Genomic DNA, 71,145 nt, shown 5'->3' with positions numbered 1-71,145 from the left:
CCCAGGCCTCCTGCAGGGAAGTCCTGCCCCCTGGCGCTGACCCTACAACCTGCTCCCCTCCCTGCTCCCCACGCCAAGAAGAATGATAGGGCCAAGAGGAAAGTAAGATCTTGTAAGATCCGTCAGATCCCAGATTTACAAGCCAGGCATCAGGGAGCTGGATGCTGGGTGCCGCAGGCTCCCCATCAGCCTGGGTCCCGGAGCCTCCCTGGCTGTCGTTTTACTCCACTGTGCTCTAGGAAACTGCTGACCTTTCTGTCCTTGTATGAGACTCTTTGTGTTGCGTTCTCAGGTTTGGACATTTAAGAATGTCACTGAACACCTACCCGCCCCCGCTGGAGCAGGGGACTCTGGAGTCCGGGCCCAGGGCGGGCGCGGGCGCCAAGTGCGAGCGCTGGGCGGCGCCCGGCTTCTCCGCAGAGCAGCAGCGCCCTCTGGCGTCCCGGGGCTAAAATGTGAATTCTGGGTTCTGAGTAGAAGGAAAGCTTGGGGTCTGGGCCTTTTTCTTTTGCCCTCTGGCTCTAGGGAAGGGATGGCAAGACTCTGCGACAATAATCTCATTTTAAGGGACTTCACATTAATTCAGGAAGCTGAACTATTTCCATTCTCAAAACGACACAGAAACAGATCCTTTCCTTGTTCTACATTTTAAAAGTTATAAAACTTGCCAGAGTCATAGGAGACAAGAAAAGGGAGGGCAGAAACAGTGCTAGCCAAAGGAACATAAAGTGAATTTACCTGGTAGCGAGACCCCTGCCAAAACGACGCTGGTTTAGGAGGGAGGAAATGACCACTCAGGACCAATGACGGCTGACCTGCGTGGACTCCACCTCCCCCCGCCCCCCGCCCCCGCCATCTCCCACTGTTTCCCAGAAATAGTGTCTCCCAGCGGTCCCTGGCCTTCTGGGTAAAATGCCACAGGCTCCTCCTTTATCCCTCATAACTACCTGATCAAATTTATTTTGCAGTTAACTGCCTTCCTGTCTTGACCGATCTACTAATTCAGTATTTTCCTGGTACTGCTAACATCAGCTTCCTGTGCAATGTTTGTGCCAGCATGCTCACCTGTTTAAAACTCTGCTTCCTCTCCTGTCTAGATGTGTGCTTCCTTTCCAAAAGTATGTAACTGATGGCATCCTCCTTTATAACTCTGGCTACCAGAAGACTCAGGCAAAATTGAAATTTAACTCTGTCAATCGTGCGGTCTTTGTCAGCCATGTATTTTTAAAGTGTTTTTAAATTGAGATACAATTTGCATACCATACTATTCACTCTTTTAAAATGTGTAGTTTAGTGGTCATTAGTATATTTGCAAAGTTGTACAACCATCAACTCTTTCTAACTCCAGAACATTTTCATCACCTCCCCAAGAACCCTGTACCCGTTAACAGTGCCTCTCTGTTCTCCTTTTTTCCTAACCCCTGGCAACCACTAATCTGCTTTCTGTCTGTATGGTTTTATCTACTCTGGACATTTCTGATAAGTGGAAGCACACAACCTGTGGCTTTTGCGACTGACTTCCCTCACTTGCTGTTTTCAAGGTTGGTCCATACTATAGCGTGAATCCCTATTCCATCGAATGGATTTACTACATCTTCTTCATCCATACATCAGTTGATGGACATCTGGGTTGTTCCCACTTTTTGGCTATCAAAAATAATGCTACTATCAACATTTGAGGACAGGTTTTTTGTGGATATGTGTTTTCACATCTCTTAGCTATGTACGTAAGTGGAGTCGCCTGGTCATATGGTAATATGGTCATATGGTAATTTTATATTTAATTTATATTTAATTTAATTTAATTAATATTTAATCATTTAAGGAACTGCCATACTGTTTTTCAAGGGGATGAGTTGCATATTTTTTGTTCTTTCCTCCAAGGTAGAACTTTTGCCTTTCTACGTATTTTACTTTAATGTTACCATTACCTTAATGTGTTCAAATTAAAAGGTACCTCAGAGACTTCAAGGGATGAAATGGGATATAAATACATTAAGAGGACGTAGAGATTTGCTGGCACCCCTTGCTTGCACTGTACTGTGTGAAGAAAGACATTTTGGAATACATGCAGAGATAGCAAGGGTTACTTTTAACTAGAATGATCTCTTTAGGTTCATGAGAGGAGAGAGGAAGGCCTGAGTAGGGGAATATCTGTTAATTTGGAGAGAGTTCTCAGTATTTTCAGGGAGCAAAGAGAGGTTCTGTTGTCTTCCATTGGGTCTTTTGGTCAAAGGCACTGTACTTTCTTCATTCTTCTGACATTCAGCACATTTCAACTGTTTGACCAGGATAAGAGAACTAGCTATTCCTAAGCATCTACCACATGCCAGATGCTCTACTAGGCTCTTTACACATGGTGTCTCAGTCCTCGTAATAAAGACCACCACGAAGCAGGACTTAGCAAAGTCACTCTAGTAACAGATGAGTGTCAAGGAGCCCAGGATCTCTGCAGATGCCTCTCTGCACATGGCCTCTCTACTCACAACCCAGGGCCCCTGGGTCCTACCCCATAGACTGGCAACGGTAACATCTTCTTCTTTCTTGAGCGGTGGTCTGGTGGGGTCTGCTGCAGGCTTCTGTTGGTCATTCATGGAGGAGCAGGTCCTGCCTTCATGTGGAATGGATCCGGTGGTTCCTGGGATGACGACCAGAGAAGGGCCTTGATCAATGTGGACGCAAGCCTAGCCCTCTCCGAGTCACTCCCTCTTGGAGAGAGTGTTTGGATTGGGGTGGTAGTGACAGGCAATGGACAAACACTCTTGATCAGGACATGCCCGTCTGACTTAGATGACAGAATTCACTCCCAAGAGTCACTCCAAGGCCCAACCAGACCAAGACCAACCAGGAGCAAAACCGTGGGGGGTAAACAAGTCCGGGACAGGCATTCCCAGCCAGCAGAGCCAGAAGTCACTGCCGTCATCTCCTGGGCAGACCATGGAAGGTTTGCAGGAGTCGGGGCTCCTCTTCTAGTGCTCCTCAGAGAGGGCTGGTTGGCTGTCAGTTGGTTCAAAGACCAGCCCAGGAAGGGAACGCGCAAATCCTCACTTCTTGAAAGGAGGGCATGGCCTGACCCATCTCCCGTCAATGTCTCCCTTAGGAATCTCAGTTGAAAGACTGCTTGATAAGGCCCAGGTTTTGCCTCCAGGTGATTTTTTTTCTAGAAGGTATCCATAGTTCAAACAGATAGGGCTTAAATCCTTGCTGCCCCACTTACTACCTATGTGTGAATTGAGGCAATTTCATTCAACTCTTTAAGTCTCCGCTGATCATGTGTAAAACAGAAGTAATATTAGTTCTTTTTTTTTAAGATTTATTTATTTAGAGAGAGAGAGAGCAAGGGGGAGGGGCAGAGGGAGAGAGAGAAACTCAAGCAGACTCCCCAGTGAGCATGGAACCCAATGTGGGGCTCCCTCTCATGGCCCTGAGATCATGACCGGAGCCGAAAACCAAGAGTAAAACACTTAACCGACTGCGCCACCCAAGTGCCCCAGAAGTAATATTAGTTCTCGCGTAATTACTATGAAGCTTCAAAGAGACGATGTATGTAGACACTTAGTCTAGGACCTGGCTCAAAGGGCCCGCTCAAAAACAAATGTTAGCTAGGAAGATGATGATGGCGATGACGACGATGATGATGGGTCAGGAGGGTGGTTGTCTAAAAGTCAGAGGACAGGAAGTTGTGCTAACAAGGAACTCTCCGGGGTCGTGCCATCCATGTGGCTTCCCAGAAAGGCAGAGGGGTAGATTTAAAAGGCTCTGTCCCCGTCGGGTACTGTGCAAAGTCAGAACAACTCTGTTCTGGCCTAAGACCCGAGCTTAGAGATGGAGGTTATCTAGGAATCCAGTGGTGTCTCTTCTCTCTCTTCTCTTATCAGGGTCATGGAAGCATGGGGGAGCTCCCTTGGCCTCATGATTCTACCAGATTCTCACTTGGTCCTGTACACTCGCTCTTTCCTCAACCAAATCCTCTGCTGCTTCCCTTCTGAAACTCTGCTTAGGAACAGAGCGCCCCCCATTCATTTCCACATCACGATAATGACAGCCAAAGTGTTTACAAACACGGCATGGTGAGTCTGCCTCTGGAATGGTGGAGGGTCATGACTGAGGTAAGAAAAGATCTGGAAATAACACTCATGATCCTCAAAAAAGGCAGGCCCTGTCTTTGGAAATTAGTGGAGAGGCTGAAAAGTGCCCTAAGTGGTTAGGCCTAGGACTGCCCGCAGTCTGGAATGGGAGAAGCACACATTATTGGCCATTTCTGTCAGGCTGGTTTTTAGAAATTGTTGTTCAGGAGAGAACCACGGAGGCACACCTCTCAGTTATGATGAGTGAGGAAGAAATGGGCAGGGGATAAGGAACAAGTCGGCGGTGAGAATGGGAAACTAGCCAAAATGATAGACCCATGAACAATGGGGGGAGCATTGACCACCCTCCACCCACACAGTCGTTAAGTCTATATATAACTTTTTGGCTCCCCCAGAACTTAACTACTAATATAGCGTATTGTTGATCAGAAGCCTTACTGATAATGATGTGGGAAACAAAGGCGGAAGAAAAATTATTAAATTTCCTTACTACTTACAGCCCATTGACAAGTCCCTGAAACAGGCAGAGTGACGTTCCTCTAGGGACTCAGCTGCCCCGATGTTGACACTTTGCTAAGGGCAGAAGGCAATCCTAGCCCAAACCACCCCCTGCCCCAGGATCCTATAAGTCTAATTTAACATATAAAAATTTCTTTGGAAACTTCCTTTATCTCTAAACCCCCCAAGATACGTGTTGGCAATCACCCCCGCAAGCATATGGCCCATCGATATACATCTGAAGGGTCTCATGACTAAGGTTTTATTAGATGGTAATAAATGACCTCTTCTCAACAATAGCTAGCCCCCTCAAGGTTCTGGAAACCTTGCTTCCAAATTCCTTAGAGACTTACACTATCCCAAACCCCCTCGAAACTTTAAAGTATATAATGGGCCACTCCTCGTGACCCCAGGGCATCTCTTTCTGCCCACAGGTCCGGTCCGTGTGCTTTAATAAAATCACCTTTTTGCACCAGAGACATCTCAAGAATTCGTTCTTGGCCGTCAGCTTCGAACCCTAACATTCTTTCCTACATCAGTAACATACACAGTCGATGAACACATATTTGTATGTTATATGTATTCTATACTGTATTCTCCAAAGAAAATAAGCGAGAGAAAAGAAAATGTTATCATGAAGAAAACACATTTACGGCACTGTACTGTATTTATTGAAACAAAAAATCCTTGCATAAGTGGACCCACGCACTGCAGTAATCATACCGCTCCTCTGGAATTAGCTCTTAATTCCTCAGCCTGTGCTCAGGGCATGGAAACACAACTGAGAAAATATCTCCTGAAAGACAAGCCTGGATGGTCCTTGGAATGGTCTGTTTTGTGTTTCCTGGGCTGCTTTTTTGTAGCAGTGGGAAGATCTCAAACTGAAAGCAGAGCTGTTGCCATTGGCCAGATCTCTGACTCAGGGGCCAAGGACCAAGAGTGGACTCTGGAAAGGGCCCGGAGCTCTGTGACAACAGAGGGGCTTGTTCTTGGACTCTCCCATTGCAACCGGGAGCTCCAAGAGGCAGGCAAGCTCTCTGGAAGACCTGTGGTGCTGAGCAGAGCAAGAGCCAATGGCCAGCTGTGTGTCTTGTCCCAAAACAGGGCCCAATACCAGGCAATTTTGGGCCTTGGTGGTGTTCTGGGAAAGCTCTGTTAAGCTCCCTGGGTGTGTGGCCGACTCTAGAGCTGCCACCTGCTGGGCCAGCAAAATAGCTCCTCCTTTCTTTCCTTGGTCTGAGTAGACTATGTGTGTGCCTGGGGCTGATCTCTGGGTGCAATGTGGCTACAGGGAATTCAGCCCTGGGTGTCTGCGGAGGGGTGGGGGTGGGGGTGGCTGCTCCTCGTACCTCAGAGTCAGCTGGATCCTATTTATCATTTCTCAGGGCTCAAGGGTGGCTAATGGTGTCCTAACACGACACTGTTAACGATAAACTGTCTACTGTTTCCCGAGACCCCGTGTCTGTTTGTTTACAGTGGGGAACCGTGGGAAAGGCTACATGCATCATGACCCCACAGAGCCCTTCAGAAGAGCCCCCACTGTCTCCCAGAACACCCTGGGTGCTTAATTTGGAAGCAGGCATTAGAAGAGACGACCTCTCAGGGCTGGGCATGAGACAGCCTTAAAAAGATAAATCTGTGGCTCCTTGAAAATCTCATGCAAACTCATCCCTCTCTAAGGTGACAAGTCTTGGGTCGCTTCCCACTTTCCTTCACCCTGATCACGCCTCCTCTGGGCCCTAAGGCAAAGGCCTTTTCCCTTTTCTGAGTAACTGCAGCTCAAAATCTAACTGCCAGGTAATGATGTAAAACGGCAAATATTACAGTGAGTTAAAATGCTAATACTCCTCCCTTGTTTTGAACAGGAACTGAAATTCTTGGCAAGTCAGTTCGTATTATATTCTCTACGTTAGGAGTGTGCACATTTTTTGCAGTTGGCTACATGCTGCTGCCACTGTTTGCTTACTTCATCCGAGACTGGCGGATGCTGCTGCTGGCGCTGACGGTGCCCGGGGTACTGTGCATCCCGCTGTGGTGGTGAGTGTGGCTCGGTCCCAGACAGCCCCTGCCGCGGGCCAGCACGCCCGGAGCCGGTGTCTGCTGCTGGCCCCCGTGCCGGCTCGCCCGTTCTCGGACTCGCGGTGCAGCTGGCTGAGGCCGGGGCTTCCGAGCCCAGAGCTTGGGTGCCTCGTTGCGGGGGGCTCGCTGCGGGTGGGCTGTGTGCTGCGGTCTGCGGTCTGCTTCTCCACGGTCCCACGGGGCACCGTTCTCAGGCAACCCGTGCCCACAGAGGCCCACCCCGCTCCTGTCCGCTGTTGGTGGTTGATGTTGTTGGTGGAGATGGTCCTGGTGGGTTTTGTTGTTTCTAACTCTGCCCCTCCTCTGCTCTTCTGACACTTTTCTCTCTCTAGAAATCCCTTTCACCTTATGGATTCAATTAATGTAATGTCCTCAAGCTTTCCTATCATGGGGAGATGAGCATCTAGGATGTGCCTGTTTTTCTGCTTTGTCTTTTTTTTTTTTTTAAGATTTTATTTATTTTTTTGTCAGAGACAGAGAGAGCACAAGCAGGGGGAGCGGCAGGCAGAGGGAGAAGCAGGCTCCCCGCTGAGTAAGGAGCCCAATGCGGCCCTGGATCCCAGGACCCTGGGATCGTGACCTGAGCCCAAGACATTTAACCGACTGAGCCGCCCAGGCATCCCTCTGCTTAGTCTTGATGGGCGAGAGAATTATTTTCGTATAATCAATTGTTAGAGAAATGTTCTCTCCTTCCTCAGTCCTGCCACCCAATTTTGACACATCAGTGTGGGATTAACCAAGTTTGGAGAGACTGGCCCCAGTTTCACCCAAATTGATTATGCGGGAAACTTCAGGTGAGAGAAGAGATTAGAATAATGGAATAACGTCCCAGTTGCACCTTCTTTTTGGGGATCTTCCCATTTCTTTGTTTTTTGTTTTTGTTTTGGGGTTTTCTTCCTCCCATATTCAAGCAAGAGGAAAAGGGATTGCTTCTATTGGTGGTTCTCTCTCTCTCACTAATTCTTCTTCGTTTGGTTTGGTTTCATATCAATATCAAATCTCCCAGCAGTGACAGGTTTTACCGAACTGCTTGATCTCCCTCTGCTTACACACAATGAAAGTTTCTTTGATCATTTTTTAAAAACTCGTGATTTAGACTAGCCCTCGTGGTTCCCTGTCCTTTGTACACAGCCTAGGAATTTGCCTTGCCTAAAGGTCCTTTATCTTGCTACAACTGTTAGACAGTCTTAGAGGCTGGCAGGCAGCACATTTTGGCCTTGTTGGACCAGTTAGCTCAGGTTGGACCACTCCCAGTTACTGTCTTGTTATCATGTCTAAGACCGCTATCGTTTTTCTTGGCATGGATGTGCCTGAGAGGAGAAAGCACTTTTTCCTTAGTTCCCTGGAATTTGAAAGACAATGTGTTAAGGGTTAGATACTATTCGGATTTGGAGGTTTCCTCTGCAACCCAGTCTGAGGGTCAGGAAAAATTATGGTAAATAAGGACAGGCCATTAACTACACAGCTCTGTCTCCAAGGAAGCACCCCAGATTTACAAGAACAGGGCTGTTTTGTGGAATGAGAGCCATCATCATCATCATCATCATCATCATCACCAACATCAGCTTTGTCACATCTTCTGACCCTCTTTCCACAAATCCCTTGCTGACTGGATTTACTGTAAAAGGTGTTGGTGACCAGAGGTTCTCTCAAAACACAAGACAAGATTATTGAAAGGTTATTTTCTGCCTTCTCAGATGAATGATGTTATTAATCTATGATCCCTGGGTCTAGTTGCCATTTTGGCCGAAGAGACCAGTACTTCTAAAATATGTTATAACCAACCTTATTACTGTATGATTCTATCAGAGAGAGAGAGAGAGAGAGAAGGCGAATAAAAATAAAAGGGCCCTGACTGACTATAAGAGATGAATAGGGATCTTAATTTCTAGGGCTTGGACCTTTGCTTCAGATCCCAATATTGCAGCAAGGAACAACTCTGATAGGTCAGCCCCTTTGCTTTCCAGTAAAGACAGTCCATCCCATGAGGAGCTGCCTTATTCTTGCCCTAAGGAGTGTTCTTCCTTCTGTTGCCCCCGGGCTCACTCGGGAGCGCTCCGGGCTGTGGGCACACTGTACCAGGGACAGGACTGCCCCAGAACGGAGGGCAGCCCAGGGCCAGCACTACGAAGCCGTGTGCTCGTCCTAAAAGTTTAACAACAGTCTTATCATTTTCCTATAAAAATGAAATAGCAAAATAGCTTTCTTCGAACACCTCGTTCTTGAGGGTGGGGCTTCCTGAAGCCATGCTAGTCAGTCTAGGTGGGCTGGGGTCATGGGGGGTTGGCTTCGGGCTGCTGTGTTCCCTGCTGCCTTCTCAATGTGTAATAGAGACTCTCCAGGAATGCCCTTCCCCTGTTCTATGTGAACTCAATCTACAGAGAGGCTACAGTGTACAACCTCGTTTGGCGGTCCACTAACGATCAGCTAGACTTGATTCTCTGTACAGCACAAAAGCCATGGCCAAAGTAGAGATCGCAGCACCCCGAGCACTGTGGGCTGGAAATGGGAGTAAACCTATGCAGAGCCCTGCAGTTAGTTTGGGGATTTTTGGTATCTCAAGTTCCCTTTAAAAAGGTTCAGCAAGAACGGACCACAAGTATGAATGGAGTAGGTGTGTAGCGGGTGGGGAGGGAGCCCATAGATGTAACATGGGGGAAGCTTTGCAATATCTAGCCAACTAAACATTAGGAACTTGAGGTCCATGAGGGCCCTGAGAGCCTGTGGGAAGAAAGGTAGGGTATTTCTAAGAACAACCTTGTGGGGGAAAGACATTGCTCAGAATCAGAAGTGAAGTTTACATGTCTATGTGCATGAAGTATACAGTGGCCGGGAAATAAGAGCTCTAATTCTGCACCAAAGCGCTAGCCACATGCACATACTTGAATTAAAAGTAAATAAAATAAAAAATTCGTTTGCTCATTCACACTATTTACACCCGCTCAATAGCCACACGCCATTATTGGCTACTATATTAGGCAATACGGCTACAGAACACTGAAGAAAGTTTTCCTGGACAGCACAGCTCTCATTACTGAAGGTCAGTGACCTAACATCATCAGAGTTACTACAGGGACCAACTAAAGGCGTATTCCAAAATGACATAAACTGGGTTCATTTTTCAACCCATGTGCCAGTAGGCTGGGGGAGGGAGCTAAGGCTTGGCCATTTGGTAAGTTGTGTTTTGCTCTGCGGTTAATTGCTGTTGCGGCTTTGGAGGGGTCCATGTAATGACAGGAGGCCTTTGTACCTGCTACATGTAATTTATCTTCTCGGATAACTGAGTACTGACCGATAGGTGAGAGAACCAAGAGCTGGCAGAAGAATGGCTAGGAGATACTGAGAAATAAAAAGTAGGACAGAATAGAAAAATATAAATAAATTTAAGTATGATAAAAAGAAATAGGAATAGAAAAATAGAAAAGTTAGGAAAGAATAGAAGTGAACTGTGTGTAATAAAAAAAATTTAAGTTTCTAGGCATTAAAAAAAAAAGACAACATTGTCTCCCAAAACCTTGTTTGGTTACTCACTGCCCTGGGAATCTGAGAGCCACAGGGACAGCCCGCCGGGGGGTGTCCATGTATACACCTTCTCCTCTGACTGCAAGAAAAGCCCAAACAGCATAGATGCCTTGGCCACCTTTACCTGGTAGACTTCTGACCATCGTCAGCTGGGGCACCAGGAGTTCTCCAAGGGATGGACGCACTGAAGACACTAGATTGTGTTTCTTTAAAGAGCCACACAGGCTATTAAGTTTGAAATGATTTTTTCCTGCTGCCCTGGCTTACAGCGCCCACAGTTAGTGTTATCCCTTGTAGTCTGGTCTTGCCTTCAAGCATGATGGGTGATCAGCCTTGTGATTTGATCAGAGGTGATCTTGGAGGTGATTTTATTTATTCCTATTATCAATGGAAATCTCACGAGGCCTCCTTCCTGATTTTTTTTTTTAAATAGACAAACTACAATCTCACAAAATAAAAATTATTTGGGGGCAACTTATGGTGAATAGTATTAAACCTCACTATTGTGAAAAATTATAAACCGTTACAAATTTATTCCAGGTTTATTCCTGAATCTCCCCGGTGGTTGATATCCCAGAGAAGATTTAGAGAGGCTGAAGATATCATCCAAAAAGCTGCAAAAATGAACAACATACCTGCCCCGAGGGTGATTTTTGATCCTATGGAGGTAAGCATTTGCAGATGTGTCCTCTTAAAGTCAGCTAGGCATTCTTGATTTAATTTAATCCGACGTGGGCCCACTACGTACCAGGCTCTTTGTGAGTCCTTAGAGACACCGTGATGATTAAGTACTGAGGTGAAACCCAGCTCAGATGCGTAGGAATTAGGTGCAATCATATATGTAAACTGCTTAGCCTATAGCAAGTATTGATTAAATACGAGTCCCCTTCCCTTCGGCAAGTTGTATCTCCAACTTTTTATTGGTATTGCTCCATACCACTGGTGCAGTTACATACCAGTGATTTTTGAATGTCCAGATGTGGAAAAAATGTGGTTGAGGGGTATTCCATCCATGGATTTCCCCACCGTACTCTGAATCATGCCACAGCTGCTGAGGAAGCTGTATATGCCTTTAGTCTTGCTGTGTCGTGAAGGCACAGCCTCGAGGGGTCACCCCTGAAGGCAGGAGGCCACTCTGGTAGCATCCGTATTTCCTGACAAGTCAGTGAGGACTCGCAGTGTCCCCCTCCGTGCTCTGTGCTAGGTTCTAGAGAAAATAAGAAAAGTTAGATACAGTTCCTATGCTTAAGGAGCATAGCACGTAGCTAAGAGGGTCAAGAGGACGGGATATAACATAAATGATGCCAGGAGGGAAGAAGTGCTACGTATCCAAGGTGGGGATGCTGTGTACCAGCAGGGAAAGGGAACAGACGGACTCGGGGCTGCAGAGGCAGGTCCAAACTAGGGGGTGGGGGCTTAGATGAATGGAGAGGATGGGGGCAGGGCATTCCTGGCTAGGAGAAGGGTAGGGGACTGCTCAGGATACCCTAAGAAGACGGGGCAACTGCAGCGACAATATGCCTGCCCCACACTCAAGTCTGCACAGACTCAAGTCTGGCTACCCCAGAAAGCAGGAACCTGCAGAAGGAGGTGAGCATTGCCCGGCTCCACCCCAAGAACTTCCTCCAACCCCAGCCTTTGGGACCTCAGACAGAAGCAGATAACCTGGCAATAGCTGAAGGATTAACTACAGAGCCATGAACCCAAGCTCTCAGAGGACTATTAGGGCAAATATCTCTCAATCCTTTGCTCTTCAGGTCAAGAATTCCATTCCCAGACTTAGACAATTTATTGTGTCTAAGTGTCCAATGGACTCTTCCACATCTCAGGGCGGTGCTGGTTGTTTATTGATATTTATTGTGTCTATGATCTGATTCCTGTCTTTGAGGAACTTACAGTTTAGTAGTGGAGATCAGAGCTACACGGTTGAAGGCAGTCATAAAACATGGAAGAGATAGTTATGGGCAAATAAGAATAAAGTCCAGTGTCAAAACACAAGCTTCTGAAAGCACCTTGTTTCTTCCTGTCCTGAGGCACGGGGAGCCTGGACTGGATGAGCCCGCTGAAGGAAAGGGAGCTTGTGCTCATCTCCACTGCTCACCTCCTGGCAAAGGGGGGGCTGGTTCTCTTTAGGACGATCCACAGAGCCTTGTGCCAGCACATACAGCCTGCTCAGAGTGACAACGGAGAGTCTCCCAGATGTCAGCACAGTGTTCAGCTTTTCTGATGTTCATGCAAGCCATCAGTAGTGGGGACTACTCTAGGCCCTTTCTTTTTAGGAGAGGAAATTGAGGTACAGAGAAGTTAAGGAATTTGCCCAGAATCACATTGCTAGAAGTCTCACTAGGTGTCTCTGGTGCCCAAGTATATGCGCTTATAGCATGTGATTTCTTATCTCATGTTAGAGGCAGTAGACAGAAAAAAATAGAGGGTAGTGTCATCTTGGAAAGCTACCTTGGGCTTTTCTGGCTTTCCTTCTGAAGCACCTTCAGCCTCTTCATGGCGTCTGGTCCAAAGGTATTTTGGTGACTCCATACAGGGATAGCACTGGATATAAGACCTTTCTTGTCCTGAGGTTTCTAAAACTGGCAGTCATCAAATCACCCAAGGGGAGGGGGGGAATCACCAAGTAGCTTTCAAAATACAGAGTCATAGGCTTCAGGGCCCCAGCAAAGATTCAGATTCAGCAGGCCCTGGGCGGGACCTGGCAATCTGCATTTTCATAAGGGCCCCATGGAAGCACCAAGTGTTAGCATGGGCCTGATGCGCAAGTCCCATCCGTGCATGGCATCCCCTCCAGAACCCTCCACGAAGACTTCTAGTTCCCGCTAGTTTATGCAGGCGCTTTACTTTGGTTGTGATCACAGGGTTATGCTGCCAGGGGCATGTTCTAGAGCTGTACGCTCCAAATCATGTAGAAGAAGAAAGGTAATGTCTGTGAGCAACAGGAGGGAGTGTCTCGTTATTCTTAGAAAGAAGGATGCTCCTATCTGGGGAGCACCTGCTGCAAAGGCAGGTCTGACTGTTTCACTCCTTCACAGTAGACACTCCTTGTTAAGCCACTTACTGCACACACACCGTATCCCAAAGAGATTCCACACCTCAGAGCCTTGTAACTTTTTTACAAGTTCCAATAAGCATGGTTATCTAGATTCCTACCACACGGCAAGTTAACTTTAGTAAATTAAAACTAAAGGAGGGAAGCCCATTGACAGCAGTAAGAAACTGCCATTACCCAGAGAGCTAGCAGTCTCAATGGTACAGTCATAGTAATAATTATAGTTAAAACGGATTGGGCATCTACCATGGTTCAAGTACTATGCTAAGCTTTATGTATATATGATCTCATTTAATCTTCTCAACGCCCAATTATTATACCTTTTTAACAGAGAAGTAAATTGAGGGGATACATAGTCACCTGCCCAAGGTCCCTCAGTGAACCCAAATCTGTTCTGACACTGAGACAACAACAAGAAAAATACAAAAGGCAGGCATGAACCTCAAGGCATTTGGAACTGTTTGGCCCTATCCACTCGACACGTCTTAAGGATCATAGCTCAGTGTGATTTCAAGTCCCCACAGTGATGACCACGAGTCAAGAAAAGGCTGTTAGCAGTCAGGCTTTATATAAAGAGACAGTGAAGCCAATGTTACATATTTCAAAGGCTCAGTCTAAAATGGGCCACAAGTATTTTAAAGTGTTAGAATAAGCATAGAATAAGCAAATTCCAGACTTCTGAGCATATTCAAGGTGAAAGAGACTTATATGCATAATAGGTCTTTCCCACATTGCCATGGTTGAAGATACCCCCTCCTCATTACCTCTTAATCCCATGGTTATTTGTGTTATTTTAGCTACAGGAACTGAAACTTCCAGGTCAGCAGAAAGTTTTCATTCTGGACCTGTTCAGGACTCGGAATATTGCCACAATAACCATCATGTCCTTGCTGCTGTGGTAAGTAATAAGTGATCTATGAATGTGCCACGTAACACCTAAGTATACAACTGATTTTCTCTAATTCACAGCAACGTCAGGGCAAGGACTGAGTCTTCCTGGGACAAAATAAAAATTATAGAATTCTAAGTTATTTGGAAATGCCTCCATTCAATTCATGGAACTGAAAGAAAGTCACAGGAACAATATTTAAGCCCGCAGTACTGTAGTCCACAGGGAAAGGGTCCCTGCCCTCCTAAAGTAATTGGGATTAATACTATAACGTTGTTGGTGCCTGGAACTGAGAGGCTAATTCAGCTCCTGCTTTCTAACATACTGTACTGCCAACAGAACAGTGCATTAGAACAACCTGAATCCCCACTGCCTACATGAGAGTTTGGACAAGCTTTTCACACTTGCCAGTAGCAAACTACCAAGTGATTTTCAGGCATAGAAATAATGAGTGGACTTTGTAGACTAGATTTAATAATGTATGTGCCAAGAAATGAGGAAGAAGAAAAAAAGGACATGCCTACCCCCCAGTGGCAACACAAAAAATCGTAGGTTCAGCGAGTCTAATTTTAGGGCCACTCTGTTTTGCAGTTAGAAGAAATCAATGACAGAGTTATGCCTCTGGATTCAGCAAGCATATCCTAAGCAGACAGCTTTCCTCACTTTAGACCTCCTTACTTCTTCTAGGTCAGCGTATGTCATTGGTGCAAACATATCCTGAGCACGACTGAGCCAGGAATAAACTAGTCACTAGTTTTGCCTACAATGTGCTTATTATCAAATGCGAACATTGCTGAGATCCCTAGAGCAATCAAGTTTAATTTTTGTTTTGGATGAGCCCTGGGCTACCCAACCCGGTAGAGTATGTATAAAAAGATCCAACAATGGTCCTGAAAACGTTTTTCAGACAGCCTCTGCTTTTCAGTCATGTTAATAATAAGCGAATATCTGCACAGAGGAGTCCGCAACGTACAGTTATTTTTGCAGAGATAAGCTTACGGTTCTGTGGAAGTTGACTGTAATGACAGGATAGGCAGTGTGTGTCTGTGATACTTTGAACCATTATGGGACTTTCCTTCTTTTCCCTAAAGTGAGTTTTAATAAATCGATTGGAATTCACCAGAAGTGAACCCCACAGGATTACCTATGTGTCTTTGTTTTTCTTTTTGGAAAGAATAAAATCTGGATTTTGTGTTCACTGACGTGACGGACAGTCTTTTCTTCAAATAACAGTTGTAAGGGAATGAGGATGGACAAAGTGTTCAGGAAATAATGAAATCTGAAATTATCTAGACCAGGGTAGGGGTTGTTGAATGTTGGTGCTGTCCAACAGAACTTGCCACAAGGAAAATGTTTTATGTCTGAGTTGTCCATTGTAGTAGCCACTAGCCACATGCGGCTATTAAGCAGGTGAAGTGTGGCTAGTGTGACTTAAAGAACTGAATTTTTAATTTAATTTAAAGTTTAATTTAATTTAATTTTAATCGATTTACTTTTAAGGAGCCATGTATGGCCAGCAGCTACTTGTAGGACAGAAAGATCAAGACAGTTTCTTGACCATCATGGAATCTTTGAGTGGTTCAGGCCATCCTCTTGTCATTTTTGCCTTTTGCCTTGCAGGATGCTGACCTCAGTGGGTTACTTTGCCCTGTCTCTCAACGCTCCTAATTTGCACGGAGATGCCTACCTGAACTGCTTCCTCTCTGCCCTGATCGAAGTCCCCGCCTACATCACCGCGTGGCTGCTCCTGCGCACCCTGCCTCGGCGTTACATCATAGCCGGAGTGCTGTTCCTGGGAGGGGGCGTGCTTCTCTTAATTCAGTGTGTACCTGCAGGTAAGAACTTAACCAACATTAACAGCTTACCAGAAAAAGCCCACACCTTGACTAGACTAATTATTAGTCACTGCACCCTGTTTGTGTCGCCTTTACCTCATAAGCTCTTTGTAAGTCCACCGGACAAGCGAGCGCTAACTACGTAATTTCCTGTGTTCATAACAACTGCCCTGAAATACAGAGGATCAGAAATCACTGCCCCAGAGGAAGACTAAGGCCGTCAGTCATCCCTTTGGTTCTTTTCTTTTCTTTTCTTTTTTTATTTGACAGAGAGAGAGAGACAACCAGCGAGAGAGGGAACACAGGCATGGGGAGTGGGGGAGGAAGAAACAGGCTCCCAGCAGACAAGGGAGCCCAATGCGGGGCTCGATTCCACAACGCTGGTCTCATGCCCTGGGCGGAAGGCAGACACTTAACGACTGAGCCACCCAGGTGCACACACCCCACCCCCCCCACCCCCCCCCGCAACCTTGGTGCTTTCAAAACCTCTTCTCTGAGGAGCATTTTCCAGTGTTGCAGTACGTAGGACGTGCCAGTTTCAATAGAAGTCAGTGATTTTTAGGGTCTGTAACCCTGAAGTTGTTAAAGAGCACACGAAGACATCTGCTTCTTTTTTCTCCTTATGCCTAACTTTCTCATATTATTAAAATGTTGTCAATAGATCATTGATCTATTTATGTACTTATGCATAGAAACATATATTTCTTTAATAATAAACAGGATAGAAAGGATTGGTCCTTCTCTTTGAAGATTAAACTTAACTATATTAACATGCTAACAACTCACCACCAAACCATTGTAACAAGTGGACAAAGTTCACTGAATGCATAAATAATCTAGAATAACAGTAGAGTAAAACAGAAAGCAACCTGTCTCTCTCCCTCTTTGTTCGTGTCCAATTATTAAGATATTTGAAGAGAAACTATTACTTGGGGAATATCTTTTTTTTTTTTTTTTTTTTTTTTTGGAGAGCGAGAGGGGAGGGGGAGTGGCAGAGGGAAAGGGAGGGAGAGACTCTTAAGCAGGCTCTGCACTGAGTGTGTAGACCCTGGCGCAGGGGTTGATCTCACGATCCTGAGATCATGACCTGAGCTGAGGTCAAGAGTCAGAAGCTTAATTGACTGAGTCACCCAGGTGCTCTAGGAGTACCTTTATATTATAAAAACACTGCTGTACAAGTAAAAAGGACAATGAAAGCCACTGAGTTAACAGTCTTACTTCTAAAAGCACCTCTATTTACCCTGGGTCTCTTTTCCAGATTACAACTTCTTGTCCATTGGTCTGGTGATGTTAGGAAAGTTCGGGATCACCTCTGCTTTCTCCATGCTGTATGTCTTCACTGCAGAGCTTTACCCCACCCTGGTCAGGAACATGGCTGTGGGGGTCACATCCATGGCCTCCAGAGTGGGCAGCATCATTGCTCCCTACTTTGTTTACCTCGGTGAGATGCATCTTGTCAATTTGTTCTTTTTTTAAAAATATAAAGGAATAGATTTCTCATTGTGAAAAATACAAACAGCCCAGAAAGTACTGGAAAAAGTACAAGTTCACCTCTTCTCTCTCGGCTCCCCAGACTGCAGCCCTAGAAGTAGCTAATATTAACACTTTGGTGAGTAGCCCTTCAGACATTTTGTTTTGCAAAATATAGATATACACAATAAGATTAAACACGTAAACAAAATTATAGATATCGTTGCACAACTTTTTTAACTCAATATTTTATCAGAATATCTTTCCTTATTAGTATACATAGATTTACCTTCTTTTTAATTAGTATATATTCTTCCAATGTGTGTATAATACATAATTTATTTAACTAGGGTCAATGGATGGACATTTAGGCCACTTCCAGGTTTTTATTATTACACATAACACTGCAATGAACATTCCTCTATCCCCCTAAGCCCCTTTGTTCATTTAATTACATACACTTGAATTCATGGATTGTTGGAAAATTTTAAAATTTTCATAGATATTGCCAAACTGGCCTCTAAATATTGTAGTAATTTACAATCCAGCTGTCACTATATGAGAGTGCCTCTTTCTCCATATCCTCACTAACTGGGGATGATCCAATTTTTTAATCATTGGTAATCTGTTATCTGGAAAATGGATATCATTATTGCTTGCATTTCTAATTCTTTAATTATAAATAAGGTTGAGCATTTTTTAAAGATTTATTTATTTATTTGAGAGACAGAGAGAGCGCAGGAGCGCATACTCACGTGAGTTGGGGGGAAGGGCAGAGGGAGAGAATCTTCAAGTGGAAGCCCCACTGAGGGCAGAGTCTGATGCGGGGCTCAATCTCAAAACCCATGAGATCACGACCTGAACCAAAATCAAGAGTCAGACACTTAACTGACCAAGCCACCCAGGTGCCCCTGATTTGTGAGAGCTCTTTGTAATTAAAAGAAACTAGCCCTTTGCATATATGTTGTAAATATTCTTCCTAGTTCGTCATTTACTTTTAATTTTATGATATTTTAAGACATTTTGGTTTCTATATAGTCAGATTTCTCAATCCGGAATAACACAAGGGGGCTTCAGTGGGTTGCTCAATGGATGTAGGATCTCACATTCCAGGCTTAAAACCCCATTAAGGACTCTGACGGTGAGAGATGCTGAGACATCTCCTCATTCTTCCTAGTCATCCATTGGTTACCTACTGGTTCAAACACACACACACACAAATACTATATCGGAATCCTCAGGAAAGGATTAAAGGACTTAACACTCTAATCTTTGCACAGAAAGTGAAATATTTTCTTTTTTAAAATTAATTAATTATTTAAATTAACATGCAATGTATTGTTTCAGGGGTACAGGTCTGTGATTCATCAGTCTTACACAATACACAGCACTCACCACAATGCATACCCTGCCCAATGTCCATCATCAGCCACCCCACCCCTCCCCCCCACCCCCAGCAACCCTCAGTTTGTTTCCTGACATTAAGAGTCTCTTATGGTTTGTCTCCCTCTCTGGTTTCTTCTTGTTTCATTTTTAACTCTCTTCCCCTATGATCCTCTGCCTTGTTTCTCAAATTCCACGCATCAGTGAGATCATGTGATGATTGTCGAGAAAGTGAAATATTTTCTTATCTTAAACATACTCTGCATGGCTGACCTGAACAAGCCCTAAGAAAGCACATTATAATATAGAATGGTGTCATTTTCCCTTTGTTCCTTCCTATATTTTCAAGCCACACTCACTTGGTCAAAGGGAGGACCATTGGTACGGAAGAAAGGTAGAAGTCTGAGGCAGAGCTTTCTATTCCCCAACAGCTACTCCTGTTAGTGACACAGATGCCTCAGAGAAGCTTCCAGATTAATGTTTTCTGTCAAATAAAATTCTTGGATGTGTTGTCCCTCTGTAATCTCTGTTTGCAGCAAGGAAGCAAGATGAGGATCTATTATTCTCCTGTCCAAGTAACGCCAGATAGGGAAGAGGTGGAATGGTTCTTACAAAACCAAGACACATAAATATTACAAAAAGAAACGAAATCCAGGCATAGTGCATTCACTATGCCTGACATTTAGTGATTAAATTGGATTGAACATATTACTTAGGTTGTGTGTTTTGTTTTTTTTTTTTTAAGAGTCTCATGGCTCTTTGGACCTAGCTGTCCACTGCAGCCTACTTACTAGTTTAGGCAAAAGAAAAGGTCACACCAGTTATCATGGCCAGTACCTGTCTCTGCGATATCCTTTTTCTCCTTGATGTCCTCTCATCCCCCATCTCCAATGACTTCCACCTTGAGAGGGAAAACTTGGTAGGCAAAGACTTCCATCAAAGGAACATCTGTCACACATGGTAAATAATGACTTAGAGAATGCCGACCAGGATGAAAGAGCTTATGATAATGCAAAATCATGTANNNNGGGAAATGACTATGGAAATCACAGAGGCAATGGCTTCTGCCAAAAAGAAACTGATCTTTTGCATACCTTTTTCTTTCTGACAATGTTCAGGTTTTAAACTGCTCTCAAATAGTGTTTGCCACCATTACAAAATAATTCCCAGGAGTATCTGGGGAATCCCTGTATCTAATTGATGTTCTTGTGCCTTCCAGGTGCTTACAACAGAGTTCTGCCCTACATCGTCATGGGCAGCCTGACTGTTTTCATTGGAATAATCACCCTTTTCTTCCCTGAAAGTTTTGGAATGACTCTACCAGAGACCTTAGAGCAGATGCAGAAAGTGAAAGGGTAAGTGGAACTTTAAAAACTGGTAGCAAAATTCCTCAGAAAGAGTAAACGTGCAAGAATAGCCAGGAAATTTCTGGAAGAGCAGAATAGTAAGTAGAGAGTAGCTCTATCAGATAATAAAGTGTATTACTAAGCAAAGGTAATTAAAACCATATGATTGATAATGGTGTAGGAATAGAAATCACTGGAGTAGAATAGAGTTCAGAATTAAATCCAAGGAACTATGAGAACTCAGTCTATGCTGAAAAGTAGCAATTCAAAATCAGTGAGGAAAAGTAGATTATTCAGCAAGGGTGTTAGAGAATTCAGCTAGCCACATTGGATAAATGAAAAACTTGCATCCTACTTCAGAATAAATACAGCAAGATAAATCGCAGAGTGATTAAAAATGGAGGCCTAAAAATGTAAAATCATAAATGTACCAGAAGAAAACATACATGCTTTTATAACCTCAGAGAAGGCTTTTCCGAGCATGGTATGAAAAGCGAAGAGACGTAAAGGAAGATTGCTACGTCTGATCGTGCAACTTTAGAAATTGTTGGCACAGCAAGAAAGGAAACCATAAGTAAAAACAAAGGTCACAAGCCAGGGGGGAAATTTTCAGGGGGGAAACATTGCAACACACAATATACCTATAGAGCTAATACAGCTAATATACACGAAACTCTCGGCAGTCAGTGGGAAAAAGACAGACAACTCAGTAGGAAAATTGGCAAAGGTCATCAACAAGCGGTTGACATAGAATGACATTTCAGTGGCAGGTATGTACACAAGAAACAATACTTGTCCACATTAATAAAGAAAAACGAAATAAAACAATTTAATATCTTTTTTTTTTTTTTTTTTTTTTTTTTTTTTGCCTATGAGATTGTATGAGAGTTTTTCTTCCTGATACCCACTGCTTCTGACACCAGCCAGGTGTCCCACAATTTCATTCAATTCCAGCACTAACCATCAGAGTTTGCATCAGAATCCATAGGTTTAAGCTTAGTCCCACAAGACTGCCCTTCCTTCAGATGCCCGTGGTAAGTATCAGGTCCCCAGGTTATCCACACTTCTATCCAACTTGATTTCAAGGTCTGGTGTTTCCACAACCTCCCCTCCCCCCACTCAAGTTCTGCAATTTGGCGGAATGACTCACAGAACTCGGATAACAGTTTCCTTACCATTTCAGATTTATTATAAAGGATGCCTATGAACAGCCAGATGAAGAGATACAAAGGGTGAGGTCCAGAAGGGTCCAGAGTGCAGGAGTTTCTGTCCCCGGTGCAGTTGGGGAATCCCACCATCCTCACACACGGATGTGATCACCAATTCAGAAGCTCTCTGAACCTCAGTGTTCAGGGGGTTTTATGGAGGTGTTATCACGTAGGCATGATCAATAACTAATCCAACCTCTAGCCCCTCACCCCTCCTTGGAGGTTGGAAGATGGGGCTGAAAGTTCCAGGCTTCTAATCAAGTCCTGGTCTTTCTGGCGACCAGCCTCCATGCCAGAGTTATCAAGGGGCCCCCCAAGAGTTGCCTCATTAGAACAAAAGACAAGATGCTCCTATGACCCCTATCGCTGAGGAAATAACAAAGGATTTAGGAGCTCTGAGTCAGGAACGGGGACAAAAATCAAATATCTTTCTACGGTATCACAGAGTGGCAATGAAAGATGAGTGGATTTGTAGGAGAAGTTGAGATTCTCAAGTGAAACAGCCTGGCTTCAAATCCCAGATCTAGTGTATGAATTTGGGAAAATTGCTTAAACTAAAGGATTCACTAAACCTCAGGATTCACATTTGTTATATGGGAATAGTTCATATGGCTTTCATGAGGTTCTGTAAGAGAACGCATCTTTAGTGCCTGGCCACGAAGAACACAAGCCTATATATGAGTGGATCATTCTGATCCCTTACAAACATGTGCAGCGAAGTCTGCACCAAAAGTTGTTTTCTTCTAATGACGTGACTATTTCAGTATCAACTGTAGCTTGCTGAGGACTTCATGTTTACCACGCCATGCTTTCCTCAGGGAAACTGTAGATTTAGAGAATACAAGCTCTGGACCCCTGAGCTATTACTAGAGTTCTGTTCATTGACTGGATAAATGTTTTTCTGTATCGGTCTGGCATTTTGAGGAAGAGAGTCTTGAATATTTAATTTTCTTTAGCATCTATTTTATTTTCAGATTCAGGTTTAGAAAAAAACCAAGCGATTCAGTGGAGAAGGAAGAAAATCCCAAAGTCCTAATAACTTCATTTTGATAAAATGTCCACCCCATTTCGTGACCTGAAGACCAGATGCATCAGACTCTATGAGAAAACCAAAGCCTTTCCTGAGGAACTGGACCAAGCCTGAAAATGAACACTTAGATGACTCTGCTATTGGGAAATGCTTGTCATTGAGCACATCCTGGGCCACTCTTCCAGATAATCTCCTGATTTTAAAACAAACCATTTCTAGAGTGTCCGCCTTGCGAATGAATTCGATGAAATGGGTTCATAAGATTTTTTGAAAATGTGTTGGTCAAGGACTGGTAAATCCATACAAAGATTAACACTCATTCCCAAACATACAAATACTATTTAAATAAAAAGACCGTCATCGTATTAACACAACTATCAGGTGACAACAGTATGTGTGTGTGTGTATGTGTATCAGTGAACCAGCACAATCAAAATTATAGCCGTGTATGAGGTGAACTCATATACTGCTGTAGCTAAATGATTAGATGCAGTATTCTATCCAGAAAATTTTATACCATCCTTTGAGGGAAATTGATGGCAAATATTAATAGTTTACAAGTGAAATGCTGCAGGAGATCAAGTAGCCGGGGTCATATGACCTGTTGGCCTTTAAGAAGGGAACCCAGACAGTTCCCTGCTACAGTTTCAGTGGTTCTAACTCACGGCCTTCTGATGGGTCCACATTCGTTGTGATCTTTTTGAGCACGTGTTTAAACTTTCTGTTTCTTTAGAGCGGCTGAAGAGGTATTTTGCTGGTAAACAGAGAATCAGGAGAACCACAGACCAGTTAGGGCAGTAAAGACGGTGTGTATGCCCCACAGTCAAGAACTACCGACCCCCAGGAAGAAGGCCATGTAAGCCAACAATCTGGAGAGACTTTTCAAACAGTTCTTTCCATTAATAGATTCCTTCCTAAGCGTGGTCTGCAGCTGCAAGTCTCTTCAACCAGGGGTGCACCTGGTTCCAGTTCCACGAGTGAGCTGGGGGAAAAAAATCAAGGCCACTACTGGGGTCACATATTATCAGCTCAGGAGAGAAAGACCAGGTCTCTGTCTCAGCATGTTTTGGGTGTGCTGAGATGACAACAGAGCTGGAGGTTACTCCTGGAGACCTGGGCAGCAGGCTTTCATTGAAAGTGGCCTCTCTGACCGCAGCACAGTGGTAAGCTCTGGACCCTTTCCTATGCCCAGCGCCATGCTGTGTGCGTAAAAACAGGTAGCCACTGGTTTTCAATATGATGCTTGATGGCATCAGCCCCAAAAAACAATTATCCCCAAATGTAAATTTTCACTATTTTTTAGAGGAAACTTGGATGTAACATTTTTTATAAATAGTTCTTTTTATTTCAAGTTCCTTATCTTGCACTTTTCTGATTAACCGCCAGTTTCTTCTTTTTTTTTTTATTTTAAAGATTTTTTTTTAATTTATTTATTCGACAGAGATAGAGACAGCCAGCAAGAGAGGGAACACAAGCAGGGGGAGTGGGAGAGGAAGAAGCAGGCTCATAGCGGAAGAGCCTGATGTGGGGCTCGATCCCAGATCGCCGGGATCACGCCCTGAGCCGAAGGCAGACGCTTAACCGCTGTGCCACCCAGGCGCCCCAACTGCCAGTTTTTTCTATTGCCATATTTCTAACACGTATTTTATATCCTCCTGACACACTGATCCTACCTTTTGATTGTTACTTTAAAATTCATCAGGGTATCCTAGAATAATTTATCTTTTGTCATAGGAGATGCAGGTGCATAGCTTCACCCATCCAGCGCTTTTCTCCCCTGTGGAGGCCGCCCGTCTGGATCACTTTCCCACCCACCTTGCTGAGCACTGGGCAGCCTGTCCCACAGACAGCAGGTCATGTTGCTCCCAAGAAGCTCTCCTTGAACTTCCTTCCCACCGGCAGTGGCTGTTCCCTCCTCTGTGCTCTTCAGGTACTTGTTAACCCTCACTGAGTTGGTCTCTTGTTGCCCCCCACACCCCAGCCGCTGGGAGGCTAGGGACCTTACCTTGTTTCTCTCTTTATCCTTTATAGATCCGTTTAGCATATGCTTTCTTGCATTTGACAAGCATTGATACATATTTTATCTATCAAATAATGTTTGTTTGATACATAGACATTAAAAATTTTAAATGCCTATATAGAAAATGCTCTTAAACCTTTTTCTAAATATAAAAAGTAAGGATGTGACAATTGCCTTTTACTCCTGTTTGTACAGGTGCTTTATATTTTAAAATAGTAAGAGATGGCTTTTTAAAATCTATTTCTATAAGGGCAACAAGGACACAGATGATTATCTCTTTGGTAGTTGGAAGACCAAGTAGATCAACACATGCCAAAACAGCATTTGGTTAAATTCGCGATACATTCCTGATTTTTATTTTTATTTTTTTATTTTTTTTTAAGATTTTATTTATTTATTCGACAGAGATAGAGACAGCCAGCGAGAGAGGGAACACAAGCAGGGGGAGTGGGAGAGGAAGAAGCAGGCTCCCAGCAGAGGAGCCCGATGTGGGGCTCGATCCCATAACGCCGGGATCACGCCCTGAGCCGAAGGCAGGCGCTTAACCGCTGTGCCACCCAGGCGCCCCACATTCCTGATTTTTAAAAACTGCTTTTAAAGTTAGGGCTCCAAGGCAACATCCTGCACTCGCTAATGAATAGCAGTCTCAGACTGGCAGCCAATCTCCCGCTGCATGTTCTAGAAACTAATGTCTTGCCTGGATTCTGTTAGCTTCTGAACCAGTCCCTCCTTAATTCTGCTCCTGCCCTCCTGGAGTCTATCCTCAGCACAGCAGCCCGAATTACCTAAATGAGACCATGTCACTTTAACAGTCAAAACCTTCCAATAACTTCCCATCTCAGGTGCGCTTCCCCTCCACTTTTATGGTCTCACAACACATGCTTTTATTTATATGAGTTACATCCCACTTCAGTCAGGTTTTTGAAAAGTTAAAGTCTTCACAATAGTCTATACATCGGATGATCACATGTCCTAGTTTTCCCAGGACAGTCACAGTTTCAATCTGTGGGCCTAGGGTGATTATTAATAACCCCACACACAACCTTTCACTCTAAAAATGTCCCAATTTGGATGACAAGTTATATATGCTCACCAATTATAGGGTCCTGCTCTGTGTGTCCCCAAATGTCCTTGCTCAAATGTCACCTGCTTGATAAATACTTACCTGACCACCCAATTTTAAATTGTATCTTGTTCTCTCTATCCTACTCACCTGTCCCTGGTTCATTTTTCTCCATGGTTTTTCTTACCCTCTAACATCCTAATTTACCTCTTCATTTTTTTTTTAAATGTCCTTCTTCCTCATGGAGCTTACGTTCCATCCTCAGCAGTTAGAAGTGTGCTTGGCACATAGTCGATGCTTGATAAATATTTGTTTAAAAATGAGTAAATATATTATTATAATCATTATTATAGTTAAATTGGCAAAGTAATTATTAATTTTCAAACAAGAAAACATTGGCCAATAAACATACCAAAAAAGTGTTCTGGGTCACCTGGGTGGCTCAAATGGTTAAGTGTCCAACTCTTCTTTTTTTAAAAAGTTTTAGAGAGAGAGAGTGCACGCAAGTGGGGGGAGGGACAGAAGGAGCAGGGAGCCTGATGTGGGCTCCATCTTAGGACCCATGAGACCATGACTTGAGCTGAAAACAAGACTCTAAAGCTTAACTGATTCGGCCACCCTGGTGCCCCGAGTGTCCGATTCTTGGTCTCAGCTCAGGTCTTGATCTCAGGGTCATAAGTTCAAGCCCCATGTTGGGCTCCAAGCAAGGCATGGAGCCTACTTTAAAAAGAAAAATGTTCTGCTTCACAAGCAATTGAAAAGAATACTAATTGGTATGACAATGTGATGCCATTTTCGAATTAGCAAAGATTACAGAATGACGGTATTCAGTAATAATGAGAGTATGATGAGATACGTTTTCATATTCTTCTGATGGGAGTGTAAATTGGATTATTTTTTCTGGAAAAGAAATTGGCAAAGTATTTCCAGAGCCCTAAAATGCTTCGATTTTTTTCCCCCTTTTCTTTCTTTCTTTCTTTCTTTTTTTTTAGAGAGAGACAGCATGCACGTACAAGCAGGGGTGGGGGTGGGGTAGGGAGGAGGGGTAGAGAGAGAAGGAGAGAGAGAGTCTTAAGCAGGCTCCATGCCCAGCACAGAGCCTGATGCAGGGCTCAGTCTCACAACTCTGAGAACATGACCTGAGCTGAAATCAAGAGGCAGACGCTTAACCGAGTCAGCCAGGCACTCCAGAAATAGTCGGATTTAAAAATGGGCAAAAAATTTGAATAAAAAGTTCTCCAAAGAAGATACACAATGGCCAGCAAGTGTATGAAATGATGCTTGACATCACTAATCATTAGAGAACGTCAAACCAAAACCATGAGACACCACCTCACACCCATTAGGATGGCTGCTATAAAAAGAGCAGAAAACAAGCATGGACAAGGATGTGGAGAAACTGGAATACTTATGCACTGTTGGTGGGTGTGTGAAATGGTGCAGTCACTACGGAAAACAATATGGAGGTTCCTCAAAAAAATTAAAAATAGAATTACAATATGATTCAGCAGTCCTGGGTATATATCCAAAATAGTTCAAAGCAGTATCTCAAAGAGCTATTTGCACACTGATGTTCATCACAGGATTATTCACAATAGCTAAGAGCTGGAAGCAACCCAAAGTTCATCAACAGGTGAACGGATAAACAACATGTGGTGTACATCTACAATGCAACATTATGTAGTCTTAAAAAAAAAAAAGGAAATCCTGTTGCATGCTCTAACATGAATGAGCCTCGAGGACACTATGCTAAGTGAAATAAGCCAGTCACGAAAGGACAAGTACTGTATGATTCCACTCACATGAAGCACTTAAAATTAGTGTGGTTAGTGGGTCTCAGTTTTGCAAGATGAAGAAGTTCTAGAGATCTGTGCATAACAATGTGAATACTACTGAATACTACGTCATACTACTGAACTGTGCACTTACAAGAGGTTAAGATGGCAAAAGTTAATGTTATGTGTGTTTTTTTATCCCAACAAAAAAAGGCTGTGTGGGAGTAGTTAAATAAATAAATAATGGTGTGCTCTTCTGAAAGAATATTATTCAGCCTTTAAAAACGGTATTTAAGAATTTTTGTTAAAGTTTTATTTTTTTAAGTAATCTCTACACCCAATATGGGGCTCGAACTCATGACCCCGAGATCAAGAGTCACATGCTATCCCAACTGAGCCAGCCAGGTGCTCCTAAGAATTATTTTTTAATAATATGATAAAATACTTAGGATATAATGCAAGCATTAAAAAACCATATGTAATAGTATTAACTAAATAATGAATGCATGCATGAATAAACTATGTCTAAAACACATGAAAAAACAACTGGAAGGAAAGATCTCAAGGTATTAACAGTAGGTATGTTTGGATGGGGGACTTCTGTTTTGGGTTCTTTTTTGTAGTTTTCCGTACTTCACAAATGTTTCACAAAATATATTACTTCTATAATCATAAAGAAGTTAAAAAATAAAAACTTTTATTAAGTGTCAACTAAGTGTGAGGTCTCGGGAGGCAAAGATGAAGAACATGAAGAATGCTTGCAGCGGGCTCAGCGTAGCCAGATGATAAATTCCTGTCTGTGGCCTCGGCAGCTAGCCCAGTGCCCCGACCTGGGGCTGAGCTCCGTGGAGCTGAAACCCCGGTCAAAGTCATTTTCTCCCATCCAGACCTGCACATGTTTAGATCTCTCTCTGAGCAGCAGTCACGTCTCCCCTGATGTGTTTTACCAAGCCACACTCACTCTTGTGAAGAGAATTACCTTATCGCTGAAGTTATATTTAACAGATTATAAAAAACGGATTATAAAATGGATTATAAATAATTGTGAGGATTTGAGCTATCGATGCCTCTATGTTGGCACAGAAAAGTCTTAAACCTGAGTTTGAGAACCTTAAGAACTCCTTTATCAGACACTGCAAATTTGACCCTCCTTGTCACTCTGATTCTAACTTGCCTCTGTGCTCTCTGTCCCTGCAAAGCCCACCACCTCACCCTCCCACTGCTGCCTTCCCCACTGCTGTGTTCCACTGTGGACAAACACCTGTGGTCCTTCAAGTAAATCCCTGGGTGCTTTTTCCACATCCCTCCTGACAGAGACCTGGCTGCCCCCTGAGCACCCCGCTTCCCCCCTGGTGCTGTCTCAGCCGGAGGCTATTTACTTCCCCCTTCCTGTGAACTTCAGAGCCAGGTAAGTTCTTAGCATTTTCCCAGTTGCCCACTGCCAGTTCCAAACCACAACTCCTTCACCTTCACATATATGAAATACTTCCTTCAAGGATTATGCTGTACCCTTCCGGGTGCTGTTTCCAACAATCTTCCCAGTTGCTTATCCACATTCTACGAGCTTTCTGGAACCCAGCCTCAGGTATTGATGACTTTTGTGCTCAGGAGCATGAGTAATCACACACCTCAGTCTCAGTGTACTTAACCTTTACCTGTACTTCAGTTCCTTCCTGCCCACGACACACCCTGGACCCTGTCTACCTCATTCCAGTACCTTTTGGGTTCCTCACAACACTTTAGCTCTGACCTTGACACGGTTGGTTCCTTTTCCTTCTACTTTGTACTTCGTGATCCCCTCAATTCACACCCACTACCCTGGTCCTTTTGTTTATTCATCTTGCAAAATCTAAACCCCAAATAAGTCAAACTATTTTCCTCTTCACTCCCAATCCAAGCTGCTGAATTAAGATATAGGAGAGGAGAGGTCTTTTATAGGCTGGAGGAACATGTGGGTTGAGAAAGGGACAAGCAGGTTGAGGGTCTAGCTGTGATTGGAAATGTCAGTGTGTAGAGATCCCAGTTCACATGATTGTGTGATTTTCTCCAGTGTCCCGGGTAGGAGTAAGATGCACGCATGGTTGGATTTGGGGGTGGCAGTACAGGGGGACAGAATGTCAGGACAGTGGAGGAACTGAGATTGACTAAAGCAAAGGACCATCGTATTTAGGTTGAAGAGGAAACAACAACTTCTGTTGTCCTAGTACGCTGTGCCTATCTGCCTTTTTTTTTTCCTTTATTTGGGTTGTATGAGAACCTGGCACAGTGTTAAGACCCAGAGTGTTCAAAGGAAGAGACTGTCGATCACCCCAACGTGGCAGAATCCGCGACATCTCTCCTGGACTATTCACCAAAGACGTGACTTTGTTGATACGAGACCTGAGGAGACTGAAGGCAGTCACTCGGGAGGGGTCAAGGGCTAGATTTTATTTTTTAGCATCATGAGATGTAGCATTAATAATTAAGAGTGTAGGCTCAGAGGCAGACAGACCAGAGTTCTACTTTGGACCTGCCACATACTAACTATAGCAACTGGGAAAAGTAACTTCTCTTCAGTTTCTTTGTCTGTAAAATGAGGACAATAAGAATAGCTATCTCATAGAGATGTTGTGAGGACTAAATGATGCCATGGGCTATTGTCAGTATTATTGTTGTAATGATACAATAGCAGAGAGGATGGATGCTTGACCAGGACTAATTTCTACCCTAACCTGGCATCTAGTTCAGAAGATTAAGATCATCAGTAACTTAGATTATCCAAATCCAATCCAGCCAAAGCCTCCCGATATCTTCCTTTGGAATCTTACTCTAATATGACACATATCCCATCGTATCTCATAAGGAGACCTATATGTTCCTGTTTATCTTTTCTCTTAGGGATCTCGTCCAGACCTGTGGTTTTAAATACCACCCAGACCTGTGGCTTTAAATACCATCCATATGCAAATAACTCTCTAATTTATATCTCGTTCTGACCGCTCTTATGAACTTCCTACTTACATATCCAACTATCTCCGAACTCATGCTGAAATGTAAGTTTACAATATTAATATACTTAAATGTAAGTTCATTTTCATAGTTAAAATAAAACTCTTGCACAGGCAACAAAAGAAAAAATAGATAAATTGGACTACACCAAAACTTAAAACTCTTGTGCATAAAAGGACATAATCAACAGAGTGAAAAGGCAACCACGGAATGGGAGAAAATATTTGGAAGTCATATATCTGATGAGCAGTAAATATCCAGAATATAGAAAGAACTCCTACAACTCAACAACAACAGAAACAAACAGCACAATATAAAAATGGGCAAAGGACTTCATAGACATTTCTCCAAAGAGAAGACGCAAATGGTAATAAGTACACAACATAATGCCCAATGGCACTAATCTTCAAGTAAATACAAATCATAACCACAATAAGATATCATACCCATTAGGATGGCTAGGATTTTAGAAAAAAATAAGTGTTGGTGAGGATGTGTAAAAACTGGAAATCTTGTGTGCCGTTGGTGGGAATGTAAAATGCTGCAGTCCCTATCGAAAACAGCATGGGCGGTTCCTCAAACAATTAAAATCACATTGCCATAGGGTCCATGCAATCCTGCTTCTTGGTATATACGTAATGGAACTGAAAGCAGGGACTCAAAGAGATATTTATGTACTTATGTTCAGGTAGCAACATAATTCATGGTAGCCGAAAGATGGATGCGACCCATGTGTCTATTGACAGATGAATGAAAGAACAAACTGCGGTATATACCTCCAGTGGAATATTCTTCATCCTTTCAAAGAAAGAAAATTCTGACGCATGCTCCGGCACAGATGAACCTTGAGGACTCTATGCTTAATGAAACAAGCTGGTCACAAAAGGACAAACACTGTATGATTCCAGTTACACGAGGTATCTAGAGTGGTCCAATAAAGTAGAAGGATGGTTGCTAGGGGCTGGGGGGAGAGGTGGAGGGAGTTACTGTTTAATGGGGACAGAGATTCAGTTTTGCAACATCAAAGGAGTTCTGGAGATGGATGGTGGTGATGGTTGTACAATGATATAATGTACTTAATGACACTCACCTGTACTCTTAAAAATGGTTAGGATGATAAATTTTAGGTCGTGTGTATTTTACCACAATAAAAAAGTTTAAATTAAAAGGAAGTAGAATTCTTAATTTTCTATGCCCCCACCCCACCCAATTTCCTCGTTCTAAAAACTGGCACCAAATTGCTTAGGCCAAAAACCCAGGATTCATTCTTCATTTCCTCCCCTCCTGCCTATATCCAATAATAAGTCATATCAGCTTTTGCTTCCGAAATATATTCTGAATTCATCCACTCATCTCTTCTGCGGATACTGCTGTGCTTCAAGCTGTCATATGCTCTGGTCCGTGATGCTGTAATAGCTTCTTAACCAGTTGACTTGTTTTCATTCCCTTCCTCTCCACTCAATTCTCTTAGCAGCCAGAGCACCCTGTTTAGGGTAGAAATCACACCTTAACATTTCTGTACTTAAAAATACTCTGATAGTTTCTCACCAACCCTGGAATAAAATTCAAACTCCTCGCCACTGTTTAAAGGGCGCTCGAAGATCTGGTGTCCATACACACTGGCCTCCTGCCAACATCTCTGACCTTATGTCCCGTTACTATTCACTTTGATCACTGTGTTCCAGTCACGCTGGTCTTCCCTGTTGTTCCAACACCCCAAGCACATGCCCTTTCCTTGCAGACTTTGCATTTGCTGCTCCTCTGCTTGGGACACTCTCTTCTCACATCTTCACATGATAGGTTCCTTCTGATCCCTTGCGTCTCTGCTTAGCTATTGCCTTCTCAGAAAAGTACTCATTTACCATCCGATGGAAGGTAGCCACCCACTGATTGTCACGCTTTATACCATCATCCTCTTTTATCTCTCTTTGGCACTTACTATTATAGAAATGCGTATTTTTTTGTCACAAGTTTATCATTAGCTTCACCATCCTCCAACTAAAGTGTGAGCTCCGTGAGAACGGATATATTGTTTGTTTCTTCACTTCCCAGAATGCTGTTGGGCACATAACTTCCTAGTCAAATATTTGCTGACTAAAGGAAGAAGTAAATAACATTAATGACCCAATTTTCCTTCTATGTCACACACACACACGCCTTTTGGGAAGGGATATCTGGGTAACTCATTCAGTTAAGCTTCCTCTTGATTTCGGCTCAGGTCATCATTTCAGGGTTGTGAGATCAAGCCCTAGGTTGGCTCTGTGCTGGGTGTGGAGGCTGCTTAAGATTCTCTGACTCCCTCTGCTGCTCCCCCCAGTTGTGGGCTCACGTGAGCTCTCTCTCTCTCTCTCAAAAAAAAAAAAAAAAAAAACAACACCTTTTGTATAAACTGCTATTTCTAACATTTAGACATCCCCAGTGTCTTTTCTATCTATTCTAGAACGCGGTAACCAGTCTTTAAAATGTAAGCAGCATATCTGACACTCCATTTTATGTAGGTATACCCTGAAGGAACAAGTTTATGTTCCTACTCTGGCCCAAAGTTTATGTTCCTACTCTACACTTTATAACAAAGTGTAGTTATCTATATGGAATTTTAAAATTGTCCTGTAATTCTTAAAACCCAACAGTAGGCTTTCATATTGGAAATTACACTCATTCAAAGTAAAAGTCTGGACGTTGAAGTCTTCAAAAAATTGTTCAGGGTATTTCACCACATACTTTCTCTAAAGAATGTTTCAAGGTCCATTTTTTTCATGGTTAGTTATCTATCTGTCTAAGCCAAAGTAGACTGGGCTTAAAAGGCAGGACCATATAGCAGCACAAATGTGATTTCTCTGGCCCTTCTACCCATGCAACCCCAATCTCCTTCAAAGTCAAACTTCTAACCACAGCTGGGCTCATGAATATAGACCATTCTGTCATTCCCACTGTGCGGCATTCCCACTGACAGCTGAAGTCCTGCTATGCCAAGTTCAACTGCAGCTGCTCTTGTGGCCCAACATGCTGACATGCATGGGTAATGACATGCCACTTGGGATGTTGTCTGATGAGGTGGATAGACTGCTGTTCTTCCACTCTTGGGTCACACTCTGATGTTCTGAGACCAAGGCAAATGGAGTATCACAGAGATCTTGGCAAAAATAGCTTTTTCAGATTTTACTCAAAGTGCTCTTTCCCTAAAATCTGTACATAATCTGTAGAATCCACAGCAAGACCTGGGCAGACCCTCTGAATCATCCTTTACTCTGATGCTGAAGCCAGGACCTCCTCCTCTCTTTTCCCAAAGGAGGAGTTCTTTCTTTGGAGGCTTCCTCTTCTCCAGGCAAGAAAGTGCTGACTGCTTCAGCCCACGTAACGATAAACATGTCCAAATCTATGGCGAACACATAGTTCCTAAGGTGCTTCTTTAGAGTTAATAATCAAAGTAAAAATAATAACTATAGCTAATATTTCTTTCACACTTAACACGTGATAGGCACAGAGCTAACCACTACCTTCTGGGAAACTGAGGTTTGGAAAGTTTAAGAACTTGCCCAAGCTTACAAGCCAGGACTTGAAGGAGTCGGCAATTGAATGTTGACAGCTATGCTCAGACGCTATGCTCTTAATCAATACACTGTATTGTCTCTTACCCTAGAAATAATTATAAGGTTTATAAAATTCTACCCTGTTGAATAGAAGGCAAAACAAATCAAGGAGCTATAAATGTTTATTCTTCCTTATTTTAATTCAACATATTGTTTCATAATCTATTAGTTATTTATTGCTGTATAACAAATCACTTCAAAATGTAGCCACTTGAAACAACAAATATTTACTACCTCTCTCAGAGGGTCAGGAATCTGAGAGCCCCTTAGCTGAGTGGTTCTGGTTCAGGGGCTCTCATGAGGTTGCGGTCAAGCTGTTGGCTATAGGGATGCAGTCATCTGAAGACTCATCTGGTGCCTGGCTAGCTTTCTGGTAGAACATGCGACTCTTGATCTCAGGGTTGTGAGTTTGCGACCCACGGTGGATGTAGAGATTACTTAAAAATAAAATATTAAAAAAGAGAGAGAGAGAGAGACTCAACAGATGCAGAAGTTGTCGCTAACTAGCTCACTCACGTGGGGGACAGAGGGCCGCAGTTCCCCATTGGTTGCTGACAGTAGCCTTCATCCCTCCTCACCACTTGGGCCTGTTAAAGAGCTACTTACTACATTACAACTAGATTGTCCAAAAGAAAGAGAGAGGGGGGAGGGGAGAGTGAAGAAACAAAGAAACACTGAAGATAGAAATCTTGTAAAACATAGTCACTAAAGTGATGAAACATCACTTCTACTCTCTGCTACTGGTCACAGAGACCAATCCTGGTAAAAAGCGGGTGGGGACTACGTAGGATATGACTATCAGCAGGCAGGGATCACTGGGTGTCATCTTGGAGACCAGCTGCCATGTCTGCTAGCATTGTAATCCATTTAAACTAGGATTCTACATCGGAAACCGGGGATGTACTGTATGGTGACTAACATAATATAATAAAAAATCATTAAAAAAAAAGAAACAGAAACAGAAAATTATATAAACATAAAAACAAACTAGGATTCTAACCCTGAATCTGCTATCTGTGGTGTAAATTAGTTTTACTTTCTGTTATTTATAAAATAGGAACATCCTACACTCAGAATCTTGAATGTTGGAGGGCCTCAAGTAACTAATTCTCTCAGAGTATAAATTCAATCTTTTAAAAGAAGCAATTTCAATAATAATAACATTCAGATAGTAATCACTGACCCACCTAGAACTGGAAGATGGGGCTACATACAGGTTGCTCTTTGCTTTGCACACATGGACAAGAGGTTTTTGACAAAACGTTTGTTTTCTTAAGATCTGCAGCTTCTCCTGTAACGTATTGAATTGTTTTCAAACCCTTTCAGGAGTGTTTTCTGATGTCCAACTGATGTTTCTTAAACTAAGACTTTTTCACATTGTTTGGTCTGGACACAGGTCAGCATTCTTCTCATAGAAGCTTTCGTTTATTTTGAAATATTGAAACAATTTTGAGAATTGATACAAGAAACAAGTTTATTTTCAAGAAGCTTGGTTTTTCCCTTTCAGTTAGTTCCAGAAAAGGGCTGTTACTTGAGATAAGATGTTAGAAAGGATTAAGTGTATTTCTGAAAGGCATAGTCAGCCATCTTCTGAGGGCAGGAATATTGAACACTAAGTATAAACAAAATGACTAATACCTGTGTTAACATTTTCATCTTAATTTTTAAAAAATTCTATTATGCTTTAAGGAAATGTTTGTATTTCCCTGCATAAAACATGCTGGCTTGCCCTTCTTTATTTTTATTTTCAATTTAGAATATAATCACTATTAAATAGTGTTTATCCGGTATATCACATTTAAAAATGTACAATAAGTTCTCCATCACTAAGCCGCTGTTATTACAAAAAGGAATATACTTCAATGTCAAATTCAGCAGCCCTCATTCTTAAAGGCTTTATAACAGTGCTGTCCAACAATATAGCCACTAAAGCTACATGTGGCCACAGAGCACTTAAAATGTGGTTAATACAAACTGAAATGTGCTATAAAATACAAGCTAGATTCTTAAGATTGGTGGAAATGAAAAGGATGTAAGACAAATGTTTTTTTATATTAGAATGTAAAATATCTCAATAATTTCTATATTGATTACATGATGAAATGATAATGTTGGACATATTGGATTAAATATATTAACATTAATTTCATCCATTCTTTTTTACTTTTCTTAATATGTAGGGTTGCCAGATAAAAACAGAGGACATCCAGTTACAGCTAAATTTCCTATGTCCCTGCTTATATTTTAATACTATAAAATTATTTCTTGTATAACTGAAATCCATATTTTAACTGGTTTTTTATATTTTTATTTGCTAAATCTCGTAACTTTATTAATATGACTACTAGAAAAATTTAAATTACAATTGTATTCTATTGGACAGTGAGGCTTTAGAACTATCTAGCTTTTTGGTTTTTGGTTTTTGTTTTTACCAACTATTGAGTTAACTGTGCAGAAATGCCTAATCTGAGAGAAACATTTAATCCTAGACTCGGATCGACAATACTGTTGAAGTTAAATTTTTACGTTTGTTTTAACAAGTTAAAGGCCAACAAAGGGGATTTGTTGCAGACCAAAGTATGGAAAGGGCATTTGGATGAGAATTAAAAGTCAATGCTCCCAGCCTCTCCATTGGGGTAATTAACGGTTCCGGTTTCAAAATAATCCCTCCCACTCTCACAAGGATGGGCGGTGTCAAGGGCAGCTAATTGACAGTGAGACTCTGGGCCAGTCACAGTCTCTCAGCAAAAAGTTGGCGGGGGTGGAGGGACGGTATTTTTAATACTTGAGCCTCGCACCCGGCTTGTCTACACATCCCGTCCCCTGGCTCCGCGCTGGGCCAGCAACCTTGGCCTCAGACACCGGGGGTCCGAGTTTCGCTGCCTTCCTTAGCCGAGCCAGGACTACCTGGGCTGCAAGCTCGAGGCTGAGCTCGCCGAGGGTCGGCCGGAACCACCAGACCCCGCGTCAGCTGCTCCGCGCGAGCCCCAGGTACGCGCGGCGGCCCGGGCCCTCCCCCCCGCCGTCACGCACAGCCCCAGCCCCGCCCCCGCCCTGGTCGTGCCGCATAGCCCAGTCCCAGAGCCCGCCCCGGCCTTGAGCTCTATGTAAGGCGGGTCGCCGGGGCGGCGGGAGCTCGCGAGCTTCCTCTACCCGAGAGCCGTCTTTCGGCCGGTCCTGCGTTCGGTAGCGAGGCGAGGGCCCGACGCGCACGCGCGCGCACGCTCCGCCTCTGCCCCCGCCCCCGCGCGGCACCGCGTCCTTCGACCCCGGGCCGCGCGCCGCGGGCCGCTGCAGGCGGCATGCGGGACTACGACGAGGCGACCACCTTCCTGGGCGAGTGGGGGCCCTTCCAGCGCCTCATCTTCTTCCTGCTCAGCGCCAGCATCATCCCCAACGGCTTCAATGGAATGTCAGTCGTGTTCCTGGCCGCAGTCCCGGAACACCGCTGCCGGGTGCCGGACACCGCGAACCTGAGCCGTGCGTGGCGCAACCACAGTATCCCGCTGCGGCTGCAGGACGGCCGCGAGGTGCCTCACAGCTGCCGGCGCTACCGGCTCGCGGCTATCGCCAACTTCTCGGCGCTCGGGCTGGAGCCGGGGCGCGACGTGAACCTGGAGAAGCTGGAGCAGGAGAGCTGCGTGGATGGCTGGGAGTTCAGCCAGGACGTCTACCTGTCCACCATCGTGACCGAGGTGGGTATTAGTCCCCGCGCCGAGGCCGGGGACCGGAACGTGGGGAGGACCTTCGCGCTGGATGCTGTCCCTCTCTCCCCCGACACACTACACACCTCAAAGTGGGCATCCTCCAGGCACCACTTTGCGAAGTGACTTCTAACCAGACCATGTCCTTCATAGCACGGGTGCCCTGCTGGCCACCTTTCTTTCTTTCTTTTTTTTTTTTTTTTAAGATTTTATTTATTTATTTGACAGAGATAGACAGCCAGCGAGAAAGGGAACACAAGCAGGGGGAGTGGGAGAGGAAGAAGCAGACTCCCAGCGGAGGAGCCTGATGTGGGGCTCGATCCCATAACTCCGGGATCACGCCCTGAGCCGAGGGCAGACGCCCAACCGCTGTGCCACCCAGGCGCCCCCTGGCCACCTTTCTTGATGGCCACATTGAAGAGGGAGCCAAGAAGGCCGTGGTGGCCCCTGGTAGATACTCTAAGATCCTGAATAATCGAAAACTTCTTCTAGATGGAGGTGGGAGTGTTGAGTGGAGCAGAGCCAGAGCTTGGGCTATTGGGCTGTCACAGTTTTTCCTCTAGTCTCTTGGCATCTGTTGACAGAGAGAAACACTACTCTTACTTCTTGAAGAACTTCTAAAGCTAAAGGAAGCATGTGTATGAAATGGTCACATGCTCCCTTCTCCAGTTACTCTTTCCTCACCCACCCTCACCCCAAAATGACGTTCTGGTCATACCCTATCAGAAATTGTTTACCTTTTGCTTATATTAGTTATCAGAATTTTAGGGTGCACGCATCTGAAGATCCATTCAGGGTGACTTGTTGCCCTGGGATGTTTTACAGTATTCGAAGGCAGTGTCGTTGGTCAGATTTAGTTAAAGCATACCACCTTTTTCCTAGGAATTGTGTGTGGGGGGTGGGAACTTCTCATTCCTGAACCCCTTGGATTTTCTTTTTTGGATGGCTTTGTCTGTTCCCTGGTGACCCTGCAGTCATTAGAGCCACATGTATGGCTTGTCCATGTGCCTTGCATCTTACTCAGGGGCTGGAACTCTAACTCTCCTGAGTCTTCAGCAGAAATGAGCTAACAGAACAGTGAGAAGAGTCCTGAACAGGCACCAGTTTCTCTGAGTTCAGGATCAGAGATTCACAGATTGGGAGAGCTTCCTGGAGGTGGCAGCCTCTCTGAGTCTGGGGTGGTTAGCTCTTCAGATGCAAAGACTGGAACAGCAGGCAACAACCTAGGAGGGCAGGGTTCACAGGGAAAGGGCTAACGGGGAGGGTACATGGATCCCGGTATGGCATTAAACCCTACTGGAGACTCAAAGGGGCTTACAGGGGTCCTGAGGCCCCTCTTATGTTTCTTCTGGGGGTGTCACCCTTCAGGGAAATCTAATCACTGCTCTGAGACTTGCGTGTGTGCTCTGTCTCTCTGTATGTTTGGACGTTTGATGTCCCCAGCATCTGTGCCTCCTTAACTCCCACAAAAATGTAGTAGGAGTGTGATCTGAGTCCCACCGGGATCTCTCAGCTAGTGACATCATTCCAGTGTCCTCAGGCTTGTTATGCCTCACAAGCAAGTCTGTCATACTCCTGGAAGCCAATGAGAGTTGTAGGAACAGAGGCTGTCCCTCAGGTTGCTGGCAGAGGCCACCAAGGAGAAGCCATACTTCACGACATAGGAGTCCCTGCAAATTCTGCTTCTGGCTGCCCATGGTAGGGGGAGGCAGTGAAGTCAGAAGAAGCTCATGGCATCTTTTTGGGTTTTACCCTGATGTCTAGGTTCCCTCAGCTTACCCTAGCCGTTTGGTCTTGCTTCACTGCCCCTGTCCTATCTTGGGCTGAGGCTGGTGGTGGCACTGATGAGCTCCCAAAGGTTGGCTCTAATGGAAGGGTCCTTGAGCAGCAGCTACATTGCTGCTAATGTCAGTCTTTCTTTTTTTGTATTTAGCCTATTTATTTCGCTGTCTTAGCAGTTTCATAAGAGCTGTGTGCCCTTTTACCTACTTATAGGCTGTCAGCCTTTTTGGGGAGGCGAGGTTAATACATTACTTAGCCCTTTGTTTTGGGATGCTGCAATGCCTGACTCTTAAGTCTGAGGCTGCTTGTTCCTCCCAGGTGAACAGTTGGAAGTTACTGCATTAACATTCTGATTTTTTTTCAACCCAGACCTGGCCTACTGACCACTGCAACTAGCCCTGTGTCTGCTAAATGTTTCAAGCCTACCCTCTGCCCCAGATCATAAATAGAGGTGTTTTTAAGTACATTGGTATTAAATTCTTCTTTGTTTTTCAACAGAAGATGAAAATTGTAGATCTCCTGCTTGATTTTTTTTCTTTGTTGAAATATGAATGTGTAATACTAAACTTTGTGGTAGTTTTACATCTTGGCATCTCCCTGACATGCTGGATACAGACAGAGGTACTCAGGGAAATTTTTGTTGAATGTATTAGTGAACAATTTAAGAAATGCCTGAAGTTTGAGAGCTAAAGAAGGAAAGGACAGTTTAATTCATAGAAAGGAAACTTGGGGCTGGTCAAAAAGCATTGACTGAAATATTTTAAAGAAAATGTAACGGCCCAGCCCACAAACTGTGGCTTGTGCCTATATGGATCTGCAACAAGGTGTTGGGATTGGTGGAGAGGAAGTGACACTCTGAGGTGAAAGGGAGTGTTTTGGGAATAGTTTGGTGGTCCCCGTGCTTCTAAGCTGGCCCCTTTCCCAGCCCCTCATTCATGCCTGGAGTACTGGAGAATCAGCCATCCCACCTGGCAGGGCTGCTCCAATCCCTGAGTGCTTCTTGGCCCAGGACTGCCCCCTCCTCTGAAACCTGGGTGATTTCTCGGGCTGCCTGTGCTGCCTGCTTTTAGGTGTCTCCCTAGCCCAGCTTGCAGCCAGAAATATTCTTTTAGAAACTTAGAGCCCTTCTGGCAGCCATGAGTTGGGGTCCCTTTACCTAAGACCTGGCAGTTGTCTGTGTCCCTTTGCTTCTGTCCTTTCTGATCTTTGAAGTCTCCTCCCCCAGCCCGTAGCAATATATTCTTACTCCTTCTTGTCATGAAACGCCTCTTGCTCTGGACTGTCTTTTCTGTCAGTCTTATCTCATGTATAGATACTCTTGGAAGATAGGAGGGCCTCCTGAAAGAAAAGCCACGTCAACCTGGGAGGCAGGGCTGGGCTGACTTCTTTGTGGAAAGACCTGGAGCTTGTGCCTCACTGTTAAGTCCTTGCTCTCACTTAAGGGAAATGCAGACCCTTAGCCTTGCCTTCGGAGCTGATGGCAAGCCAGAGAGGTCACTTGCAGGGGTCCCTGAGGCCCCTGTGCACATACAGTCGTAGCAGACATATCTGGCCATGAGTGGTCAGATGGAGCCCCACTCTAGCTAGCTGAGAAGCAACACCCTGGGTCAAAGTTCTTAGAGCTGACACAGGGAAGTGGGTGAAGGAGCAAAAAAATAAATAAATAAGTAAAATCTATCCTAGAGATTAAAGTTCAGGGTTCATATGGGTTTTGAGCAGCCAAGCCTAAGGTCCAAGCCCAAAGGATACTATGGTGTTGAAAGTTAACAGCCCTTTTATTCACCTTTTCCCCCACTCACCTATGTACCAAACAGCCTCTCCTCTGCAGGGTGCTGGCAGGCATTATAGAGGACATAGCAGCAAATCCTTTGTCTTCTTGCCCTGACACCCTTGGGGCAAGGATCTGCCATTAACTGCAGCAGCAGGCAGGACAAAATGTGGGTAGGAATACATGGCATTCAGTAACAGGTGGTGCTTATCAGGGTGTTTGACCATCGATGACCATCGATGCGGTCAGGCTAGGAACATCTCAGGGAAGAGCTTCTGCCCTATGGGCACTGACCCTATCTTTTTTCCCTTCCAGCCAATTCACAAGTAAGAACATTTAGTCCCAGGGAACTACATCATCTCTCTATATCTCATAACTGAGAAGCAGCTCTAATTATATAGTGTGTACGAGAGACACAATTCTCTCACTTCTTAAAAATGTTAACAGCTTTATTGAGGTGTAACTGACACATAAGAAACGGCACATAAGTGTACAATTTGAAAAGCTCCGAGACAAAGAGAGAGAGATCCATGGAGGCATCACAACTAGAGAGGCACATTTCTGACCAGGAAGGGTGACAAGTCAGGCCCCTTGCCAGAGTGGCTTCCAGATGTTTTTCAGGGTGTGCCCACTCTCACATCTCACCCAGCTGAGGGGTCACAATGCTAGACTCATGACTTGAATCCTAAACCCACACATTTAGTTCTAAGTCTGAGACTTGTTATCATCAGCCAGTACAGCCCATCCCACACAGCAAGTGGAAGCATCAGTGGACTAGTCTGTAGCTGCTTTAGTCCCGGCTGGGGAGCCAGGAGCTCAGTATAGGAACACTAGATTCCTTTGCAAACGCAACCAGCCTTACATGCATAGCTTGGACTCCATTGGGCTTTTCATCCTGGCCCCACCCCAATCCATTTGGTGGTTGACAGGTAAGTGAGTGGCTTGGCTGGGTAGGATATGGTCCATGCCTGCCCTTGTGTTCATTTTTTGAGACCTATTATCTCTCCTGGCCCTATCCATAGGCTCCCTGTGGCCAGTGGGAAGGAAGTATTAACTTATGTTGGCTTTTGGAGGGCCCAAAACCAGGGCTTGAGGATTGTTAAGAATCATCAGTGGTGGGGGCGCCTGCGCAGCTCAGTTGGTTAAGCTTCCGACTCTTGATTTCTGCTCAGGTCAATATCTCAGGGTCGTGAGATCGAGCCCCATGCAGGGCTCTGCACTGGGCGTGGAGCCGGCTTAAGATTCACTCTTTCCCTCTCCCTCTGCCCCTCCCCCCAAAAAAGAAACAAACAAACAAACAAACAAAAAAACAATTGTCAGTGGTGGATTGAGAGCCCAGTTACTCCAGGGAGTTACACATTTGCCCGGAGTAAGGACAGGCTGGACCCAGTGGTGGGGGTGAGGCTGCTGGCCCTGGAGAGATGCTCTGGCAACCTACCCCAAGATGAGCATGACAGATACCTTGTCTGCTGCAGAGCATAGTCTGACCTGGTTTCAGGTAGCAGCTGGCCTTGTCAGCCCAGAATTCCAGCCGGTACTGGGGGACCCGACATTGTGGGGGCGGGGGAGCGTAGAAGCCCCTGTGGGTTTGTAGTCTCACTCAGCTGTAGGAGTCCCAAACCCTCGTGAGAGTCCTAGTGAAAAGCAGCTACTGACCCTTTCTTCCTTTTTTCATCTCTGTTGCTACAAAAGTTAATGCATGCTCACTGGAAATGGATCCCATTATCAGAGCAGTGACGGCTGTAATCTGGCCCCTGAAGCTCCCCCTAACACTTTACCTAACACTCGGAGGCCGGTAGCCCCTCACCAGGCTCCTAGCTCTGGCTCGCTGGCCACTCTCATTCTGACTGACCGACTTCCTTTTTTTCTTTTCTTTTTTCTCTTTTCTTTTTTCTTTTCCTTTCTCCTCCCTCCCTCTCTCTCTCTCTCTCTCTTTTTCTTTCTTTTTTTTTTTTTTTTAAAGATTTTATTTATTTATTCGACAGAGATAGAGACAGCCAGCGAGAGAGGAAACACAAGCAGGGGAGTGGGAGAGGAAGAAGCAGGCTCATAGCGGAGGAGCCTGATGTGGGGCTCGATCCCAGAACGCCGGGATCACGCCCTGAGCCGAAGGCAGACGCTTAACCACTGTGCCACCCAGGCGCCCCTCTTTTTCTTTTTCTTTCAATATTTTATTTATTTGTCAGAGAGATAGAGAAAAAAAGAGCACAAATAGTGGGAGCGGCAGGCAGAGGGAGAAGCAGGCTCCCTGATGAGCAAGGAGCCCGATGCGGGGCTCAATCCCAGGACCCAGCGCTGGGATCATGACGTGAGTCGAAGGCAGACGCTTCACCGACTGAGCCACCCAGGTGCCCCATCCCATCCTGACTTTAGCAGCCCTGTCTGTATGGAAGCTGCCCTTGGAGCACTCACCCTTCTAGAAGAGAGGTGGTGTCTAGGTGCTAGCACCACCGAGGCTACAGAGGTGGGAGGGCTGCTATCGCCTGAGTACCCCGGCATTGGTGCTCCAGTATTCTTGCCTCCTGCTAATCTGAACTTTCTCTAGATCTGAGTTTGAGATCTCCACTTCTTCCTTGTGGCGGGGGGGGCGGTCACCACACCATTCTCAGCCCATCCAAGGTTTATTCCGGAGTGAAGAGCCAGCTGTGCGGCTAAGTGATCCTCATCATGAGCTGCGGGGGTTCTTCATGTCCACCCTGGGGACTGCTTCCCGCCCCTCTGAGGTGCCCGCAGGCTGTGTGCACACACTGCCCAGCAGGGAAGCAGACTTGTTTTTCCCTCTGTCACTGGCCTGGAAGAAATGCTTTCTTGGAAGCTGCACATTCCCCCTGCCTCCGTTACTGGGGAGCCAGCAGGCCCCACGGAGCATAGGCCAGCAGCCTGGCACCAGGCGGGCCAGGTTCTGAATTCTCTGGAGGGCAGCCTTCTTGGTGATTACTGAGCACCATCTCTCTGTTCCGGGAAACATTTTTCTGGGAACCACCAAGCTTTTTGTTTTGCTTTTTCTTCTTTTTTTTGGCTCCTTGTTAGGCTGGGACGACCCAGCGTCTGAATGTTCCACTGCTTCCCCCTGCCTGCAGACCTCTTTTCATGGGAACTGTAGATGGAACTGCACATTGCAAGCTGGGAAACAGTGCAGCCTGTTCCATACCCCCATCCCTGTTTTATACTTGGGGAAAAAGGCAAAATGGGGGGGTGGGAATCTTGTCTGATGTTGGATAACCAGTTACAGTGGAGTAGAAGCTAAACCCAGTTTCTTGACTCCCAGCTCAGAGCTCTTGGCTGTAACTGGGCCTGGTGTTGTGGGCACGGCATCAGGGATCCCAGCTGTAAATGTCACCTGAGTGTCCCAGGGCTCATTGGCTCAGAGGGGGGCCCTGAACAGAACTGCAAGAACAGATTCAGATGGTACGTACCCAGGCCCTCTGGTCGCAGTCCCTTGCTGGATGCCTTGACTCTTAGAGCCCCAGAGCCCTGCTCTGGAACCATTCGTGTGCCATTCCTGTCTATGGCCTGAAGCCCACTGAAAGGGTGCCCTGCCCTGTCCACAGCTCCGGGCTCCCCCCGGATTCTTAGAAGTAACCATGAAAGACCTCACCTTCTCCTGGATTGACAGATGGACACTGTACTTGCTCCCTACCTATCCTCCCTCCTCCAATTTATAGCAGAACAATGGAGCTGAAAGCTATGAAAATCAGGATGGGAAAGGGCTCACTCTTCCTGTGAGGGGGGACCCTGTCTGCTTTGCTGTCCACACAAGCCTTTGCCTACCTGAATGAGCTCACGTACCCATGCAATAATGTAAACAGAGCCTGAAGGGATATAGGATATTCTCATTTCGTTTTCCAAGAGGCCATAAATTTAAAACATTTCACAAAAGAAGTGAGTGATACATCTCTTTGCTCCCCTTACAGTGGAACCTGGTGTGTGAGGACGACTGGAAGGCCCCGCTCACGATCTCCTTGTTTTTCGTGGGTGTGCTGGTGGGCTCCTTCGTTTCGGGGCAGCTCTCAGACAGGTAAGGTGGGTGTCTATCTGCTGCAGCTGCAGGGGACCAAAGCACGAAGCAAGGAGCATGTATGTGCCTGGCTCTTGACCTCAGATGGTAGTGTTATCTCATCCCAGGGCTTTGCGTTTGAAAAGAAAAAGAAGCTGTGTCTGTAGTATAGACTCCATACCAAGTAAAGAGAGCCAACAACCTCTTCTCCCTCATTCCTGCTGAGCAGGACAACCTAAGTGTACCTATAATCCAGTTGGCCGGGTGATATGCCATGATTCACTTCTTGCGCCAGCCTGGCTGGCCTCCCTAGGTGATTCTTTCATGTCCCCGAGCATGGGAGAGGTGGACACCACACACATGCACATGAACTTTGTGACGATCTTAAGGTGTACTGTGAGTGACACACCTCTGTGTGTTCCCCGAGCCATCATTCTCTGTGCATGAGGAGACGAGGTCTCACTAGCTAGTAGTGGCATAATGGGCAAAACTCTTGTGCTCACAGTGCTGATGCCCCTTAGCTAAGATACCTGTGCTTATAGCACCTGCTTGACAGCAAGCAGGATATGTACTGTTTTGACCCATAAGCAGGTGGTTTATGTAATTCCACAGCTTTTAACTCAAATTCCATGGCTTAAGGAGTTCTACTCTTGAAATTATGTGCAAAATTTTAGAGATTGTATATGAACATTTTTTTTTCTGGAGAAAGGTCCATAGTTTCCCTGAAGTTCTCAGAGGGGTCCATTATGTGGTATCTTCCTACCCCAGGGCTCCAGAGTCTGTTGGAGAAGGCCACGGTGAGAAGAGTAGCCTTCACCAAGGTCCTTGGTCGTACTGGATCACCCAGTGGAGTCCAGCATCCTCCTAGCTGGTTGGGGTCTAATAGAGTTCAGGGTGAGAATGTCATCCTACTTTAAGAACAAACTTGTATTATCCCGTAGCAAACTCAGGTGATATCTGGCATGTTTACCTCTATAGATTATTGTCTTTACCTGAGAATCCATTCCTCATGAGGAATATGTGCATTTCTCACTAAATTTGTGTTTCCCAAGTGTCATCTAGCCATTAGAAAAGGGACAAATTCTTGCAGTTACCAGTGAGCATTGAAGAGTCAATAGGCCATGACCACTGCTTGACAATTGTAGACAAGCCTGAGCCACATTCCCTTTCAGGGGAAAGACCTTTGCTTCCCGAGATCCTTAATCTAGCTGCAAGCATCAATTGATTACTTATATTTATCTAACAAACGCACAGCACCTAATATGTGCCAGCCACTCTTAGAAGCACTGTACAAATTTAAAAGAAAGAAAAACAAATAATCCCATCATAACCTATGAAGTAGGAAGTATTATTACTCTCATTTTACAGGTGGGGGAAATGAAACCCAGAGGAGCTAAATGACTTACACAGTCCCAAAGCCAGCAAGTGGCAGAGCTAGGATTTAGGCCCAAAGATTCTTGACCCTCTGTTCTCGGGCCATCCTCTTCTAGAACTTGCCTTCTAGCAAGGCAGAATATATTAAACTTCTAACTGAGGGGTATACTTGTCCTTCGTGGTGTAAGTGATACAGAGAAGAAGTACAGGATGCTAAGAGAAGGTCTGATGGAGGAGGCCCGGAGAAGCTGCCCTGAGAAGGTGAGTGGAAAGAGGAATAGAAATCAGCCAGTGATAAAGGAATGGAGAGAGGAAGGAGCATTGTGGGCAAAGAGAGCTGTACTTAATTAAGCCTGGACTCAAGAAGAGGTGGCACACTTTAGGAACTGAAAAAAAGGGCCACCTGGGTGGCTCAGTTGGTTAAGCGTCTGCCTTCGGCTCAGGTTGTGATCCCAGGGTCCTGGGATCGAGCCCCACGTCAGTCTCTCCACTCGGTGGGAAGCCTTGCTTCTCCCTCTCCCTTTGCCTGCTGCTCCCCCTGCTTGTGTGCTCTCTCTGTATCAAATAAATAAATAAAATCTTTAAAAAAAAAAAAAAGGAACTGAAAAAAGTCCTTTGTGGTGGAGGTGTGGAGAGTGATAGAGAAGAAACAGGTGAGGCAGGTGGAGGCCCAAGCAAAAGAGCAGGCCAGGCTTAGCTGATGACACGTAGGAGTTTGGGCTTTAGTCACAGAGCAGTGGGGAGCTATTGAGAGTTTTATAAAGCAGGAGTGTGGCATAATCAGATTTATATATTTTTTTAACGATTATCTGATAACATTGCAGAGAAAGGATTGAAAGGAAGAAAGAGGGGTTGTGGAGAGACCAATTAAGAGGCTGTCACAATAATTTATGTGGGAAATGATGATGGTTTGGACTAGGCTGATCGTGGTAGAAATGGAGAAGAGAGGTAGGAGGTCCAGCCAACAGGACTTGGCTGTGGGTTGGATGCAGGAGAAAATTTCGGGCTTCTACAACCAAGCAGGTGACAATGCCCATCTCTAAGACAAAGAACTCTGGAAGAGGAACATTTCGTAGGAGAAGATGCGGAACTCAGTTTGAACGTACTGAATTTGGGGTGACTATGAGAGTCCTAAATGGATGAAGTGAGCCTGCAGTTGGATGTGTGGCTCTGGTGTTCCAGGAAAGGTGTGGGCTGGAGAAACACATTTGGGAATTGCCAGCTCCATAGGACCCTCAGCAAGGCATCTGGAGCATGGAGGAGATTGCCCGGGCAGAGTGTAGAGTGAAAAGAGGGGCTGCCTGGGACAGAGCTTTGAGACCTTCCAGGTGGGCTGCTGGGAGATCCCCTGTCACGGGGTTAAGTGGCAGCTGAAAGAGGAATATCCTTGATGTGAAAATCAAGGAGGAGGTACCCCAAGTTTGAAGTTGAAACTCAGTGCATTTTCTTGGGTCAGCTGTGTCATGGGTTAAGCAGACCTTTGTGGGCTAGCCTGAGAACCTGGTTACCATGAACACCATGATTGCCTGAGGAAAGTGTTTCATTTCCACAGATCTGATCCCAAGGAAACAGTAGAAGCAAAATTAATGAGTATGTTGAGGACCACCTTAGTCTTCTGAAGGGCAAGTACAGTGTTTTACAAACCCCCTAGAAATCTCATCAGCAGACTTCTTTTAAGCAGGGCATCTAAGTCAAGAAAATAAAGTAGCTAAAAGCGTGGCTGTTCGGGCTGAGGCCCTCCCTTCAGCTCCCAGCATCACCCCTCAAGCTTGGTGACACCCTCAGGGAAGGCGCCGGGCTCCGTGGTACGGACAGTTTGTGATCTCATTACTGCTAAATAAGCTCGCTCAAAACCCTAGGTCAACAAATGACCTCAGAGCAGTAGTAGGTGTAGGGACCAAGCTTGTCTGGAATATCAACAGTAACTTTTCGTGGAGGGCAAAGATCAATAAGCTGAAATTCAAGAGCAATGAAAATAATCCTGGGTGGTCACCACATTTTATCTGACCTTATTGAGTTACCTTTATGCGCATGAATTACAAGAGGGGCACAGCCCTGGGAAGAGGTAGACTGATAACTTACTATTTTTGTAAGCACATGTGTGGTTGATATTTTATTGACAGACTTTGAAAGTGACCATTTCTGAGCCCAACCCCAGACTGGTTGCTAAGGACCGATGCTATGTAAGGATTTGCTGGATCTTTCTCTTCCCTACCATCCATCCCAGGGAGCCCATGGGAAGGGAAGGCATGAGTAGAGGTCATACCTGTCTCCCTGTACGAAGGGACCTTCCCTTGGTTGGCATGTTGGGTGCTCTTGTTACAGAATAATGCAGGGGGACTTGGTCTCCTTCTAGACAGGGTTTCTCAACCTTGGCACTGTTGACATTTTGAGCCAGAGAATTTTGTGTTATGGGACACTATCCTGGGCATTTTAGGATGTTTAGAACATCTCTGGCCTCTACCTATTAGATGCCAGTAGCACCAAAAACAAACAGACAACCTGTTTCAGTGGAGAGAAGCGCCAAACTCTTTAACATGGCAACAAGGCCTTTTGCAGCTTGGTGCCCCCCAACCCCTGTGGTCTTCTGTTGAACAGCTCATGCCGTCATGCTGGCTGCTGTCTACACAGGTCTTCATGCCCCCTCCAGCCATGCTTGTGTGTGCTCTTCTTAGCATTCCCCTACCACTCCCATGACCTTCCTTGACCATGAAGGCTAATTCAGGGTCCCTGGTTTATATTACCTGCTTCCTTGTGCCTTTTCTTCATAGCACCTATCAGAAATGGGTAAATAAGAAGTATTATCATATGTAATGTTGGTCCCCTCCAGTATACAGTGAATATCATCAAAAGCTTGGTCCCTACACCTACTCCCCCTTGTCAATAATAACTTCTTCTTTGGGCCTCACCTCAGTGTCCCGTCATCAGGGAGACCTTCCCTGAATGCCCACGTCCCCAACCCCTATTCTCAGACCAGGTAGGTTCCTTGGTCGTGTCTCTTGTGAACCTGGGCGCTAGTCCTTCAGCATGCTCATGTCAGTGTGTGATTGCACGTTCAGTAGTATGGTGTTTGATAGAATATGATTCCTGCCTGTCTTACCACCTGTAGGCTATAAGCCCCTCGAGGGTAGAAACAAGAGTTTTGGTCTGTGTTTTATAATTCACCTGTATCCCTAGCGCCTAGTATATAATTGAGGTTCAAATATACATTCATTGCATGAAAATGAGTATCAGCCAGCCCTGGCCAGAGTCAGGCTGAACCCGCTAGATTGAGTGAAGTACATTGACTTGTTCCTCCCTGACTATGATGCTGTCTTTAAAACAGAATAAACCCACCAAAAAAGCCAACATTAAAAAAAAATTTTTTTTAATGAACACAGATACAGAAAACCACACAGAACAAATGTGTGCGTTGATGAATTATTCCAGGGAAATAACCTTGTACCTACCACCAAGTCAAGAAATAGAACCTTGCTGGCCACCAAGGAGCCCCCGTGCACATGTCCCATCCCAGGCACCACAGCCTCCCCCCATAAGTAACCACCAGCCTGGCTGTTACAGTAATCACTTCCTTGTGGGGTTTTTGCAGTTTTATCAGCCAGATGTGTATCCTTTAACACAACTTTAGTCTTGCGCACTTAAAAATTTTGGTAAGTTTTTGCGGGATTGACTCAGGGATTCTCCCTCCATCCTTTTCCTTGCCAGACGTTTTATCTTTTGCAGCCAGGGCTGTTCCACATAGAATTTCCCTGTCTGGATTTTGCTGGCTGTGCACTCATGGTGTACTCAAGGTCAGCATTAATCCTCCTTTCTCTGCATTTCTTGCAAATTGGTGGCTGGATCTGGAGACTTCATCAGATCCAGGCTCATACCCTTTAGTGAGACTAGGAATCATGCTAATTCAGTTATGTCTTCCTGAAAAGACTGTTAGCAGTCACTGAAACATAATGCCCCAATATAATGCCCATTTACTGAATGATATAAAATGGGGATATTCTAAGTTTATCACTTGTTTTTCATTTAGTTGTTGGAATACTTTTTTATACAATGATATTTTCCCTCATCCGTTATTGGTTCCTGTTCATATACTTTACATAGGAATTTCAGGACAAATGTTTCTATCCCTCTATTTACCACTCTTCATTTAAAATGACTTCTCTATCATTCTCCAAAGTAAACCAGTTCTTTAAAAAAAAAAAAAAACGATTATGAATGTATGGATTTAAGCATAGTGAATGCATTTTGATCTCTTGCAATCATTATCGTAATTCTGGCACTGCCTTGAAGGCGGTCCTGGTGCCTGGGCCGCACATTCATCTGGGGGGGCGGGGACGCCGAGTAACAGCACCGGGACGGGAGACGGCGTCTGTGCCCTCTACCCTGGCAGCGCCGTCCATGACCCCTCCCTGGATGGCTCTGGGGAAAGTCCTTCCCGGTGGGGCCCATTTCTGCCGCCTTCTCCCAGCTGGATCTCTGTCACTCTCTTTTCCTTCCCAGGTTTGGTCGGAAGAACGTGCTCTTTGTGACCATGGGCATGCAGACGGGCTTCAGCTTCCTACAGATCTTCTCAAAGAACTTTGAGATGTTTACTGTGCTGTTTGTCCTTGTGGGCATGGGCCAGATCTCCAACTACGTGGCAGCATTTGTCCTGGGTATGGCCATCAAGTTGGAGTTGAGTACTTGATCCTGTGTTTCACCATCACTCCACCACCCACTCTCTAGAGACGGCTGTGGTGTCCCTCAAGGGGAAGTGGTATCTAGCAACACCAACCAGGGCTGTGTGCTGAATGCAGTTTGCCCAACCTTGAGTCCCCAGGAGCACGACAGCCAGAATGCCGAGTTCCAGATCTTTTCTGGTCTCGGAGATGTGCACCTTGGTCTCATTAGTATTCAGTAGCCATTTTACTAGAATTCACCCAAGATCATCCATGAAAAAAACAGGACCTTCCCAGAGCTGAGGTTGCTAAGAAAAGATAGAGACATGATATGAGGAGCAGGGGCCACGAATGGCAGGCTCACCAAGGAAGAAGGCTGCCTCTTCTGCAAAGCATTGTGTCCAGTGAAACTGGCGAGAACGAATTGATATGAAGGGGCTTGAGTCCCAGAGTTTTAATTCTGAATATATACTGTGGGGCTTTGGCTTGTTCTCACTGAAGAGTCACCAGTCTTACTGTCTGGAGGAATCTGACTCTAGCTTGTTGGTCTTTGGGCTCCTTGGGTGGTATGTTGAAAGGATTATTTCTTTCTCTTCACATCCAATAAAGTAATCTTTTCTTAAAAATATTTCCTTGAGCCTGCATGGGTATCCTTCATGATGACTTCCCCTTTCATAAATTCTTCCTCACGGGAGGATTACATTTTGAGGCCTCACGTGGCATCTTTAGCATATGGCTTGGGGAAGTGATGCAGTTTGCAAGGTGGAACCATCCCTGAGAAGCCTAAGCGGTCACGGGGGGCACCCCAGCAGGTGGTCAGCCTGCAGCAGGTTCAGAATGCCATCCGTCCGTAGGGCATAGCTGCTTTAATTCCTATATGTTGAGAATTATACAAGAGAAGGTGAATAAGGAAATGACCTAAATTAAAGGACTAACATGCCGCCTCCCTTGTTACGAACAGGAACAGAAATTCTTGGCAAGTCAGTTCGTATCATATTCTCCACGTTAGGAGTGTGCATATTTTACGCGTTTGGCTTCATGACGCTGCCACTGTTTGCCTACTTCATCAGAGACTGGCGGATGCTGCTGCTGGCGCTGACGGTGCCCGGGGTGCTGTGTGCGGCTCTCTGGTGGTGAGTGTCGCCTGTGCCCGCCAGCGGATGTCCACTGTTTGGCGTTCACTAGGGGGCAGGAGCAAGCCACAAATCCCTATTAGGGCTCCCAGAGACGGGAAGTATAAATTCTTTGTAAGTCATTTCAAGAATGTTTTCTCCACACTCAGAAGAACCAAAAAGAAAACAAAACGAAATCCCCAGACATCAACAGACTTGTTCTCAGTCCTGTGCTGGGCCAGTCGAAGTGCAGGGAGAAGAAGCAGTAGTAGCTGAGAGATGATGGGGTCTAGCATGACCTTCAGGAAGTTATCAGACTGACAAGACAGCCTAGGCCCCTGTTCTGGCTGTGTGTTCCTGAGGCCTCACGCCACTGGAGGGAGAGCACTGGAAGTGAGGGTCCTCGGGGTGGCTACACAGAGGAAGCCAGGCTCCCTATGGGCCTCCAAGATAGAGGAGTTAGGCAGGCAGGGAGGAGGCCTTCCCTACCAAGAGAGGGAACACAGCAGAGGGGCTGAGACAGGAATCGCACCTTGCAGGTAGGGTTGTTGAGATCACTGCTCTGCTCAGAGCTGAGAGCATTTCAGAGCATAATGGGAGAGGACACAGAGCACAGCATTGGGTCCTGGTCATGACCAAAGGACAGGGGCCATCGAGTGAGGTAGAAAATAAGATCCCCAAAGTCCTAGCTGCTTTGAGAAATACAGGTAGGGGGTCTGACAGGTCACTTGGATGGCTCTGAGGTGGGGAGTGAGGAAAAACTACAGGCTAAGAGGCCAGTGCAGAAGCTTCTGTGGATGCTGGGGCCAAGCAGGAGAGTACAGCAGGGCAGGGGCTGGGCTTGCCTGCGCCCACCACGGAAGCCAGGCTTCGGGAGCCCATCTTGTGCCTATGTCTTCAGTGCCCAGCAGGTGGCACCACCACTCTTCAGAAATGGAGGTGGCCAGCCTGAAGGGGAATCCCAGCGTGGTGTGCAGGCCTCTAATCTTGTGCACTCCAGGGTACTCAGAAGCTCGCACTTTGGATCCTTAGTGGGTATGGTGTGAACCATATCTTTGCTTGGTCTGGAAACACCAGACATTCCCCAAACCCACATCTGGTTCTAAAACCACCTTTCCCACCTCCACATATGCTACACCTGGTCTGTTGGGCAGCATGGTCTCAGCGGGATGGCTCCTTGTACTTCCAGGTTCATCCCTGAGTCCCCCCGATGGCTCATCTCTCAGGGACGACTTAAAGAGGCAGAGGTGATCATCCGCAAGGCTGCCCAAATGAATGGGATCGTTGCACCTTCAACTATCTTCGAGTCAAGTGAGGTAAGCATTGCAAGGGAGCTGGTGGGAGGGTCTCATGACCATGATGTTAGGGCAGCACCACGCAGGAGCCCAGCCCTGTCCCTGCCTGAGCCCCAGCTGTCCCCAAGCAGGCCCTGTTAAAATTCACAAGTTGGGGAGAAGGCACCAACTGTCTAAATCTCTTCACCTTTCCCGTGGGTTTTAAATTGTCATACTTTATGTAATTCTTTTCTAGGCAATCATATAGTTAAACCATTAATTTGAATAACGCATTGTCTGAATAATCGGCCTTTCATGAATTTGGCATTGTGGGAAATCATTGTTTCTTATGTCTTATGTAGTTTCTCATCTTAAAAGAAATATAGTATGTAAAATAGGAAGCAGAGGTAGGTTTGGAGTTAGAAATGTTCAGCCTCCTTCCACTCACCAGTCGTTAGTTGTTGCATGTCCCCTTGGAGCCAGGTCCTTCTTGATATCCGCCCCTTCCCCCTACTCCACCCCTCTTGCAAACCCTGTTCTCATGCACCATGAGTAATTTCCTGGCTCTGCCTGATTCCTGGGTCTTGCTTCTCCTTCCTGTTCCCTCTCCCTCCACCCTCTGCAGCAGGCAGTTTTCCTTAGTCTCATGACTACCACAAGAGGTTAGAAGTTATAATTGCTGGCTGATGGGCTTCTGGAATGTGTCTCTGATCTGCTGGGAACAGCCACCAACAATCACACTGAAGTGTCTGCAGAAGGAACGTGAGAGACGCCTGGGACTCGGGATGCAGACCCAGGGCTTAGGAAGGGGAGACCAGTTACTACAGGCATCAGAGAGCTGCTGGCTGGGGCCCTGCTGGCCTCACAGTTAAGTGCTGGCCCAGCAACAGCTCCCACTGAGCGTGTATTGGAAGGGGCTGTAAAGCACAGGCATCAGGGTGAGAGGAGATGGCAGGGAGGGCTTTTAAGTGTGAAGCCTTGATGGCTTTTCAGTGGAGGGGTCAGTCTGGGTGAACCCAGAACCCCACTGGCATCTTTGAGGAAATGAGGCTATTTCGGGGGCTCCATTAAGTCAAAAGCTGACCTCTTGTTGAACTGCTAACTCGAGAAAAACAAACTCCAAAGCTGGGTTTGCTTAAGAAAGCAACATCACTGTGTTTAGACGTGTGGTTTATTAATGTTCTTGGCTGTGCCAGATTTCATAGGAAGTTAACTCTGGGTGAAGCTGAGGTCAATTTTCCTGTTTTTCTATCTGAAATTTTTTTCCCTGGAAGTAGACCAGTAACTACATGGTATGAGGACTCAAAACATTAATTCTTTTAAAATATCAGATCAATAAACTACAGAGCCAGTTTCTCTCTCTGACCCAGAGGGCAGGGAGCCAGCCTTGGGAAGGAATGCTCAGAGGCCTCCCTGGAATGTGGCCACTGATGGAGGCTGGAGGTGGGGCCAAGAGGGAGCTGTCAGCTTGGGCCTCGCCTTGGCTGCATCCCCTGAGGGACCAGTCACCTACTTTTCCTCCTTATTCTCCTTCACTAATGGGTCATTGACAAGGCCTGGGGAGGCGTTTCACAGCTCAAGATACACTCCCCATACTTACTCTTTTTTTCAAGAAAGAAACAAAACACTCGCCAACTCGGAGATGCAGGGTTTTGGGTATATTATTGGATCCCCGAGTCTCCAGCCTCTCCCCCCCTTGCCCTTATTGTATTGCTCATGCAGCTGCAAGACCTGAGTTCTGAGAAGCAGCAGTCCCACAGCATTCTGGATCTGCTTCGAACCCGGAATATCCGAATGGTCACCGTCATGTCCATAATTCTGTGGTGCGTAAGTGAGACCTACCTGAAGCTTCCAGACAAAGCGTCTGGCAGTGGCTTTCATTTGCAGATGTGTCTCAGACCAAAACTGAAAGCCTTTGTCATCAAAAAGTAGAAAGGATCTGCCTTGCAATGAAGGAAGTGGGCATATCATAATCTGAGCTTGACGGAATCTCAGAAAAAGAGCATGAAATCTGTTGGGGGGATTTGGGGGAAGCTGTGGAGTCTTCGGGGAATCCCTGCAGGTCCTGAGGCAGATCCTTGGTCACTGTGGTCCCTGTTTTGTTTCTGTCACCTGTGCCTCAGACAGTGACTGAAGAGGACAGGGGAGGCCTTTAAGAAGGATCTAAGGGAAACCGTTATGTCCTTTACATTACACAGACTGCTAAGTAGTCTGGAAATGTGGAAGCAGGACATCTTCCCTCTGGGATGTTCAGAGACTGTCCTGGAGGCAGGGCCATGGCCTAGATGGCCTCCTTAGGCTCCTTCTAATGAGGCATTTCTCCAAGTGTGTCAGGAGGGCATTTGTGAGTTACCAGAAAGGGGGACACAGCCTAGTGCCTCAGTAGCATTTGCTCAGTGGCTAGACCCTTGGGATTCTGGAATACCTGAGCCTGCTGGGTGACAAAGGCAGACTTCATCTCCAAGTCCTTATTACTAGAGTCATCTAGCTTTGGGGCAGCCAGCTTTTGGCTCCCTGGAGGGGTACTGTGAGTCACCCATTTCCAAGGAATGGCCCAGGATCCCTTAGGGCAGTGCACCACCCTTCTGTTGGCCTCAGACAGGACCAGCATTCAGCCTGCACCACAGACTGGCAAGCCTGCGATGAGTCACCTCTTCTGTGGTTCACCCAGGTGCCTCTCTCGTTCTGGATTCCCCAGGGACTCCTGGACATTCCCTTTTCCCTGAATGGTAGCAGCTGTGGTTTCAGCGTGCAGATGAGTTAAAAGCCTTCTAATCCATAAAGGTCTGGTCATCAGCAGAGAGTGCTGGTCATCAGCAGAGAGAGTGCCAACTAGGGACAGGGCCCAGGCCTGGGACGCCGGGGAGCACGCAGAGGAGAGACGACGTGGCCCGCCATTGGGAGCTCCTCCTCTTCTTCACGAGGACAGTGGGGTTGGGGTCTGCCACCTCTGTCCAGCCTCCTCCTGGCTGGACGCCACAGACAGAAGGTCTGCTGGGGAGATCTTTCTCCAAATGTTTGACCTAATGATTGTCCCTTACGTTGTCCTGTCCCTCCAGTCCTGTCACACCCCACTCGATACCGGCCTCTCTGCTCATTCCCTCCCTCCTTCTGCAGTTGCTGGATTTGGGGAGGGTCAGAAGGGAGGGAAGTAGCTTTTGTAGGTACTTCAGCTCAGGGTTTTTAAAGCCAAAAGGCAGGTTGGAGGCTCTATTGGGTTTTGGGCGGCGTGGGGGGGCGGGGTTCAAAAAAGTAAATCTGTCTAAACTATATAAGCCTTTTTGCCGGGACACTCTGATATTGCTCTGGCCCAACATGGGGTTAGGAAAAAATTATCTTTTGTCCTAAGAAGACTTGGGGTTAAACCTGCTGTCCTCCTGGTAAGGATAGTTTTGAATTTCCTGCAATAATTGTGTTTTTAAAGTTGTTCTGGCTGGGAGGCACGTGGCTGCTGCTTCTCCAGCTTTGCTGCCCTGCACTCTGTTTCAGGATGACCATATCAGTGGGCTATTTTGGGCTCTCCCTCGACACTCCGAACTTGCACGGGGACATCTATGTGAACTGCTTCCTTTCGGCAGTGGTTGAAGTCCCAGCGTACGTGCTGGCCTGGCTGCTGCTGCAGCACCTGCCCCGGCGCTATTCCATGGCCACAGCCCTCTTCCTGGGTGGCAGCGTTCTCCTCTTCGTGCAGCTGGTGCCTCCAGGTAGGCACCCTGTGCGTCTGCGGTCTGGGGTTTTCGCTGAGTCACTCATCCTCTACCGGGCTGTCTCCCCCAGTTCATAAAGCAAAGAAAATCATGCTATGACAGCTCACTTGAGTATCTGCATCCTTCACCAAAAAAATCAAGAGACAGTGTCTCCTGGGACCAGACACTGGTCATGGCCGGGGCTTTGGGGGAGTGGTGAGAGCAGCCATATAGGGCTGGTGGTTAATGGTACTCTCTGCCCAAGTTAATGAGTGCATATGTGTTTTTCTCTGCAGAGTAAGGGGGAGGAAAGAGAGCCAAACCCACGGCTTTTTAACCTGGCACTATTTTAGTCATTTATTTATTCAATGAGTAGCTCCAGAATGCCTCTCTGGGCTAGGCGCTGTGTTTAGGGCATGAAGTAATGACGCAGAAGTAAACAAGTCGGGCAGATCCCCAGGCCCTCCTGGAGCTCACACTCTAGTTGAGAAGACAGCAGACAAGTAAATAAAATGCTTACTATGGTATGGACTGGGTTATCTTTTATAACAATAAAGGACGGTGGAGAACAAGTTTCTATAGAGTGGTCATGGACAGTGGCCCTGAAGAGGGGGCAGTCGAGCAGAAACATAGGTGAAATAAGAAGCAGAGAGCCTGAGGAGGGCAGAACCCTGGAGTGTGTGAGGAAGAAGAGGGAGCTGGAAGAGACGAAGGGAGGGGCCGGGAACAGCATGGTTCTCACAGGCCATTAGCTGGATTTTATTTTTTAAACTGTCTTGGTATCCCACAGATGGGCGGGAGGTAGCCCTTTTCCACAATTCATTGAACAGTTTGTGGACCCTCCTATTCCACCATGGTGCCCAGAGTTATCAGTGTACCTCTGGATTTGGGGGTCTCTGGGGATTGTGTGTGGGTCCCTGAGCCTGGCAGCACTCTGCACAGGAACAGCCCCACTGCAGCCTGGCAGGGGACTCCATCAGGGTACACACATAGAGGTTCACCCCAGAGCCCAGGGTGACCACGGGCCACTCAGAGTCTTGCCACTGGCACGGCAAGCAGGGTAGTTTGGAGGATCATTCTTGGGTGTCTGTTGGCCTTTGAATTGTTGAGGTCTAAGTAGAGGGACACTCCCATTCATCCCCAGGTCCTTCATTAATTCCACTGTGCATGCGGAGCGTGGTTCTGAGGTGCCACCTGACCCCTTGACAGGCATGTCTTTAATGACCTGTGGACTGGAACAGCTCTACTTGGGCTGTTGAGGGGCTCACCTCGGTGGTCTGTAGGCTAAGAAGAGCGGCTCCTCACACAGCTACAGGTCCCAGCCTCCTCTCAGTAATTAACTTGGAGGGACATCTTGGCTACAGCCACTTAGCCCACAGCAGGACATCAGAGAAACTGTCCCCCACATCCCAAAAAGGAGAAAGTATGTTTGCTTCGAGCCCCCCCTGGTAGCAGCGTAGTGTGAGCTGGTGCCTCCTACTCTCTTCCCTTTCCCTCCAGGTTTGTATTACTTGGCCACCATCCTGGTGATGGTGGGCAAGTTTGGAGTCACTGCTGCCTTCTCCATGGTGTACGTGTACACGGCCGAGCTGTACCCCACCGTGGTCAGAAACATGGGCGTGGGGGTCAGCTCCACAGCGTCCCGCCTGGGGAGCATCCTGTCTCCCTACTTCGTTTACCTCGGTGAGTGCTGTGGGCCGAGGGCACGTAGGAGGTGGGGTGCAAGCACTGAAGGCCCTTAACGTGAGCCATGGGGGGTCGTTAACAGCAAAGCTGGCACCCACAGCAAATGGGATCCGTCCAGGACCAGACCTGTGCCTGGGGAAAGCATGTGTCCAGGCATCCTGTGGAGGACGCTCTCACTTGTACGTGGAAGACAACTTATAGACTAGCTGGAAATCAGTGAGATAAGCCAGCAGAGAGTTTTGTTTCTGTTTTAGCCATCCCAGGCCTTCCGTCAGAGGTACGGTTTGCTTATCCTAAGAAACTGCCTGGTGGTGGCGGGAGCCCATGTACTTAATTGGAGAAATTTCTTCTTGGAATCAGTATAAAAGGAACACAGAGGGAAAGATGGCCATTCAAGAGGTCTGATGGGCTGAGAATTATTGTCATTTGGAGCACTTTGGTTTTATACTATGTATAGATCTGCCTTGTGCCTTTTTTTAAGATTTTATTTATTTATTAATTTTATTTATTTATTTGAGAGAGAAAGAGAGTACGAAGCAGGGGGAGCGGCAAGCAGAGGGAGGGGGAGAAGCAGGCTCCCCACTGAGTAGGGAGCCCAACACGGGGCTCGATCCCAGGACCCCGGGATCATGACCTGAGCCGAAGGCAGACACTTAACCGACTGAGCCACCCAGGTGCCCCTGCCTTGTGCCATTTTTATGTAACGGAGCACCGATTTATTCTTCCTTGAAATTGTTTTCTCGGGGCAGCTTCTGTTCCCTGGCACATCCCCTCACCGGCACATCTTTGGGGTGGGTTGGCAGCCACCTTGAAAATACCCAGAACATGTTGTGAACATACGACATGGATCTGACAAGCAGAAACACCTTATCTGGCCTAAAGGCAAACTGAGCAAGTTGTGACCCATGTGGAGAGGTGGAGGAGTTATTCCTGTGCCTGGATGAGAACCTTGAGTTCCGTGGAAACCCAGCATTGGGAAATAGGAATAGTAATCACGGCTCAGTCCCCTCGTCGCGGTCTGCATTTCCTCCCTGCACCGTGAGGTGCTGCTGGACCTCTGGGCACCTCTGTGCCAGCTCGGTTCTGAGACTTGTCCCAGTGCCAGATTCCAGTCTGGCAGCTCAGACTGTGGAAGGTGCAGAGGCCTAGGAGGCATGTGGCTCCCTTTAGAGTCCTGGGAGCACAAAGGGAGGGAGACCAAGTCTGACCGCATCCCTGGCATGGGGTTCTGTCTACTTTGCTATAGGTGCCTATGACCGCTTCCTGCCCTACATTCTCATGGGAAGTCTGACCATCCTGACAGCCATTCTCACCTTGTTCCTCCCGGAGAGCTTTGGCACTCCCCTCCCGGACACCATTGACCAGATGCTAAGGGTCAAAGGGTAAGGTTGTCTGGGTTGCAGTGTTGCACTGAGTCTGGGCCTGGCTGAGAATTCCCCACAAACTCTCACAGACACCATGGACTAGTTTAGTCATCAGAGGGTCAGAAATGACAAAGTCTGACCCAGACCACCTTGTCACCATGTACTTCTACAACCACTATAGCAGCTCTGGGACAGCAGAGACCAGGAGAAGCCTTTCAGAATCTGCTATAAGATTTTTCTTCCCCTTAGCGAGATAACCTCAGGTCTGGGTTTTGTTTGTTTAGAGACTGGTAGACATCTTTTTAAAGATTTGTTACTAACATTGCTTTTGCTTGTTTTCATAGAATAAAATACAGGCAAACTCCAGGCCACACAAGGATGTTAAAAGATGGTGAAGAAAGCTCCGCAGTCCTTAAAAGCACAGCCTTATAACACAACCTCCAGTGCATGAGAAGGTGAGGAGGGAAGACCGTGTCTTGTCAGAAGCTGCTTGTGTAGACACCGAGTACTTCAGCGGGGGAGGTCTTTGCTGTTCATCCTGTTGCCCCTGTGTCTGACCTGCTCCTGGCCGGACAGCCGGACTCAGAGGCTGCCTCTGGTCCTGGCACACAACCTTCCCTCTAGACCAACAACTTGAGATGCGTCCTAACGTGCAGACTTGGCAGATGGTGGGTGGGCGCTTCCTAAGAAGTTAATTATTCACCAGGACGTGTGGGACCTGGCAGAATAGGAGAGGCACCTGCTAAATTTACATGTTAATTTCACACCTCCCAAAAAGGACGGGAGGTCACATCTCCCTGCCTAACCTTCTCCCCGTTTCCCTCTCATGGTGCACTTTAGAGGAAAAGAAAGGATCGCACAGGGAGTTTGATTTCTCACACTTTTTTAGTCACAGGGCACATTAACTGGGATTGTTGCTTCCCCAGGCAGGGGAGTACAGACCTGGGGAAACCTAAAGGTGATTACTGTGGAGGGAACTGATCAGGTTTAGAACAAGGGCAAGTGTATTGAATGTGAGCCCTTGTACACTCGGTGTGACTACTGGGCACACTTGTTTACTTCTGATCCAAGCACTGGGCTTGTCCAGGCTCATATGAGATGCACCACTGAATCTCCTCTTCTTGTTTTCCACTGCGGTGTAAATCAAATTTAGTTACTGTGGTTTCTGATGTGTGGTTCAAAGGAAGTCGATCAGTGAGAAAGAGAGACAAGCAGACTCATCTCTTCTCTCAAAACTATAAAGTAACATTTATTTGTGTTTTGTTTGTTGTTTGTTAGTCTTTTTCTGCTTAAGTTATTTGCCCTTCAGAATAGACTTAGGAAGGGCAGGTTCCCAGCCTCCTGGTCTGTGTCTTTGTTTTTGTTTTTGTGTTTTTCAACCCAGAATCCCTCTGGCGAAGGTGTGCAGTGGCCATTCATGCAAGGCCTTATCAGCCTTCACCACAAGCACCTTCTCTGAGTGCCAACAATGACGTCATTGTATGTGTTCCTTTTGTGATATCTAATCATAGGAAAAAATTACAAAGAAGAAAGTCAAATTGTGTTCACAGTCTTTCAGCGTTGCTCACTTCAGTCACATCACATTGGGAGATATGTTGTGTTTGGTGTAACTGTCTTTTATGATTATGTTACCATGGTACTCCTAAAGCATATGCTTCACATGGATAAAAACCATATTTTTGTGAAGGCTCCTGAAGTGCCTTGGGAAATGAGGATGTTTTAATAAATAAAATGATTTTTTAAATAATAGCAACTGCCTACCCCCTTTACTTCCACAATTTGGTGAGTCAGGCCGCACCATCGCCTGGCTTTCGTCTGTGTCAGCTTGGGCTAATTCTCCTCGTGAGTGCTGATTAGTGCCTAAGGCTTAGACTTAATCCCTGTGTGCTAGAAACCCTCACTCCATTACTGGACTGTGGACAGAACCAGGTTCTTACACAAGTGTCTTAGCCTGGGTTCCCCTGAAAGCAGGGCCTCAGACCAGCACTTCTGTGCGGTTAGGTAGTATATTTGGGAACAGGATTCCGGGGAGCAGGAATAAGGATGGGGGAGGAAACGAGGAGAGAAGGAGACCCAACACAAGGATGTGCTATCAGTGCCACAGGCACTGCTGCCGCCAGCCAGAACTTCCGAGGAACCTTCTGCAATGTATCTCAACACCATCCGATCTGCCTCATGGATAAAAGGGGGAAGCATTTATATGTTGGCCCCCCCTTCCCCGTTTATCAGAGGCAGCCCCACAGGAGTCTGCTCCCCACATTTCCAGGTTGCACCTGTGTGAGTTCCGAGCAGGGTCTTCCCTCTGGGTAGAAAGCAAGAGGTGATCTGTCACAGACCCGAGGTGAGGCACTGTCAGGTTGTGTGTCAGGGGACACGGTCAAAGCTTGTGTGAACTGGTTACTGCAACAGTGGCTGGAGTAAGTGGTGGGACTGGGAAGACTGTGGTTTGGACACAGTCCACAACAGATATATATATATAAAATGTGCCACAGGGCGATTTGAGCTAGAACGTACAGACAGACTTGGGTAAAAAGCTCCAGTGTTGGACAGATAAGTCAAAAGTCCTGTTGCATAGTATAACATGCAACATCAAACTTCGGTGGGAAGGAAGGAAGCTCATCTTCTGTAACCCTATAGGCTTCTCCACTCTCCTCAGACCTGATTTTGTGCCAGGTTCCTGATTAACTGCCTTCACTGTGGTTCCAAAATACACTTTACGGCCCTGCCTGCCCTTTCTCCTGTTGCATGAACAAACAGTTTCTGAGTTTTCTCTCTTAACCTCAGTGCTACTGATGCCAATCATTTGTGTCCTTCTGGGAGCCAAAAACCATAATGACCTGAACGCTTAGAGCTCTTCTTTTGGCAAGGCAATAGCCCATGTCAGTGCTTCTGGGGCTGAGCCAAGTATCTGAACATCCAAGCCCTCTGCCTGGGCCTGTTGGACCTGTTTCTGTCAGAGTCATGGCTTGGTAACCAAGTTCTCCTGATCAGGAATCTCCTCTTGGGGAGAGAGGGGAGCATAACCTGTAGTCGCAGGGGGAGTTGGTGCTCAGTTAATACCGGTAAGAATGAGAAACCAGGATACCCACAGAAGTACAAAGGGCAAAGCAAATGAAGTGAAGGAACAGTTCAGATTTTAAAAATACTAAGTGTTCTGCCACAGATAAAGATGAAAGCAAGAGTATACCCTATGATCTTTCCTATTCCTGGCAACTAGTTCCTCTCTCCCTCAGAGTTCCCTAAACATTCTCATGAATTCCAGAAGGGCTGGTGTTTGCCAAAGAGAATTACTCTACTTAACACCTAGTTTAAGCGATGGTGAATGAGTTGGGCAGAGGGCCCTGTTCTCTGTCAAGTGGTAAGTAGCCCAACAAATCTTTCCCCTAGGTGTTTATCATCCAATTGCTTTTCCTAAACGGCTTTTAGGCTGACAGAAGCTGGACACAACCCAATATTAGCAATACCATATGTTGTGTGTGCCATTGCTGTACAAGCAATTTGGAAAAATACAGGCCTATCTTGTTTTATTGCACTTCACTTTTTTGTGCCTTTTTACAAATTGAAGGTTCAAGATGTTAGCAGAGGAAGTCACGGCGGATATAACAGAAAGAGCAAGAGAACTAGAATTAGGCATGGAAGCCGAAGGCAGAACTGGAATGGATGAGGAGTTGCTTCCCGTGGATGAGAAGAGAACGTGGTTTCCTGAGACGGAATCTACTCCTGGTGGAGACGCTGTGACGATTGTTGAAATGACAACAAAAGGGATTTGGAATACTGTTGATAAAGCAGCAGTAGGGTTTGAGAGGGTTGACTCCAATTAAAAGAAGTTCTATAGTGGATGAAATGCTATCAAACAGCACCACGTGCTACAGAGTGAGAGAGTATGGAAAGGAAAGGCATTTAATGCAGCAGACTTCATTGCTGTCCTATTTCAAGAACTTGCCACAGGCCCCCAACCTATAGCAACCTCCACACTGATCAGTCAGCTGTTACCAACATCGAGCAGGGCCCTCTGCCAACAAAAAGATTACCACTGGCTAAAAACTCAAATGATGGTTAGCATTTTTTTTAGCAACAAATTTTAAATTAAGGTGTGCACATTGGACTTTTACATATAATTCTATTGCACACTTAATAGACCACAGCGTAAACATAACTTTTATATGCACTAAGGAACAAAAAAGTTCATCTGACTTGCTTTTTTTGGTGATATGTGCTTTATTGCAGGGGTCTGGAGCGAGCCTGCCGTATCTCCAAGTATGCCTATTCACCTATTGGCTCATTTGATACTTACACAAATCCCATGGGATCGATAGAGGATCCCCAGAATGACAGAGTCAGAGGTTCCTCAGCAGAAGGCACATGCCTTCCTGTAGTCTCAGATGGTCCCACCCTGGAAGGTCTTACCTTGGGAGGGAGGGGCTTAACTGAAGAACAGTTGTGTAAGAAGCTGCCAGAGGCACTAGAACATCATCTTTCTGCTGGGCCATCCAGAGCACAGCAGTCAGGCACCTGACTGGCTCTTTTTACCTCAGAAGAAGTCTCACATGAGAAACTCTTCTCACGACTGTGTAGGGGTGTGGGCATACACTGTACACATCAAGGACATGGTGCTACATGCATGCAGTGGTATGAGTACTTCACAGAGCCAGTCTCCTGAGGAGATCTGAAATATTCAATTATCATGTAACCTTTGATCAGTTTTGAAAATTCCAAATGTCCTCATAGAACTGTGTTTCCTTACACCAATCAAATAAGTATAAAAAGGTACAAACCTATAAAATGTTTTCACCAACATTAATTCAACAAGCAGGCAGCATGATGTAAAACATACACTTTAAAAATTGGTGAAAGGAAAGAGAATATTCTAACACTGTATGTGAGAACAGTCTATGTACATTCTAGCAATGTAATACAACTTAATAACCCCTAAACTCTTTAGCCATAGTAAAAAGTCTTGAACAGCTGGAACAATCTTCCTAATATTCCCCAATCTGGGCAACAGTGGACTGGATGAAGGCCTCTATCTACTTCCCTCTTCAAAGATTTTTGTAAACTACTATAGAAATGGAGATCAAATGGAGAAAATGGACAATGGGGCTAATCACTGAAAGAAGTGAGACCTGCCCTATAAGAAAGGTCCAAGAGAGTCCTTCAGGCTGAAATGAAAGGATACTAGACAGCAGCCCAACTCCACATGAAGGAATAAAGCACATGGATAAAGGGAAACAACTTAAATAAATATAAAAGACAGTTAATTAATGAAAGTGAGGAAATTGGGGCACCTGGGTGACTCAGCCGTTAAGCGTCTGCCTTCTGCTCAGGTCATGATCCCAGGGTCCTGGGATCGAGCCCCGCATCACGCTCCCTGCTCGGCAGGAAGCCTACTTCTCCCTCTCACACTCCCCTTGCTTGTGTTCCCTCTCTCGCTGTCTCTCTCCATCAAATAAATAAATAAAATCTTAAAAAAAAAAAAGGAAAAAAAAGAAACGAAATTACTGCCAACCTTACAGAAATAATAAGAATTACAAGAGAACACTATAAACAAGTATGTGCCAACAAATTATACAACCTAGAGGAACTGGACAAATTCCTAGAAACACAAAAATTACCAAAATGGACTCAAGAAGAAATAGAAAATCTGAACAGATGTTAAGTAGAGAGATTAAAATTATAATCAAAAACTTCCCAAAAAAGAAAAGCCCACAACCAGATGACTACACTGGTGAATCTACCAAACATTTAAAGAAGAATTAATACCAGTCCTTCTCAAATTCTTTGCACAAATAAAAGAGGAGAAAACACTTCCTGACTCATTCTGTGAAGCCAGCATTACCCTGAGACCAAATCCAGACGAAGACATCAAAAGAAAGAGAACCATAGATCAATATCTCTTATGAACATAGATGTGAAATATTCCATAAAATACTAGCAACCCAAATCCAGCAGCATACTAAGAGGATTTTATATTGTGACCTAGCAGGATTTATCCCAGGAACACAAATGTAGTTCAATTTAAAAATGTTAATAATGTAATACAACACATGAATGAGTTTAAATAAAGATTCTATCAGTTGATGCAGAAAAACATTTTATAATATTCAACACACTTTCATGATAAAAAACAGTCAATGAACTAGAAATAGAAGGGAACTTCCTCAATATGATAAATGACATCTATGAAAACACCACAGTTAACGTTATACTCAATGTTGAAACTGAAACTCACCCCCTAAGACCAGTAACAAGTCAAGGATGCCCCTTGCCACTTCTGAAACTATGCTGGAAGTTCTGGCCATAGCAATTAGGCAAGAAAAAGAAATAAAAGGTATCCAAGTTGAGAATTAAGAAGTAAAGCTACAGTAATCAAAACAGGGTGGTACTGGCAGAATGACAGATACAGAGATCAATGAAACAGAATACAGTCCAGAAGTAAACCTTCACAGATATGGTCAAAAAAGGTGATTTTTCAAAAAAGATGCCAAGACCATTCAAGGGGAAAGGACAGTCTTTTCATCAATGATGCTTGGAAAACTGGATGTCCACATGCAAAATAATGAAGTTGGACCCTTATACCATATGCAAAAATTAACTCAAAATAAATCAAAGACTAAACATAAGAGCTAAAATCCTAATACTTTTTAGAAGAAAACAGAGGGGAGGAAGTTTCATTGGATTTAGCAGTGATTTCTTGTATATGACACCAAAAGCACCGGCAACAAAAGAAAAAAAATAAATTGGACTTCATCGAAATTAAAAACCTTTCTTATATGTCTATATACAATAAAGCTGGGGGAAAATGAAAAACTTTTGTGCATCACAGGACACTATCAAGAGTGAAAAGGCACCCCAGAGAACAGGAGAAATCATTTCTCTACTAAGGCATTAATATCCAAAATATATAAAGTATTCCCACAGCCCAATAATGTAAAAAAAAAAAAAAATGGGCAAAGGACTTAAGTAGACATATCTCCCAACAAGGTATACAAATGGCCAACATGCACATGAAAAGAAGTGCCATTCATTAGGGAGATACAAAACAAAATTACAATAAGAAATCACTTCGTACTCATTAGGATGGCTGTTGTTAAAAAGAAAAAACAGAAAAAAAAGCAAGTATTGGTGAGGATGTGGAGAAATTCAAACACCTGTGCACTGCTGGTGGGAATGTAAAATGGGGCAGATATTATGGAAAACAGTATGACATTTCCTCAAAAAAAAAAACATAGAATTATCATATGATCCAGCAATTCCACTTTTAGGTATATAACCAAATGAACTGAAAGGAGGGACTCAAACATTTGTACACCTGTGTTCATAGCAGCATTATCTACCGTAGATTAAAGGTGGAAACAACCCAAGTGTCCATCAGTGGACGGGTAAACAAACTGTAGTATATACATACAATGGGATACTATTCGACCTTAAAAAAGAAGGAAACGGATACATGCTGCAACATGGAAGAATAATGGTTACCAGGAGCTGAGAGGAAGAGGTAATAGGAGTGACTGTTTCGTGGGTACAGAGATTCAGTTTGAGATGATGAAAACATTCTGGAGATGGATGGTGGTGTTGACCACCCAACAATGTGAGTGTATTTAATGCCGATGAGTTGTACACCAAAAAATGGTTATAATGATCAATTTTATGTCACATATATTTTACCACAGTACTTAACTTTTTAAAAGAATTGTTCACGAATAATGGCAATAAAAATTCTCAAGTACTTGATTCAAGTAGTAAGGTACCCATGAATCCTTTTTGAGAGAAACTATTTAAAAAGGCAGTGTAAGCCCCTAATAACTGAATCCGTTTGCAATTCATATAACAAAGAGCTAATTTACCTAATATAAAAGTCTCCTACAAATAAACAAGAAAAAATCATCAACCCCAAATGAAAAAAATGGAAAAGAGGTATAAACAATATATAGAGGCTGAAATAGAAATGACTTTTAAACATATGAAAAGATCCTGCACTTCACTCCTAATAAGAGAAATACAGATGAAAACAATACTGAGATATCATTTTCACCTACCCATCCATCCTCCTCTCTGCATAAATACAATGAAAAATGTATAGAATATTTTTCTAATATTAATAGCAATACTTTTTAGATGGTAAGATTTGGGGGAGCTTTTAGGGCATTTATTGTACTTTCTATGGTGTTTGTGTTCCTTACAATGAACACATATATGTTTTGAAGTGGTTTTAGTTAAAAAATAAAACTGGAAGTAAGTATGTAAGATGACAATAAAGATGAATTCTTCTGTGTATTTTTCAGTATTTTTAAATGCTCCCCCAACCCTCGCCCAGACCTTCACATATTTTTAATTATGATCCCTGATATAACACATCCCAGTTTTACATTTTTCCTTGACACTCCTGCCACCACCCTTCATCTCTGATTTCCCAATCGTACCCATGTTCAAGTTCACCTCAAGCACATCCTCTTCCTGGGAAGCACTGTAGTGTATACAAGTGCCCACACCTGGAGCACATATGTGGTCCGACAGGTCCAAAAGCAGCTTACTAGCTCTATAACTTCAGGCAAGCCACTTAATCTTTCTGAGACTCAGTTTCCTTGTCTATAAAATAAATCACTTAACTCACTGGGGTATTAGAGATTTTATTTTTTGTGTAATCTCTACATCCAACGTGGGGCTCGAACACACAACTCTGAGATCAAGAGTCACACACTCCACTGACTGAGCCAGCCAGGCGCCCCTCACTAGGGTTTTAAAAGGATTAAATTAGCATGTAAAGTCCTTAACAGTACTAAATTTGTGTTGACAATAATATTGCTGTCCCTCCAGACCTCCCTAAGGCAATTATTAACTCTACAAATAATTAGTCCTTATTATGTTCTGTTTGGTTCCATCAGGGAAATTATAACTACCTTTGGGAGAAATCCTTTTACTCATTCATCCCTTAATGAAAGCCAGAGCCCTCAGGAAAACATCCTTCACAATGCCCACACCTCCTCCTTTCTCTTTTTTAGTCCAAGCAGGCCGATTGTATCTAGGCTTCTTGTAAACTCACCTACCGTCAGCCTCCACACTTCACAGTGAGATGGGTATGAGCTGTCTGGGATCTGCAACTAGTGAAAGAAATGTTGTTTGACTTATGAGAGAGGTCAGTGTTCAAACAGTAGTCATGATGTGTGTCCAGGCCTGATTTAGGAGGATGGACCGATGTGGGACTTGAACATCCCTGCCCACTCACGGGTGATTCACTTGGACAGGCTGCTGGGGACCGTGATCTGCATGACAGGGCCCTCCTCTGCCAGCCTCTCAAAGGACACCTTGCTCAGGGAGACACATGTTAAAACAAGAGTGCCTTTTGGAGTACTAGCTTCTTTTCCCCCACAGAAAGACAGATTTCCGTCTGGGTTGCCAAATATGTAAGTCTTTTCCTTTAGGGACACTTATGAGAGACTACTCCTTTTCCACGGGAAACCAAGGCCACCCAAAACAAAATCACTTATCTTTGTTCAAGAACAACTGCTCACTCATTGTCTATTTGTTTACTTTTTCCTCCTTGAGAAAGTTAAAGGATATTTTTGCTATTGGTAGGTTGTATTTTTCTAGAGGCAAACAGTTTTAGTTCTGAGTTCTAAACTGAAGTTTGGAGATTCTCTGTGGAACAAACACTTTACAAAGAAGACCAGACACTAGCTCACACAGAGGACATAGCTGATGGTTTTGTAGCAAAGCACAAACACATCTTATGAGTGGGAAGGTGCACATGAGATTCCCTGCCCACCTGACACCTCACCCGAGATGTGCAGAATCAAAGTCCTGCAAAATGTGATCCTTTCCCAACATTCTCCAGCTCACTAAAGGGCACCGTTGTGTCAGCTCAGGTCCTCTTCGAGCATATGCCAAGATGGAAACAAACATGCCAGTGTTATTGAGGAAAATGCTCATGAAGGGTAAAGGGGAGAAGGAGCAAGAATATGCAGAGAGAGACTCAGATCACGATGCAGATCTGTCCCCTCCTGAAAAGGACAGGGAAGGGAAGAGAACTGGGCAGGAAGAGCTTCAGCCTGCAGGTTTAGTTCTGAGAAATTGTTGAGCACGCTGCTGGGAAGCTCCGCAGTACCGACAGCCTGTTAGACAAGTCCCAGCTCCGGCAGAAATGGCCTGGCTCTGGTAGCCCTTACTGAGTTCGTTAATGTGTCTGGGAGCAACCGAGCTGTGCATAGCCTTGTGTGTTTGCTGCAGCAAATCGAAAGGGATGGCAGCTGGTGGCTCTTAGCTCTGTTCTTTGTAGAAGATTCTCTTGAAGAGTGATCTGAGTAGCTACACATTTGCCACAATCATTCATTCAATTATGCAACCTGGGAGTCATGCCTGATATCTTCTTCTCCCTTATCTTTAAGACCCAGTCCACTGGCAAGATCCTAACCATTTCACCTCCTAAATATTTCTCACATCTGTCTCTATCTCCTACACCACTACCACCATCATCTTGCTCCCAACTGATGACCATCTTTCCATCTATTCACCACACAGCATGTAAAGCAGGCTTTTTATCTTTAAAAAAAAATTTAAGATTTTGTTTTTAAATAATCTCTAAACCTGACATGGGGCTTAAAATTATCACCCTGAGATCAAGAGTCACAGGCTCTAATGACTGAGCCAGCCAGGTGCCCCAGAGACAGCTTTTTAAAACATAGTCAGATCTGCTTAAACATCAGTGCTCATCCAATAAGGATCTAAGTCCTTAGTATGACCTTCAAGGTCCTGCCCGTTATGACTTTTGCCTTACTCTCCAGCCTCCTGTGGACTTGGGTTGTCCTTACTCTCTCTGCTCCATTGACCCTCTGAGCATCAGATAGATAATGGTTCAAATCTAGACTCCTTCCAGTTCCCCAAATGCTCCAAGTCCCTTCCTGCCT

General features: G+C 45.2%; 2 protein-coding genes across 12 annotated transcripts in view; both read left to right on the top strand.

The window, feature by feature from the left end:
- SLC22A4 (solute carrier family 22 member 4) overlaps positions 1-32,581 on the top strand; it is a 52,082-nt gene extending 19,501 nt beyond the window's left edge. The window contains exons 4-13 of one of the 10 annotated variants that reach the window (XM_040622476.1): positions 6,521-6,623; positions 10,728-10,854; positions 14,043-14,143; positions 15,755-15,969; positions 17,228-17,410; positions 20,042-20,177; positions 24,141-24,336; positions 28,464-28,672; positions 30,142-30,296; positions 30,941-32,581. In XM_040622476.1, the coding sequence (XP_040478410.1) occupies positions 6,521-6,623; positions 10,728-10,854; positions 14,043-14,143; positions 15,755-15,969; positions 17,228-17,410; positions 20,042-20,177; positions 24,141-24,336; positions 28,464-28,672; positions 30,142-30,193 (1,322 nt within the window). In that variant the 3' untranslated portion in view covers positions 30,194-30,296; positions 30,941-32,581. Of the gene's footprint in view, positions 1-6,451; positions 6,624-10,727; positions 10,855-14,042; positions 14,144-15,754; positions 15,970-17,227; positions 17,411-20,041; positions 20,178-21,044; positions 21,203-22,350; positions 22,781-24,140; positions 24,337-28,463; positions 28,673-30,141; positions 30,297-30,940 lie in introns of those variants that run through there. The other 9 variants (XM_040622474.1, XM_040622475.1, XM_040622477.1 and 6 more) reach the window with 9 other exon arrangements.
- A 4,523-nt stretch (positions 32,582-37,104) lies between these two features.
- SLC22A5 (solute carrier family 22 member 5) lies at positions 37,105-65,577 on the top strand. Of its 2 annotated transcripts, XM_040622473.1 has the most exons (11): positions 37,105-37,537; positions 45,011-45,114; positions 50,965-51,119; positions 52,084-52,255; positions 53,424-53,550; positions 55,231-55,331; positions 56,998-57,212; positions 58,695-58,877; positions 60,127-60,262; positions 60,589-60,699; positions 63,810-65,577. In XM_040622473.1, exons 1-10 carry the CDS (start codon positions 37,145-37,147, stop codon positions 60,674-60,676), a joined length of 1,674 nt encoding a protein of 557 aa, XP_040478407.1. In that variant the 5' UTR covers positions 37,105-37,144; the 3' UTR covers positions 60,677-60,699; positions 63,810-65,577. The 2 variants fall into 2 exon arrangements, with proteins under 2 accessions (XP_040478407.1, XP_008689965.2); XM_008691743.2 differs by lacking the exon at positions 63,810-65,577 and having other exon boundaries at positions 60,589-61,993.
- The last annotated feature ends 5,568 nt before the right edge of the window (positions 65,578-71,145 follow it).

This window comes from Ursus maritimus, unplaced genomic scaffold, assembly GCF_017311325.1.
Source record: "Ursus maritimus isolate PB19 unplaced genomic scaffold, ASM1731132v1 scaffold_5, whole genome shotgun sequence".
Lineage (NCBI taxonomy): Eukaryota > Metazoa > Chordata > Mammalia > Carnivora > Ursidae > Ursus > Ursus maritimus.
The sequence above is the reverse complement of the archived record's forward strand: the minus strand, read 5'-3'. Positions and strand labels throughout refer to the sequence as shown.

Bases quoted from the DNA above. Each gene is read 5' to 3' on its own strand.
- SLC22A5 (XM_040622473.1), top strand. From the start codon at position 37,145: ATGCGGGACTACGACGAGGCGACCACCTTCCTGGGCGAGTGGGGGCCC. The intron at 55,332-56,997 runs GTGCGTAAGTGA...ACTCTGTTTCAG, and splicing joins GTCATGTCCATAATTCTGTG to GATGACCATATCAGTGGGCT. The intron at 58,878-60,126 runs GTGAGTGCTGTG...ACTTTGCTATAG, and splicing joins TCCCTACTTCGTTTACCTCG to GTGCCTATGACCGCTTCCTG.